The sequence below is a fragment of the Pinus tabuliformis genome, chromosome 5_2 (assembly GCF_031772625.1).
Source record: "Pinus tabuliformis cultivar Carrire ecotype Pingquan chromosome 5_2, CPIR1, whole genome shotgun sequence".
In the NCBI taxonomy this organism is placed as follows: Eukaryota; Viridiplantae; Streptophyta; class Pinopsida; order Pinales; family Pinaceae; genus Pinus; species Pinus tabuliformis.
The window spans coordinates 740,770,536-740,842,624 of record NC_142306.1 but is presented as its reverse complement, the minus strand read 5'-3'; the positions used below and the strand labels follow the sequence as shown (position 1 = coordinate 740,842,624).

The 72,089-nt window shown below is 38.4% G+C and overlaps 1 protein-coding gene across 1 annotated transcript; it reads left to right on the top strand.

The window, feature by feature from the left end:
- The first annotated feature begins 31,932 nt into the window (after positions 1-31,932).
- LOC149161364 (F-box/LRR-repeat protein 3-like) lies at positions 31,933-48,276 on the top strand. Its single transcript, XM_089436965.1, has 7 exons — positions 31,933-32,574; positions 33,696-33,812; positions 46,389-46,493; positions 46,616-47,009; positions 47,125-47,254; positions 47,415-47,709; positions 47,814-48,276. The coding sequence occupies exons 1-7, from the start codon at positions 31,942-31,944 to the stop codon at positions 48,069-48,071; spliced, it is 1,932 nt and encodes a 643-aa protein (XP_089293091.1). The 5' UTR covers positions 31,933-31,941; the 3' UTR covers positions 48,072-48,276.
- The last annotated feature ends 23,813 nt before the right edge of the window (positions 48,277-72,089 follow it).

Sequence of the window (72,089 nt, the reverse complement as noted above, 5' to 3'; positions counted from 1 at the left end):
GTTAGGCCCCTATACTACTAGTGTAACCCCTTATTGTTCTTAGTACAACCCACTAATTATATTGATGTACCCATGTAGTGCCCATATTGTTATTATTGTGCCCCATAGAAGCCCACTATTGTTATTATTGTGCCCTTACATTATTATTGTTATGTCGGCTCTGATTATGTTATGACCCCTTAGACTCCTATATATAGAAAGGAGGTCTTTTCATTTGTATCATCCAATAATTGTTCATTTATGTAATGTAAAGGAGGTTGCCCCCTCGAAGAGGCTGAATTTTAAGGCGTTGATCTATCTTTTCTATCTTTTTCTTGAGCTGGTTTCATAATAGTTCTACTGAATAATCTTGAAGATAAGATTCTTGTAGGAAATAATAGTATCATGGAACTAAGAAAAGGAGAAAAAGAAGGAACAATGAGAGAAAATGATGAGAATGAATATCCTAAAGAATACGAGAACATCAAGGGAATCAACAATGTAAAAGAATGGAATAAAGAATATAATGAAGAAATTTCGATAGAGACATAACAAGATAATGCAGAATAAGAGATTATGTTGAGAGACAATAAGAGGTTTTTGTGTAAGAAATCTCAAATTAATGACGAAAATAGTATCAATAAAGATTGTTGTGAGCAGGTTATGGAAGATAAATTATTTGTGGATTTGAGAAAGGAGGAACAAAACAAGTGACTCGAGTGCAAATTCATGCAGAGGAGGCACAAAATGATGTAGTGGATTGTATATATGTGGGAGAAAGGGAGGAAAGATAACATAATGAGAAGACAACTTTCTTTCAAGTTTTCATTACAATTATCTACATGATAGTCATTTTTATGGCTTGAAATGAACTACGTAAGCCTGGTGAACAATTTTTTTATTTTTTATTTTCAATATGTTTGCTTCATATGTAGGTGTGATCAAAGAAAATAAGGAGATATTGAAGATAAAAAATGAATAAATGGGTAATGAGAATACCTTAGTTATGAGAAATATAGTGTTATGTTTTTATACCAATCAAGTTCAAGAAGCCCTCGGGGGCAGCTCATTTGGCGATGGTCGTGAAAATGAAGAGTTATGTGCGAGGAGGTTCAAGGTTCAAATCCCCTTGATTAACCTCTATCTACGAAAGTGGCATACGTAGGAACCTAGAGGTTCTATAGTGGTAACAATTGGAATCAACCCCATGTCACACAAGTACAAGACCAACCTAGTTGCCAATTCCTTTATATACAAAAAAAAGAGTTCAAGAAAAAATTAGATTTCAAAAGGGGAGCATTAAAAGTAGTAAAGTAAGTTTACGTTCAACAAACATACCTTGGGATTTAGGAGGAAAAGATGTAGCACATTAATCTATAATTGAAATTTTTTAAACCACAGAAAGAAGATAAATAAGACAAAATCAAGTGGAAAGATAAATGGCACAAAATTTAATGATAAGAATCCATGAACAAATTTTTATCCTTCGGAGTTTAATGCAAGAGCATCTTTTAAGTGAAAATTGTAGTTAATCTCTAGGGGGGTCTTAGCAAGGAATGACAGAAATTTGATTTCCTCATTGCCATATAATCATGTAAAATTATAGAAGAATTATATTTGTTATTGAAAAAGAGGGATTTGTCTCCATTATCACCATGTAATGAGTGATTCTCCTTAATATGGCATCAGGATAAGAGGAATGAAATATTTTAGGCATAACATAGGTTGTTGTTTATATTTTCAAGGATTCAATCCTATACATAAGGATGAGTCAAATTGTATTTTTTTTTTATAAATAACTCCTCTAAATGCAAAATCATAGCACAACATATAGTAGTAGAGTGAAGTGTAAAATAAAGTAGAGGCAAAGAGAGGAGTGGAAAAAATGTAGATCAATGAAGAGATCAGAGAACAAATTGGAGCAAAGATCAGTGAAATAGCAGAAGATAGAGAGTGAGTAGAGTGCAAGTACATAAAGACCTGTAAGCAAAGGTTGATTAATGAAATATTGTATTGATGAGCTCGATTTTGTATTATAATGTGATAGAATCCAAGTTTCATGCATATCTTGCTTTAAGTGTGTTTAATCCTTTATTTTCCTCTTGTTCTCTACATAATTAGATTAGTACTAGTAAAAATACTTTCATTTATTCCAACTGCTTGATCTCTCAGTGCTTTCTTGAAGCCTCTTATACGTTCTAATCAATGTAATATCCTAATTAATGGAAACATGATTTGACATAATTTGATTGTTTTTCCATCACTTGAAGTCCATGTAATGAACCAAACAACATTTCTTATTTCTCCCCAGTGATACTAAACTTCTCGATAGTTGGTTAATTAAAATGTTATTTAATGAGGATTAATCATTGTTTCTATTAGAGAAGTCCATTAACTAGATCGAATAATAGTTTCTTATTTTTCTCAATGATCCAATGTCCCCAATGACGTAGATTAGATCATTATATTATTTTCATCTATCTTAATGATTTTAGAGTGGAAAAATTAAAGGAATCAACTCACAAGACCATTTTTATCGGCGGGTCCCAATTTGTTGAATTGGGGTCTGAAATCTTCCGGAAGCAATTTGAGGTATCAAATGATGTTTTTGGAGCTTGTAATAACCCGTACTACATTTCACGATTATTTTGAGCACTGTAAATTTAATAAAATTAAATGGGCTGAGTTGGGGACACGAATTCCAAAGTTGAGGTGGAAGGGGAAGACTGATTGGGATGTTGACTTGCTTTGTGGAAACCATGGAGGTTGACAGGTGGAAAGCAAGGACAAAGGACTAAGTGGTACCATGATAATTTACTTGCAATATTCTCGCAAGTAGACCAACAGTGACAAGGCAAAACCAATAGAAAAATCAAGGGGTAGGTAGATAGTTGGGGTAAAATTGATTGGCTTATAGGCTTTGGGCCAGATTGGAAAATAACCATCAAGAAGAGGACCACGCAGAGGAGAAGGATACATGCCTTTTTTATGTCATGCATTACTACCAGAGAAGGGGCATCTGATTGAGGGACAATAAATTTTTACAATGTTGAACAGATTCATGTTTTGGAAGGAAAGGCTTGGTATGAAAGAGACCAAGGATAAATGTTGGAAGCTCTAGAGCTTTGGCTTTGTTAGCATAACAGATGATGGTTGAATACTTCCCACCGACTTATTTCTTGTTATGCAAATGACTTATTTATATAATACTTGATAATACCGTGTTTTTTTTCTTTTTTCTTTTTTTTTCTTTAATGTTGGGCGATGGAGTTGCCTATGACTTTGGAGCCTTTGTTCTAACTGTTTACGTGGCTTAATCCCATAGCATATACCCTCGCTCACCCTCTAGAATTCGGCTCATGGGTGACAACTACAAGTGAGTCTAGTTGTATCTCGTCTATGGTTGGGCGGAAATTCAGAGTCCCCATCACAGTTTCTATTTCTAGCACTAAAATATAAGTATTACTCCTGCCTTATATGCCATTGCATTGTTGTGATGTTTGTTAATAATATAAGTATTTTCCTGGTGGTATTGAGTAATAACTTTGTCCCTATTTGTTGAAGCCATAATGTCTCCATGCTTTTCTACACTCTCGCTTATGCATCTATAAGGGGATGTTTTATTTGTATAACAAACTTTTCGAACAATTTTCCCATTTGGATTGTAGAATCTTCCACACAAACCCCATGGCTTTATTGGGTTTAGATGGTGCATGACAATTAGGTCAGATGTTAATAACATTGTTATTCTTCCACATCTCCAAGTATGCATTAGCTGTAATCATCCATGGAGCATCCAACGTGAATCTAACCTTGATTTCTACGGCCTTTGGTACAAAATGTTTCATTGAGTTTTCTTCTATAGTCTATTTTTATAATTCCTGGGTAGAATCCTAGAAGACTACATGTCTGTTTAAATGTGTTTTGATTTGAAGTTAGAATAATGTAAGTTTAATTTAATTGGAATGCTTATAGTGGTATAGAGCCCTTTTTTATTGAATATGTGAGGTCTAGTATGAATTTTACATGGATTGGTCTTTCTCATGTATGATATCGATAGGTTGCTATTATATGCTAAACATCATTACCTGTCAAAGATTATGAAAGTTGACATTTGCAAAAAATAACCACAAAATTTTAGTAACAAGTCCTCGATAGATATGGTGAACTAGAGCATAGACACTAGAAACAAATAGATGCAATATTTTGGAGAGATTAATCCACACCTTCATATTACACCATACTTAGATGATGTTGAGCGAAGCGCTAGTTCCCACTACATTTTGGACCTGTAGTTGGGTTGGTTTATGATTTATAGGTAAGCCAATGCCTCATACTTATGATTCCAATAGATATTTGTTCTTAAGTGTTACAGGCATGGGTAAGTTTGTCATAAAACATGTTATGGTGATACTTTATGAGGAAAAGAACGACACAATTGTATAGAACTTTGTGAGAGGTGATTCCCTAAATATCTTAAGGGATTTAAGAAAGAGGTAATTTAAATATGTATGTCATCTTGAGAATAACAACTTTTAGTTTTTTCCTAAAAATTGCATAATAGATTCAGTCAAGCCTCTGCGTTGTTTGGGGTCTTATACTTTAAGTTGTTTTGAACGAATTTCCTGATAGTAATTACCCAGAAACAAACCAATGGTGTCATATAGCATGTAGTATGTGATGACTTATTTATGTCATTAGAATTTTCATTTGAGAGGATGCACAAACATTTTTCTGGAAAAATATAATGTTGAACGACGTCCTTAGCTTCTGAGGGTGTCCTCACAATTTTATTAATTAGTTCCTTAAGAAATTTGTTTTACTATCCATTAGATAACTCCCTCTCTGATTGACTTCATCAGGAATGTCCCCTGATGGTTGGTTCCTGTGTGTACTCTTTCTCTCGGTATGGTTCACCACATTCCAGTGCTCTTGAAACCTTTGCTCGGTAGGTCTTCGATACGGTTCTGCTTATCGATCCGATTCGACCCGATCGGATAACTTAGCCGAGCTTTCCTTAATTTGGACAAATTAACTTCACCTCACCCTGACCTTTTTGGCAACATTTGCATGATTTATAACAAAGGTGTGGTGTGTGAAAGAAGTCATATTACAACATGACTCTAGTCTCAAAATTTTCTCCGAAGTCTATGCATTATAATCATGATAGGCTAGGCTAAATGGGTTTGTCCATGCTTTATGGTTGATATACATAATCCGAAGATTTTAACAATGGGAATTAACTTGTAAATGTTGTATCAATTTGTAGTATAAATCCCATCATGTTTTCAAAATGGGTGTTGAAGAATGCAATTAAATCCAAGGTCCTTTGGATGGTTAATGGCATGCTATTTTTCTTGGTTATAATCAACATTATACATTTTTGTATTGGTTTGGTTTGTGAAGATTGGTACTACAACACTTCTCGTGTGCATGTATTGTAAAGTTTTATCATTTTAAGGATTAGCCTCTACTTGCAAAATGGTGACATTAACTATCTTCTTGAAGGTTATATGTTTGTTAAATGAGAGTATTAGGTCCTTTGAGACAGGTGGGTTAAATACTTGCTTACCTATTTTCCCCTCTACCTTAATATAATCTTGGATTTTCTACATAATTTCTCTTAGTCATTATCTCAATGTTAAGTCTCTAAATCAAGCAAGCTCTAACACATGGAATTTTTCTTGATCACATGTAGGGGGCCTTGAGTTTTTATTGGCTTCGATAAGAAACAATGTGCACTAAGCTCTACAATGTGTTTTTCACCTTGGGCTACATTCGATATTTGGTATTCCTCCATCATGAGAGAAAGCTTAGGCCAAATAATAAAATAAGAGATAAGATAATTTTATGAATGTCCAACTAAAATCTCCAAAGTAGTCCTAAAGGAGGACACAGATTGGGCAGCAGATTGTCACTGCATACATGTAAACATGATTTTTTTTCTTGTAGCATATGTGAGTGTGTAATGTTATTCCTTCCCTCCATTCAATATGCATTATAACTCTTGGGTTCACTTACAACTTGGCATTTGTTGAAAGCCTTTGTTCTCTTTATGGCTTGAGAGGTCCAAACATTAACGATATCATGTCTCTAATTTTGTAATAATTGATCATGAAAAAAGATAGAGAAAGGAAAAGAGAGGCAACTCTTCTCCTTGCCAATTAAAATCCACTCCTTCCTTTTCCTTGTGATATGTGTGCTAAGGCATGCCAACATATTGCAAGTCCAAATGCCAAACACCTATGTACAGAAGACGGAATAAAATTCCAAGACCAAGTCACATTTGAGAATATGAATATGGCATTAATAGAAAGACTTGGCCAATTTGTGAGAGGAAATTAAATCAAAATAATTTATAAATTCACATTTCCAATTATAGTATAGATATATGAGTAATTCCATATGTCACTGAATATTTAGTATTAGGGAAAAGTACCACAAATTATGAACATCGGGTTGATTGGTTAGACCATCAAGATATGATATAATTCCACTAAAACTTTTTGAAGAGAATGTTGTTGTTACGTGATGTTATCTTGATGAAATATTATTTCCACTTAGAAGCAGAGTATTGTTTGTAGATGCATTGTAAAGTAGGAAAAATCCTATGAATTGTCCTTGAACACTTAGATCACAAAAATCATGGCAACTTGAAAAGCTTGGAAAAGCATACCAGAATTTGGAGAGCCTTTGCAACATTGGTTGTCATTAGGTCATATCTATGAAGTATCATTGTTTGGCCATGGTATTGTGGTCTATTTAATCTTGAAAGTTTCTCATTCTCCTCATAACATGGTCTATTTAATATTGTTGCTCAGTATTAGTAATAATACTGAGCAACAATAATAATTTGAATCCTCATTGTATTTAATGGCTATGCACTTTGATATATATTAGCCATAGATTTTGTAACAAATGGGAAAAAAATTCAACCGACTATGAGTGGTTTCAATTGGGATTGTGATGACCAAGGATAGATATGGGTTAAGTCACACAAGCTTGGTTGAAACACAATTCTTGGTAAGAATGTATGAGTGCAATTAGATATTCTTGGTTTGTTTATCTCCGTGAACTTTTTCCAACACGATCTTAAAATTTTTAACATAATGGATTGTTGCATTATCTTATTATTGTTAACTTTTAAAGAACTCATAATGATGTTTATGTTTTATTTGAAAATTATTATGTAATGATATTATAACATGGAATTGAAAATCTCACCCTAATCCCAACCCAACGAGCATAGCTAAATATGGTTTGTTGTGTATATAAAAAAAGGATGAGAACATAACAAGCTTAATATGTAGAAGAGTTGTTTCACACACGTAGATTAAATAAAGGCAATGCAAGGTTTTCTTCTTGCCCATGCAAGTTATGTACATGTCAACCTATTCAATCTATTGTAACAACCTTAGTTTTGTTAATTAAATACTTCGCTCTTGAGTTTTAAGAAGTATACCCAAGTGCGTCTGGAGAAATCATCAATGAAAGTTAAGAAATACTTGCAGCCAGAGAATGAAGCAACAGGAAGTGGACCACATAGAACAATGACCCTCCATGCGCTTTAAATAGAACTCATGGACCAATCGGGTGTCAAGCCACGGATCAAGTGTCGGTAATACCGAGGAGAGAGTGAACCGTCGGATCACTACATATCGTGACTGTCGGATTGTAAGTTACAAAATGTACAACGGTAAAGAAACACACTTTACCTAACTCTATACTAGACCAAGTTGAACTTAACTATTTCCTATGTGTCGGAATATCCTAACATGTAGGAACTTACCCTGTAAATTGTTTTCTTGGTGGGGGGGCCTTGGTTTGCGTGCTTGCCTTGAGAAAGCTCTTTTTCCCTACAAAACACAAAACACAAAACTCAACACGGACATGCAAAGAAAACGAACCTTATGGCTCGAAGTTAGCTTTAGCAAAAAAAACTAGATATTTTCAAAAAATGAACCTTGCGGCTCAAAGTTAGCTTTGGCTGGAAACTAAATATTTTTCTCAATGTTTCTAATTTTCCGAGATCACCCTAAGGCGCAGGGAAAAGAGCATACGCATGAGAAAAATCCTTCCTTTCTGTTTCTGATTTGCCCAGATCGCACAGAGTCGCAGGGCAAATAGCATACGCAGAAATGAAAGGTATAGATCCGGTTAGAAAAAAAAGCTAAATAAACCGAAACCGAAATAAGCAGAGAGAAAATAACAGTAAACTGCAAATAAACACTGTATACCTCCAGATCTTAAAAATGACGCAGCTAGGGCTACCGGAAACCTTTTCGCGTGAAACGAAAGGGGTTCCTCACTGGAACAGATGCTCCGAACACAACAGAGCAGTCTCTCGGCCCGAAAGCAGTCAGAAACAGCAGATCTAGGAAACGACAGTCGAATGCAGTTCTACCGGCTTTAGATTTGGATAACCAACGGACGCGGCCCTCAAATAGCTCTGATACCATGTAGGAATTTACAGGGTAAGTTCCTCAGAAAGAACACCAAAAGGACACCGCTCACAACCAGATCACATATAAATACACCAGTATTTTTGACGTGGTTAAAACCCTCAAAGAGGGAAACAGTCCACGACCTGCGCCAACGTGGCCACTACAGGCAATTTATTAATCAAAGAATGAAAATTTACATAAGCTTCTTTCATGCATGGATTACCCGAACAATGACCCTCCATGCGCTTTAAATAGAACTCATGGACCAATCGGGTGTCAAGCCACGGATCAAGTGTCGGTAATACCAAGGAGAGAGTGAACCGTCAGATCACTACATATCGTGACCGTCGGATTGTAAGTTACAAAATGTACAACGGTAAAGAAACACACTTTACCTAACTCTATACCTAACTCTATACTAGACCAAGTTGAACTTAACTATTTTATCATTAGAAGAGATGTAAAATTTGATGAAAATAAATCGGCCTGCGAGCCTAGTCCGGCGGATGTGCCACCTCTTCCTATCTCTTCTACTTTTGAAAACATTTCTTCTTCAGATGATGAAAGTGAGGATGACAATCCTCCCCCACCTTCTCAGGATCCTCAACTTCCAAGATGGGTCCGTGCTACTCGGGATGCAGCAGGTGATCTTGCCGGTGATCCTACAGATCAGCGACGTACACGTTCTCAGTTTGAAAGAGCCTCTTCTTTACTGGCTCAAGCTCCAGTAAATCATGATCCTGACACTTTTGCAGAACCTTCAGGCCATCCACATTGGGAAGCAGCTATGAATGAAGAATATCATTCATTGTTGGCAAATGATACATGGGATCTTGTTCCTCTACCAAAGGGACGCAAACTTGTTAGATGTAAATGGGTTTACAGAACCAAGTATGGACCAGATGGGAAAGTTGATAAACATAAAGCTCGTCTTGTTGCTAAGGGCTTTTCACAGGTTGAAGGCATTGACTACACTGAAACCTTCTCCACTGTTGCCAAAATGAACTCTATCCGCCTTGTTCTTTCCCTTGCTGCCTCTTTAAAATGGGAAGTCCATCAGATGGATGTTAAATCTGCCTTCTTGCATGGGGACTTGCATGAAGAAATCTATATGGAACAACCCATTGGCTTCATCCAAACAGACTCCAGCCTTGTATGTCGACTTAAGAAATCTCTTTATGGTCTCAAGCAAGCTCCTCGGGCTTGGTATGCCAAAATGGATAGCTTTCTTTTAGAATCTGGCTTTTCTAGGTGTTATTCTGACAATACTGTCTACACCAAGAAAGTGGGCAACTCTCTTATCATCCTTGTTCTTTATGTTGATGATCTTATTCTTACTGGTAGTGATCCCAACCTTATAAACCATGTGAAGTCCAGCCTTAAAAAGAAATTTGAAATGACAGACTTAGGACACTTACACTATTTTCTCGGTCTTCAAGTCTTGCAATCCAAGGAGGGTATTTCCCTTTCCCAGTCCAAGTATGCTTGTGATATTCTTTGTCATTTTCACATGGAAGACTGTAAGCCAGCCCCTTCTCCCTTTCAGTCTGGAGTCAAACTTTCAGTCTCTTGTACTTCTCCTGAAGTTGATGCTACCTTATACAGTCAACTTGTCGGAAAACTCTTGTATTTAACCCATACTCGTCCTGACCTTTCCTTTGCTGTTGGCCTTGTTGCTCGTTTTATGCAAAACCCCCGTGAAAGTCATTGGAAAGCAGCTAAAAGAATACTTCGTTATGTTCGAGGTACAGTACAGTTTGGGATTCATTACAGTGCCAAAGCAGCTCCTCTATTAGTTGGTTTCACTGATTCTGATTGGGTTGGTGACCCTGATGATCGGAAGTCTACTGCCGGTTATGTCTTCACTCTTGGTTCAGGACCTATTACATGGGCTTGTAAGAAACAAGCTGCCATTTCTCTTTCGTCAGCAGAAGCAGAGTATCGTGGTGCCGTGGAAGCTAGTAAGGAAGCCTTGTGGCTTCGTCAGATCCTATCAGAGTTTGGCTTTGAGCAGCAGCATCCAACCACACTTTGGTGTGATAATCAAAGTGCCATTCAACTATGCAAAGATCCAGTCCAGCATCAGTGCAGCAAACACATTGAACTACACATGCACTTCATCAGAAAGCTCATTCATGACCATGTTCTTAAAGTGCAATATTGTTCAACAGATGATCAGGTTGCAGACATCTTCACAAAGGCTCTCACAGAGGCGAAGTTCACTAAACTTCGATATATGCTTGGAGTTCAGGAAGTTGTCACTAAGGGGGGATAGGCTCTAGTGCCTCCTTCCTTCTCCTATTGTGTCATATTTGTAAATCCTTCAATCCTATCCCAAGTTGTTCTTAAGGGGGGATGTTAGGATATTCCGACACATAGGAAATAGTTAAGTTCAACTTGGTCTAGTATAGAGTTAGGTATAGAGTTAGGTAAAGTGTGTTTCTTTACCGTTGTACATTTTGTAACTTACAATCCGACGGTCACGATATGTAGTGATCCGACGGTTCACTCTCTCCTCGGTATTACCGACACTTGATCCGTGGCTTGACACCCGATTGGTCCATGAGTTCTATTTAAAGCGCATGGAGGGTCATTGTTCGGGTAATCCGTGCATGAAAGAAGCTTATGTAAATTTTCATTCTTTGATTAATAAATTGCCTGTAGTAGCCACGTTGGCGCAGGCCGTGGACTGTTTCCCTCTTTGAGGGTTTTAACCACGTCAAAAATACTGGTGTATTAATCTGTGATCTGGTTGTGAGCGGTGTCCTTTTGGTGTTCTTTCTGAGGAACTTACCCTGTAAATTCCTACAATATGTAGATATTACTATAGCAGTGTTTAAACTTTATATGCCAATGTTTAGAGACAAGAAGATGTGTGATTTCTCTTAGTCTTATGAAAATTTCACTTGTTTGCACTCAAACAACTTGAAAGGTGATATGTATGCACTAAAAGAGGTGGTTGAAGAAAATGAAGACACATTTGTGAAAATTTCTTGCATGTGAGAAGGATGTAGTTATGTATTTCAAAGATTGGAAGTAGTGATTGACGTAGCCATGTTGGGGTTTTCTTCGTCACCCTTTGCACTATCAAAGACCGAACCTTGCAAGAACTGAATGGACTAGGATTTTGAGAATATGGAGCTTAGTTTTGTTTGCAACCATTTAAGAACATCGGTGATAGTACCAAAGGTCTATGGAGAACTCCCAAAACAATATTTTACCCCATTCTGGAAACTTCACAATGGGAGTCAGATAACACAGTAACCACTTTTATGTAGGTTTTAACCCTATACAAAAATTACTTGCAAACAAATTCTTAAAGCAAAAAATATACAATGGCGAGAACATAAAACTAATATACACAGACATTTTCCCCTGGATCCCAAAATCAGGACTACCAGATTTATTTTTCATTATGTTCCTTTCAATGTTATAATACATATATACATGTTGAAGCATTCATAAACCCCAATCCATTAAACCCAAATTAGAACATAATCGTAGTTCCCTTGACCAAATCTACAAATAACATGGGCAGAAAACCATCATTCCCAAAACCATGTGTGAAACCCATGCACAAAACCATGGGTAGGTTGCCCACCATCTTTGGGTCCTTCCCCCACCCTTAGGTAGGTTCGCGCCTAATTCTAGTCGTGGAAAGAATATAACACATACCCAACACTTTGGTTAGATAAGGGGATGCGTTATAGAGGTAAAAAAAATCCCCCTCAAGGGCTTCACCCTTGGTGCTATTTTACATAGAGATACATTTCCAATAGTGAAGAATCGCCTCAATTGGAGTCTATATGAAAAATTTATGCCATTGGAAGCCTTTCTTGTTTATGACTGCTATGATTCAGAGGACCCCACTTTAGCCCCCATTATACATGGAAAAGGGGCTAGCCATGTGATCATGATGGAGAATACTATAGAAGATTTAATATTGTAACTCTAGTTAAGAGTTGAAGGAGCCAAATGTAACCACTAATAGGCTATTAGGTTGTGTATAACTAGGCCAGTGGCCACTAAGAGGAAAATAGGTTCCATTCTATTCAATTTTATTCCATAGATGAACATAGTAGTTGTGAGTGGATATATAGAGAGAAAATAGAGAGGATTTGTGTATTGTAGCAACCCATGAGCCACAAGTCTCACTCGTTCGTACTTGCATCCATTTCCATTCAGAGAAAGAGCGAGCATATTAGCCTCACCTTCCAAGTATGTTTCCTCTGGTAAAGGTTTCTTAGGTCACATATTGTGTTATTATGGTTGTGTGTGATTGTATTTGTGTCTATTCTCTATTTTCCCTATTTCATATATTGCATGCATAATCATAACACAATGATTAATGAATCCATAAATCTAAGGGAAAATTAACCCTCAGTGTAAATTTTGAATTTTCATTATATCTTAGAAGATATGTTATGATGAACTGCCCAATAGAATATCCATGAAAGTTTATGGATCATATTGGTATCAAAGTAGGTGTCTAGGTATTTTATGGTAAGTTGCAGGGGATCTAGATCAATTTAAGCAGAAATCCATAGAAACCCAGTCATGGTTGACGAATCTATTAATATCCCTCAATACATGGTAGATGAAAGGTTCTTAAGGCTAGAAGAATAGGTTGTAGACATCATATGTAACATGAATATCTTTATGGAAACTCTAGCAAATATGTTGGGAATGAGAGAAGATGATTGTTCCAACTAAGAGGTCAAATTAGAGGGGAAATTGGAGGATCCAAAAGAACTAGAAAGGGAGTCTACGAAAGAATATGAAAAGGAACAACTCAATTTGAGTGACATTAACCATTCACAATCCTTGTTTGAGATGAAAGCAAAGGTTCACATCAAGCCATGTCAAGGTGAGAATTATGTTTTGAAGTTAAATCACTGTTTGTGACAATTATAGGTTTATTTTAGTGTTCACCACATAGAGGAAGAATATAAAATTTTGTTTGCGTGTCTAATTTAGAGGGTCATGCCATGACTTGGTGGGAAAGCCACACATAAACCTTAATACTGGAGGTAGATCGTCTAGTGACTAAGCGGGTGGATTCAAAACTATCATTAAGTCATAGTTATACCATATTAGGTATGTAGAGGACTGGTGTATTTGGTGGCACTACTTCAGGTAGAGATAGGGGTAGAGTGCATAAGAGTGCACCATAGAATTTAAGAAGATGGCAATAATGTTGGGTATCTCGCCAAGGAACCTAGATGTACTCCACAAGTATATGGGGGGTTTACATAGCCATCTGTGAAAGCAAGTGATGTTTTTCAATCCTAGGATGATTGATGGGGCTAGTGTACAAGCACAATACTTAAGAACACAGGCCGAAAGTAAGGGAAATCGAGTGGGTCTAAGTAGAAGGAGCATTAGGAAGCTTTCAATGAGGGGAAGAAGAAGTGGAAAGGGGAAAACACAAAAATACAAAAACCACATCATACCAATGCAAAGATCCCCACAACCACTAAAACCATTGTAACATCAATGGGTATATAGAAGAGAAGCATTAGAACTTGCATCTAGATCTCAACCTAAATAAATGAAAGAATGATGCTAAGAAGAAAAATATCATGGCCATAGATTCAAGTAATTAGGTGGAAAGAAACTTAGATGTGGATGTGAAGATTATTTGTACATTAGTGCAAAATGAGGTGAATCTGAGTGACCTTTAACAATAGGAAGAGAATGAAATGACTAGACTCTTCCATATAAAGATACAAGTTAAAAAGACGAAAATTGATGCTTTATTCAACTCAGGATCATAGATGAATCTCACAACAGTAGATCTCATCAATAACCTAGGACAAGAGACTCATGACCATCCTAGCCCATATCTATTGGGATAGGTCAACAAGGAGACGTAGATAAAGGTAACAAAGTAGTGTAAAATCAAATTTACTATTAGTGTTGATTTTATTGATGAAATAGAATTGGATGTAGTTCTACTTGATGTATCTGGTGTTGTTTTTGGGAGTCCATATATGTATATGTGGGATGTGATATTCATACAAAGAGCCAACCAACATCACCTCATCAAGGACATAAAATCCTTCATCATCAACATGCACAAGGGTAAATCAAATATCTCGCTGATATGTGCCAACTAGGCCAAAAAGTTAGTTAGTTCCAATAAGAAGTATGTTCTGTTGTTTTCAAGAGAAAATCAGTCTATAGAAGAATCCATGAGAGCCAAGTCATCCTTTGAGGGGTGCACTAAGGAATATAAATAACAACTAGAATATTAGTTATTATAATTGTACATGGGTGTGCTATAGGTGCTAAAGGGATACCACCTAAGAGGGAAGAGGAGCACGAGATGAAATTGTTACCCCACTTTCCATTGTCATACATTGGGTTGTAAAGGTAGACCGTTATAGGGGAAAACAAGGTGAAGAAGCAGGGGTATGAACTACTAGAACAAGGTGTCATTTGACCATGTACCTCACCATGTGGGTCACCCATCATCATTATGTCAAAGGAGGACAAGATTTGGTGGACATGTACTGATTAGGGCATTACAAAAAAATACGCTCAAGAATAGGTACCCTTTCCTAAGATAGATGATTTTCAAGATTAGTTGCAGTGAGCCAAATACTTCACCAAGTTGGATTTAAAGTCAGGATATCACGAGGTTGAGGTCAAAGAAGAATATACCTAGAAGACTACCTTCAAAACCAAGCAAGGTTTGTATGAGCGGTTAGTCATGTTGTTTGGCCTATGAAATGCACCAACTATGTTCATGAGGTTAATGAATCACATATTGCACCCTTTTATAGACTCATTTGCTATTGTTTATTTGGATGATATACTAGTATACAACGCTAGCCGGGAGGAATATTTCTCATATTTGATGTAGGTGTTAGGGGCATTAAAGAAGCACCAACTATTGGCAAATCTCAAGAAGTGTGAGTTTTCACAATAGCCTTTGTTGTATATGGGATATGTGATAGGTAAAGAAAAGTTAAAGATGGATCTTGCCAATATGGATGCCATCATGAAGTGATTGGTGCTTATTAATGTTTTTGGGGTCAAGAGTTTCGTTGATGTCGCACAATTCTGAGGAAATTCATGGCCTCATTTTCAACTGTAGTAGCACCACTCCACACCATGAAGATGAGCGGCCAGAGTTTCCAATGGGGAAGGGTCAACATAGGGTCATTGAGAAGTTAAAGAAGAAGATTAGTCAAGCAATAGTCCTAGCATTAACAAACTTGCGACATCCCTTTCAAGTGGAAGTAGATGTTGGTGGGTGTGCTATGGGAGTGGTCTTGATGTAGGGAGGAAGGTTGGTATGCTACCATTATGAAGTATTTCATGGGGTAGTTCTCAACTACCCTACTTATGATAAGGATCTCTATGCCCTAGTGCAAGTTGTGAAGAAGTGGGAATAATATCTTATGGAAAAGCAGACAATAATACACAAATATCACCATCCACTACAGTACCTGTAGGCCCAAAGTAAGTTACAACATACCAAGCATTGCAAGTGGATGGGGTTTTTACAACAGTTTCATTTAGTGATAAAGTACAAAAAGGGAAACACAAATAAGTTGGTAGACATGCTTTCAAGGCCATCCACATGAGATATCACAACCTTGAGAATTCTTATGCACATGGAGATTTTCACTCATAATGCATATATAGAGGATGAAGACTTCAGGGAGGTGTTTCAAGAGTTGCAAAACCAAAGTCTTGTGCACAATTATGACAACACAATCGACTACCATCTCTTAAATGGGTTACTTTACAGGTTAGATAAGTTATGTGTTCCTAAAGGTGAGCAATTGCAACTGATCATAGAGGCTCACATCTCCAAAGTTGCAAGAAATTTTGGTGTAGGAAAGACAATGACTCACTTGTAGAGGTGTGTGTATTCGCTTATGATGCAAGAAGAGGTAGTTAGGTTCATAAGACGATGCATGTTTTGTTTTGCCATCAAGCTTGGTAATAAGAAACATGGTTTATAACATCCTTTGTGTGTACCTACTTGTCCTTGGGAAAGCATTTCCATGGACTTTGTAGGAGGTTTACCAACAACCAGGAAGGGATATGAAACCCTGTTTGTGGTAGTTGTTAAGTTTAGCAAGTTGTGTGTTCTAATGCTTTGTAAAAAGACCATAAGTGGGCAAGAAGCAACAAACATGTTCTTTGGATAGGTTTGGGTGGACTTTGGGAAATCAAGGAGCATCAGTTTAGATAGGTACACAAGATTTTTTAGTGAAATTTGGACCACATTGTGCAAGAAGATAGACACGAAGTTGAAGAGGCCTCCACCATTCCATTCATATAAAAATGGACAAACAAAAGCAGTCAACAAGACTTTGGTGCAACTTTTGAGGGGTTACAATTAGAAGCATCTGAAGACTAGGGATGGAAATTTTGTGTATATACAATACTCTTATAACATAACAATACATATTTCTATTGGTAAATTTGCATTTATAACTTGTTTTGGATATTTGCCACCTTCACCTTTGGATATTGCATATGGAAAACAAGGAGGGGTTAGGGAGGATCTTATAGGGGATTCCTTAAGAACATAAAAATTTGTTGAAAAACAAATCCATCTACAGGTAGAAGAGACATTACGAAAGTTGTAGAAATTAGGTTGTAGATTTGCCACTGCTCTTGAAGTTTTAATCAAAATCACAAGACACAAACCTACTCTACTGCTATGTGAAATTCAATTCACAATTTAGAACATCAATCATAAACATGCCATAAGAAATAATGCACATGCACACAATATTTTTCTAGGGGAAAGTAATCTACTAAAAACCCCTTCATCCTTGTGTCCATTAATCAGATGGATAGATATGTATTACAATTGCTCTACTCAACTGAGCTCAACCTGCAAGTGAATAACCTATCTCTCTTCCAAGTGAATAAATTTGACCCAGAATTAGTAAATTTCTAGCCTCACCTGAGCCCCTATTTCCTTGCACAATTCTTTGAGAAATTCAACCCCTATTATTTAGGAAATTCCTTAAATTGATTGTGCAATTCCCAAGGTAGGTCCACCTGACCTCATGCAACACCTATACACTAACTTAGTTTACAACTACTGGTTAACTGCCTTAGAAACTCCACCACAACTGGGAAACTTGAATTCTTTGCATGCATGAACTAATTTTTAGTTGATCGATCAGTTAACTAGATGATCTCTGAGTTAGAGTGATGTCCTATTACTTAACTGACCACCAACTAGTTCCTCCAATAGTTATAACTAGTTTAACTTATTACAACTGAAATTAATTCAACCTAGGCTCCTAAAATTTAGGAATCACTGCACATAACTGAAATTCATGCCCCTAACTCGAATTAACTGAGCTAACTGAGTGACAAGAACCATGTCACCTCAGTTAACTCATCCAAGTTATCTGTTGATGTGAAATTTTGATTTTTCTCAATTTAATCAAGGAAAAATTAAACTAAGAATTTCTTGTTGCATTTTTCAACACTCCCTCTCAGCAAGAAAGGGATTATCTGCTACCTCGATCCTGCTCCTATGGAACTCGAACTTCCCCCCTTGACATGGCCTTTGTCAAAATTTCAGCATCTTGTTCCTCTATCGGAATGTATTAAAGCAACATTACCTGCCTTCGCACACAGTCCTGTAAATGGTGATATCAGATATCTATATGCTACCAGATTCTCAAAGAGCTTAATTGTAATATTCCCTTTTCTTGATATGCTCAAAATGGACAAAATCTACCCATGGTATTTACCATGGTATTTTCCCATGGGATCTGCCCATGGTATTTGCCTTCATTTTTTGAGGAAAAATAATAAAACAAGGTTTCTAGAGAGTCCATCAAGCCTATTAAAGGGGATACAAGCTAAGCATTTGGATCATCTTGAGTTTGTCTATCTTATTGTATGTTTATTAAGAACTAGGCTTGGTCAGTTCTAGTTGGATCTAGGGACGAAAACCCCACGGATATTTTGCTTGGTGGATCCTTCCGGGGTCCACGATTGTGCCTTAGTGTCTAGGAATTTCCAGTTGATGAGTAGCCACGCATGCCATAAGCAAGGGCTTCATGGTCAATCACATTAGCATGTAATATTTTATGATTATTAATAGAATAAGTGGCTGCTTTATTTTCAGATCCCTTGTGTTTGGTGTTCAATTTCAAACATTTCTAATTAGAACACTCAAGTGTGCTAAATCTATTAATTTTTTTGTTTTGTTCGGGATCTTATAGTGTATTAAAGTTGTGCATCCTGCCACCCTGAAAATTTTATGGAAAAAACTTCAGTGGGATTTATTTTGACACTAACCGACATGCCCATCTTCGGTGGTACTTGATATCACTCTACTTTTGGAGTCTTATTTTTCAGTTGCGACCATAAAAATCAAGACGCTACTCTCCAAGTCTTCGACATTATTTTGGGCACGATTATTTTCAGTCATACGCTGAGGAGTCCTTCATATTGTAGAGGGCCACATAGCGATCGAGGATACCTGGACCATTTGGATTGTGTTGTTACATAGTGGAGTTGTCGTCCTTTTCTCAGACGGGCATTGATCTATTGTATCCTCGAGGAGCGAGTTTCTCCTTATCCGTCATGACAGCCGAAAAGTAATATAGAGGTCAACCATATATTTATATTTCTCGAGAGTTTACTATTTTGAAAGTTATTTTTGAAACCCACATCAAAGAAAGGAGCTCAAATTACTAGTCTAATTGTGCTCAAAATCTTCAAGACACCCAAAATAAGTTCCAATCTCAAATCAAGTGCCAAGGCCACATGCATTATAATTGTTGAATGATCAGGTCGTATTTGCCTCTGAGATCAACATTAGAGCAAGTCTTGTTGAATTACAAGTCTAAACTGATTGATTGCTCCAGGGCCGTGCTAAAATTATTTTCTAATAGTAGAAGGTTGAATGCTCATGAAATCAAGTGCTGGTGTGTTGATTTACACACCATTGTATTGTGGATGATCCATAGCCGTAGTCCATTTCTGAACCAAATTTTCTAAAATTGAAGTGATCCAGTAAGACAAATTTGCAATTTCTATATACATTCAAGAGAAGAACGAGTATCCATTTCATCTCCAATAGATAAGATATCCCTAGAAAATCCAGGAAGGTTCGATCTCTGTCAATAAAAGAAGGCGCACTGCTGGAATTTACAGAGAAAAAAGGATAGCAGTTCTTCCCACGAGGATTTTGGAACAAGAACCACTGTGTCTGCCTCGAAAATTCATTGTGTTTTCCAGGTACAAGCCAAATTGTAATTCATCCACCATGCAGAAGCTGGACCGAGAGACCATAAACCTCCAGGCCACACCATTGCACGCAGGCCATTCTTTATGTGCTTGACCACAAGGCCAATGCTTATTTTCACTGTTCTGCTGTTGTTGGGTATTCATCGTTGCATTGGGCTGAGGGTCTATAACCCACCACGACAAAAGGGCATAGGATCGAAGCCGCTTATACACCAGACACCATACGCCGACATGCCAGAATCTTGTGCACAAGTTTGATTCTGTCATTCACCAAATCAAGATTGCTCACACATCCCTCATTGTATAGAGCCATCATGCGTTGACCTATCGAGCGATTTTCTTTGTTGTGAGGGATGAAAGTAAAACCTGTCGTATCACTCAGCCAAGGTTGATATTTCATTGGGGGCGAAAGGTCTGAATGCATCACTCATAAATTATATTTTATAAAAAGTCAAAATTGAATTGGCAGGGTAATAATAAAGAATTTCATGCCCTTTTTATAATATGTGGTGGTGCATTGGTTTATGCAGTGAAGAGGTTTATTAAAATAAAGCGAGGTGATGAAAGGTCGGGTGTTAAAAGGTATGGTAGACTTTTGCCATATTCTCGGTCACATGAATTTATTTGCTAGTGAAGCTTTAGCATGGCGAAAATTGAGGAGGCATTTGTTATGTGAAAATGGGATTTTCCATAGAAAACGATCATACAATTTTGGACAAAATTTTATGATGAAATAGAAGAAACATGTGTCTTTTGCAACAATACCACTTTAGACTAGAATAATAGGTTTTTCTCGAAAAGAGTCTATGTCATTCTGTAGCAAAAGTGCCCATTGGAAGTGAAGGAAAGACAGGGAAGAGGGGCTAAAATCTTCACACTTGGATTCGAGCTACAACGTATGAAGTTAGTCATAGACCTTCATAAGTTGGAGGAATTAGACACATGTCTATCTAGGGTAGGGTAGCCAGAATGGAAAAAAATCGATTGGGCTCTCAAGTCATCCATGCTTGAACTAATACAACCCAAACACTAGGAGCATCCTTGTGAAGAGGTCAGGCTCACAATTGCTTCTTCTCTCACCATGATCATAGATTTAATGATCCTAATTCAAATAGGAATGTAACAAATTACAAATATAACCATAAATACAAAGATGCAACATAAATAGCACTTCATTTGAGTACTATCAAATACTGAAATATGTTACAAACATAATGGAAATAAGGCTAGCTCGGGCGATGGTAGCATATCTATGAGAAGAGATGCGGCAGTTACATGCCTTTGAACCGTGTTACAATGAGGCTCAAGGGAATATTTATTATTGAAAAACACGAGAAAACCCTAAACAACCAAAACCCTAACCCCATGAGAAGTAACACTAAGAGTTTGTGGGCCCCCTTAGGGTTAGTTGGGCAACCAACTTCCCTGGGTCATAACTTGGTCATATTATCTCATTTTGGTGCGTACGATACCTTGTTGGAAAGGTCTCCCTGAGGCAAGGGGCCTGCAACGGACCTCAAAAAAATGTTGTTTAGGGGGTCAAAACCGCTCCGGAAGTTCATGACCCGAAAAACTGTTAAAAATAGTAAATGTTGAAATAAACAAGGAAACAAATGAAACTAACTAGAGGTCTAGGTGGGTAGGTGGGTGGCCACCAATATCCACCCGAATCATTTAACATCACCACTACTTCCTTACAATAATGTGATCATGAGAGATATATTGAAGTTGATAGTAGAATCCCTTCAAGCGTTGAACAACATCATACTTCCTACCTTTTAGAAGCGACACAAAATATTAGAACTCATGGAAGAGTTCAACTTTGGCACATTCATGCTGAATCTAGAATGTGACAAATTAATCTTTTAGTTTCTCGGGACCATTTTCATCAACTCATTGAGACAATGTCAAAATAAGCATGCAAAAGATTGTGTCCTTTTTCCTAGAAGGAGATGTTGACATCTGCAAGATATTAATATCCAAACTATTGACCATTTGGATGAAGGAACTGATTGTATCACTAGCTGCCTATGATCTAGTGGAGAAGTTGGTCACGGAAAACCTAAAATTTCTCAGAAGGGTGCTGACTAGGAAGGAGCTTAAAACAATTGATGGAAGAAGCAAGAAAAAAGGTAGTAAAACTTACACCAAGAATGAACTAAGAAGGAGAGGACTATGCTTTATCTGCAGGGGACCTTGGGAACTTAACCATTCATGTCCAGGTGATATGAAGGAGGCAACAACGACAGAACAAGAGGAGATTCCTTCAGATCATGGGGAGTCTTTTGTAGTAGGGTCTATTGATTTTCAAGGTGGCGAGCAATCATGTTATATTATTCAGGGAGTCTTACAGGATGACAATAATTTGGAAGTGCATGAGGAAATTCTATCTAATGGTATTGATGAGGTAGAATCCTATACAACTGAGTCCATAGGTCTCTATGGGAATGTCCATAAATAATATGAGCAGTTAAATATAGATAACAATCCACTAGTGCATCTATGTTCAACAATTGGAGAGGATGAACAACATATTGTCTTCACATGTGGAGGAGGTCAGGGAAAATTGAGTGAGGAGCCAACAATAGTGAACCAACATGATGAACATGATCACGAGGAGCAGCATGAAAGACATAATGTGCAAAATGAACCATTCCCAGAGAGTCGGTCAAAGGCTCAACTTGGGCATCTGATGCAGACAGGTACAGAGACATTCAACAGAGCACCAAAATCACCAATACAGAACTTTCAGGGAAGGATCACACATTTCAAGGCACATCTTATGATGTTGAAGTAGAGAGTTCAGACAACCCGAGACACTATCTTACATGAGAACAGAAAAATTGAGGAGCTCATAAGGGTATATGTCGATTGAGCGACCAAGTTGTTTAGTGTAGAAGAAAGTCTCAAGTCCCTCACAAGACAACAAGAGGAATACAGTTGGGGTGTTCGAGAGCAACCCTCTAAAGGAGTACATATATAGGGATTGCAGGACTACCATCCTACCTTTATACATTAGGGCATAGTTCTCCAAATGGATCATGTTGGGTGACTGGGTGGAGTAACATGAGTTGAGCAACATGCAACATCAACATAGTAGACTTATTCCATGTGCAAGCATTCTTGCATTAGATCCTTCCCATGAGATGGATTGGCGAGAGATTATGAGTTGGAACTCTATTGATGGGATGATTCCTAGGAGGATACCCTTAGCCAAGGGCATATTGAATCTTGGGCCCTTAGGCACAAGAAATGATGGAGGGAGAAAATGGTATCATAGCCCACAGGTCCCGGGATTTAGTGGCATTGGGATCTAGGTGAATCTACTGAGGGCAGGATTCGACAGAGGATTGTTTGGGATCTAGGTGAATCTATTGAGGGCAAGGTTGGCCGGAGGATTGCTTGGGATCTAGGTATCGAGGGATCATTCAAGATCATTTAGCATGGATGCATGGAATAAAGCACTGGTTTGTATGGGATCCTGGTATCAATATACAAATATTTTTGTTGTGGATAGAAGTGGATTGCTTGAGGGCAAGCAATCTTTGGGCGAGAGGATTTGTAATATTCCCTTTTCTTGATATGGTCAAAATGGACGGAATCTACCCATGGTATTTATCATGGTATTTTCCCATGGGATATGCCCATGGTATTTGCCTTTGTTTTTTGAGGGAAAACAATAAAAGAAGGTTTCTAGAGAGTCCATCAAAGCTATTAAAGGGAATAGGATCTAAGCATTTGGATCATCCTGAGTTTTTCTATCTTATTGTATGTTTGTTGAGAACTAGGCTTGGCAAGTTCTAGTTGGATTCCGAGATGAAAACCCCACAAAGACTTTGCTTGGTGGATCCATCTAGGGTCCACGATTATGCTTTAGTGTCTAGGAATTTCCACTTGATGAGCAGTTGTGCATGCCATAAGCATGGGCTTCACGTTCAATCACATTGGCATGTAATACTTTATAATTATTAATAGAATAATTGGCTACTTTATTTTCAGATCCCTCGTGTTTAGTGTTTAATTGCAAGCATTTCTAATTAGAACACTCAAGTGTGCCAAATCTATTAAATTTTTTGTTGTTTGAGATCTTACATTAATGCAACTTTGGTTGTCACAATAGATCACTATTGGATCCATCATCTGACCAAACAGTCCCAAAAGTATCCTTCTCATCTAGATCATGTCATATGCTGCTTGAATTGCAGCCATGTATTTTGCTTATGCCGAGCTGATTGCCATAGATATTTTCTTCCTGCTGTACCAGGAAACCGCTGCGGACCCAACATTGAAAATCTCGCCCAATGTACTCTTTCGGTCATGTAACATCAGCCTCACTGCTCCCATAATAGTATAGTTCTTTCTCTCAACCACCCCATTCTGTTGTGGGTTGTGGGGTGTTATTAAATCTCATCGAATGCCTTCTTTCACACATTTTTTTTTATCATCTGACATGTATTCACCTCCATTATCGCTCTTAAGAGCCTTCATATTCTTGCCAGTTTCTTTATGAACAAGTGCCTTGAATTATATGAACTTGGAGAATGTCTCATCTTTCTTCCGCACGAAAAAGATCCAACACTTCCGTGAGAAGTCATCAATAAAAATGACAAAATATTTGTGCCTGGCATTCGAGGCTATCGAGAAAGGTCCACAAACATCATAGTGGATCATTTCCAATACTGCATGTGTTTTGTTGTCCCAAGCATGGAATGTGGATTCGTGTACTTCTCCAAAGTACAACCTTGGCAAACATCCTGCTGCTCAAGTGCTCCTGTAGGAAGGCATGTGGTTATTTGTTGCATAATCTTCAAGGCACCATGATGTAAATAGCCAAGTCTTTTGTGCCATAGTTCACGGACATTGTGACCTTGCACTTTCTCCGCCTTAGTGCTCAATGCAACACAATCTCCCACATCCAATTTATATAGGTTCTTCACACAAACCCCGATCTGCTTCACATGTCCCGTGGCTATGTGTCTTAGGATTGCTTTCCCTTTGCTGAAGATCACATTGTAACCACGGTCTTCCAAGACTGCAAGAGAGATGAATTTTTCTTTAGGCCTGGAACAAACATGACATCCTTGAGTCTGAGAGGGGATCCCGACTCCCTCTAAAAAGTGGCTCTACCAACCCCGGTCGCTTTGTACCTTCTGTCGTCCCCCAAATCAATACACATCTGGAGTTTTTTCTCCTCTATGTCATTAAAAAAGTATCAACACCCTGTCATGTGGAACAAGGCACCAGAGTCCAAGTACCACACACTCTCCATCACTGTGCTAGCCATGCATGCGATAACGGTGAAGTTAAGCTCGAATTGTGAGGCCAAGGCTTCACCTGCTGCTCCTTTTGAGGTCTTCTTGCTTGACTTTTTGTGTGGACACTTTGTGGCATAGTGCCCAACTTCATGAAAACTAAAGCATTTAATTTTGGACAAATCTTTCTTCTTGCCTCCTTGGTTGGATTTTGTTTTGGATTGAAATTTCTTCCATTTTCCCTTTTTCCCTTTTCCAACCAATGAAAAGTTTTCTTCATCCTCACCCTTGGATGAAGATCCATCTTTGGTATTCCGTCTAATTTCCTCCTATACCAATTCAAACCATAAGTGTTCCCAATTTGGTAGTTTCTCTCTCCCGTTTACCGAATCTTGGTAGTTATGCCAACTCTTGGGAAGGCCTAGAAGGACTAGGCTTACCAAGTCATTTTCCGCAACAGTAACACCAACCCCACCAAGTGCATCACGACATTGTGTGAACCTGCTCAAATACTGCAAACTAGTGTCGTTTTTCTCCACCTTGATATTTCAAAGTTTATCCTTGAGCACAAACTTCCTATGGTCATTACTATTCTCGAACAACTTTGTCAACGCCTTCCACATCACAAAAATAATTTCTTTTCCATGGAGATTTGAGACCACATGATCTCACACTCCCTCCAAGCTTATTCTTCTTGCCTTGGCCACATCTTTCTTCCATTAAGCAAGGTTTTGGGCATCAGATGCTTGTGGTTTTGCAACATCTGTCTTGATGTATTCTAGCAATCCGTAGTCATCCAATACTGACTCCATACGATACTTCCATGCGATGAAATTAGAGCTGCCTTCCAAGGCATACACTAGTCTCAACCTGTTGAAGCTCATTTTCCCAACTCTGAAGAAATCCTACTACATTGACCTGCAATCGAACCTTCTGAGAAATAACTTCGAAATTCTTGCTCTAATTTGAATCTTGCTAGATACCATGTAGAATATAGGCTATATATTTGCAACTATTCATGAATTTTTAATCAAAATCAGAAGACACAGACCTACTATACTTCTCTATGGAATTCAATTCACAATTTAGAACATCAATCATAAACATGCAATAAGAAATAACACACATGCACACAATTTTTTCTAGGGGAAAACAATCTTCTAAAAACCCCTTCAACCTTGCGTTCATTAATCAAATGGATAGAGATGTATTACAATTGCTCCACTCAACTGAGCTCAACCTGCAAGCGAATAACCTATCTCTTTGCCAAGTGAATAGCTCTGACCTAGACATAGTCAATTTCTAGCCTCACCTGAGCCCCTATTTCCTAGCACAATTCGTAGAGAAATTCAGTCCCTATTATTTAGGAAATTCCTCAAAGTAATTGTGCAATTTCCAAGGTAGGTCCACCTAACCTCATGCAACACTTGTACACTCAACTTAGTTTACAACTGCTGGTTCACTATCTTGGAAACTCCACCACAACTGGGAAATTCAAATTCTTTGCATGCATGAGCTAATTTTTAGTTGATTGATCATTAACTAGATGATCTCTGAGTTAGACTTATGTCCTACTACTTAAATGACCACCAACTAGTTCCTTCAATACCTTCAATATTAGAACTTGTTTAATTGCTTACAACTGAAATTAACTCAACCTAGGCTCCTAAAATTTAGGAATCACTGCACACAACTGAACTGTATGCCCCTAACTCGAATTAACTGTTCTAACTGAGTGACAATAATCATGTCACCTCAGTTAACTCATCCAAGTTGTCCACTAATGTGGAATTTCGAATTTTCTCAATTTTCTCAAGGGAAAATTAAACTGAGAATTTCTTGCTGCATTTTTCAACATAATTTACAAGAACAATACAAGGCCAAACATGACCAACATAGAACAAAAAGTCATCCAAAGTGGGGAACAAAGTATGGTTATAGTTGAACAATGAGAGGCTATAGGGTCCTAGTAAGAAAACCAAGGCTTTGTGATATGGTCCCTTTGAGATACTGGAAAAGGTTGGAGATAATACATATATACTTAGTCTACCCCCATACATGTGCATTTACTCAATGATAAATGTAGAGAATTTGAAACTCTATAAGCTATCCATTCTAGATTCGGAAGAGGAAGATGTCCTACCTTCTATAAAGGGTTAAACACCAGATGCTCAGGTAGAGTTGATAGAAGATACAATCTTGTAAAAGAGGTCCAAAACTACAAAGGGGGTAGCATGACTTTTGGTTGATTGTGTTCAAATGATAGCTTCCAGGTAAGGCTAAATGGTACACTTGGGAGAAGGTAGAGGAAAAATTTCCTCAACTCATTTATTAAAAACTTTTGGGGACCAAAAACCTCTCAAAATGGGGAGGTATGATATGGACTAGATCATTATATTATTTTTCATCCCTCTTGATGTTTTTAGAATGGAAAAATTGGAGGAATCAACTCACATGACCATTTTTACCAACAATTCCTAGTTTGGAAAAGTTTGGAAAACTAGGGTCTAAAACCTTCTTGAAGCAAGGCATCAAACAACATTTTTGTGGGTAAAAATTTGTTGCTTAAGCCCCACACCCCCTAGTGTTATTTTACACACAAATATCTTTCCAATGATGTAAAAATCACCTCAATTAGAGTATGTATGCAAAAGTTATGCCACTCAGAAGTTGACCTTGTTGTTTTGACCATCATGATTCAAGAGGATGCCATGTTAGCCTTAATTATTCATGGGAAATGGGCTAACCACAAGATCATGATGAAAAAGACTCTAGAAGAGTCAATATTGTAACTCTAATTAAGAGTTGAAGGAGTCAAACTTAACCACTGGTAGGCTATCATGGTGCATTATAAGTAGGTCACTAGAAGGAAAAGGGGTTCCATTTTATTCGAGTGCAATTTGTTCCATAGATGAACAAAGTAGTTGAGAGTGGATAGAGGAAGAGAAAACAAAGAGGGTTTGTGTAATATAACATCTCATGGGCCACAAGTCTCACTCCTTTGTACTTGCATCCATTTCTATTTAAAGAGAGAGGAGAGCAACCTCACCTTCCAACAGGGTTTGGTTAGTTGTTGGAAACCTTTGAGCCCTACTAAGAGGGGGGGGGGTGTGAATCAGTAGTGCGTATTCTTAACAATTTTCACCAATTATTTATTTTTACTGAATCACACATATAGGCACCAACAACACATTAGATTATTCATGCATATAAACCATATAAGCAACTAAAACAAGATAACCATGAGAGCAGCAATAATCAACACATCAAAAAGACATCCACACAAGAGACACAAGATTTATGGTGGAAACCCTTCCGAGAGAAAAACCACCCTTGCTGTTGCTGCTGCTTTGCTTTGAATTTCTATTATGTCAAGCAAATTCATTACATAGAGATTTAGCTGGCTACTATCAAATGGAGACTCTTTCTCTGCTGATCTACAAACCACCATCCACTGGAAGCTACCATGACCAAACGATCCTTGCTCGGTTACTCCTAAACTATCAAACGACTCTATAGACTCTAATCTACTGGAAGCCACCACGACCAACGAGCCTTGCCTAGTTTCTGCCAAACTATCTAACCACCATTGGATTGAGAAAACTGCTCACTTATATTGAGTTCACTAGAGTCCACCAACTCCACTCCTTTATGTGGTTTTTGTTTCAAAAGTGTTTCATACTGGAACCGAGAATGGCTCAACACTAATTCAACTCTGCAATCATGCTCTCAACAACAAGATATCATCACAAAATCAAAATAGAAATATCACAAACACATGCTCTCCAAATAAGCAAAATAATTGCCACATCAAATTTGAATATTATCACAATATCAAACCTTCACATTAGAATATAATGCTACTTAATACAATCAACAACATAAGACACTATGGCTATTTGCCAAATACATTAGCAGCTCCTGCAAAAACAAATGTGAGAGTCTCTAACCAAAAACACTGTCCAACAACATACAAAACTCTCCAAAACAATCTCAGCGACAACAACTTCAAATATGATCTATTTTGCAACATGCTTCAGATATGTTCACTATGTAGCCATTAATACTCATATACTGAAGCATCTATGCTCTCCGACAGGTCTAAATCATACTCACTCTATGGAACCTTCTCTAACTCACTCTCATTCACCATCTGCAATCACACAACTCCAAAATCAAGTATATAAAACATGTAGGGTGAAATTGACCTTGGGGCTGGGATCAAGAGTGCACAAAATTGACAAAATCAAGCCACTAACATCACTACTTGTGCACTAAAAGCATTCACATCATTGGAGGACCTTTTCAAACCATTCATGACCTTTACAACTTATTTTAAAAGCCTCTTGGAATTTACATGCAAATTTTCATCCAATTTGCGCGAGGAATGAGGAGAATTTTTTCATGAAAAACCCTAGTCGCACACACAACACTGGTAAACTTTGATTGGAGACCTTTAGTCGCATGCGCAGGTCTGTCTCCCAGCAACTGGAACCTTTCAGTCGCATGGTTAAGCCTCCATGGGAGCGACTTGGGTAGATCATAAGGAAAATCAATGGACTCTCAGCTATGAACCTTTGTCACCTGTTGGATCACCTTCTTCAACTCCTGTACATGCCTCCAAACCTCTGTCATAGCCTCTGACACATTTGCAAATGGATCAAACTTGTCTCCCAAGTGTCACTGCCAAGTTGACCTAAAAGGCCAACAAATAAGGCTGGTAAGAGTGCCAACAAGTCCTCCACTTTCCAACAAACATCTCCACAAGCTGCAACACCTCTGATGGACCTTTATAACACCTCTGCAACATCATCATCATCATCATGGCAAACCATCACTACAACAAGTCATCTCCATGAACATAAGCATGAAGACCTAGTATTCCAACTCATATAGTGTGCCAACTCAACAACATTAATTACACACGAGCCATCATCTCCATCACCTATAGCAGCACCTCCAATCAATGCACATGCAACAACACAAGACAACTCAAGGCAACACCTCCATGAACACCACTAGCACATGACGAACCATCAAACACACCAATGCCATCTTCCGACCATCATCAAAAGGTTGACATCAAGCGTCGACATCAATGCCAACATAACCATCCTAATGCCAACTCAACTAGCTAGCTCTCATCATGAACCAATGCTAATCATCAACTAGCTAGAACCATACACACCATAATGGCATCATCAGTAAAGGTTTCCCAAATCATGTCGTGTGTTATTATGATTGTGAATAATTGTATTTGACCCCGGTCCTAGAGTCAAACTAGCTGTTGGTTAAGTTAGCCGTTGGAGGCTCTGCTCAGAGTATTTAACATGCTAAGCTAGATCTGTTTCTTCAACTTGTCCTGACGATGAACCACACTAGTTGGTTCGAAACGCGTCGACAAATGGTATTCCATGTAATTTTCGCCGAAAAATTTCTCACAAAATTGTATTTGTGTATGTTCCCTATTTTTCATATTTTATATTGTATATATAAAAATAATACAATAATTTATGAATCTAAAAATTTAAGAGAATATTCACTCTCATAATATAGATTTTGGATTTTTATTATATGTTAATAAATCTATTGTGAGTAACTCTCCAATCAAATGTCCACATTCATTTAGGGATTACCAAATAAATTGGTTTAGTGAATAATACTTCATATAAATGAGTTTAATTGACAGCCATTAGCCAGAACAATTAAAGAAACAATGTCTTATTTGTTCGGATGGCTAGAGTTCTACTCAGCCGGTGTCCTACTTATGTGAAATATTTCGATGGACCGATTAACGTTTATGTAAAGGAACGGAATTTGAGATTGTGGTAATTGACGGAAATCAAATTACAGAAAAGGGAAAAGTGTAACCGGTGGATTTGATGTTGAGATGGCCTGGTTGAGAAGGACAGTGGACGGAAGCCTTCCCCCGTGGTACGAGTTGCCAAAATAAATCACGTTGACCTAAGAACAGGTTCAGAGACTTCGCAGAGATCAAACCGAGGGCACTGCTGTTGAGTTCCAGCTCTGATAACGAGATAAATGGAGGTCAGGATCACTGCAGAGAAGAAGAGTAGAATGTATGGGTGGTCGTTACTCGGATTGGAGCCACCCTTAGACTCATAATTTTGAAGCAGAGTTGAAGACAGAGAGTGAGGTCTACACCAAAGTGTAGATCCAGATATGGGTTAGGTTACAGAGAATAACTAAATTCTTATCTGAGGTTTTCCAGAATTTTGAAATCTGATTTGCGTCTGTGTAGATGACTGCAGTTCTGATTTCACATCGTTGAAAATCACAAATCTTATTCGAGTTTCAGTGAAAAGCTTGATGATTTTGATTTTTATCTGGCAAGGTTTAGGAACCAAATTGAAGTACGTGTTTATTGGGCATCGTCTTTGTCACTGTGGCTTGGGATGTCCGTAGGGCAACTTTCAATTATACCAGTCATTTGGGTAATTCCAGGGTTTCGTTCACAGGTGTCTGACCTCGTCCAATGATTTTTTTTGGCGAAGCCCTCTAGCTGCCTGCCCACTAGAGGTCGACAAAATATGTCGATCTCTAACTGTCTTGAAGAGAGGACAGCTCGGTCGATACTGGTGCATGTTCTTCTCTGCTCGGGTTACAGTATATACTTGACGTCTGTGTTGGGTTTCAGAGAATGTTTGTTTGGTGCTCTGGTCCTAGAAGAGCCCCAACATCTAAGTTGAGTTTGATAGAAAAACTTCAGTGCAGATTGTGTATGTGTAGACTTCTGAAATCTAAGCCGATTTTTCCACAAAAACTTCAATTGCTGCTTAAGTCTACCTAGAGTTGTAAAATCAGATATTGAGTATCTGAAACATTCGTAAATGTCATATTTGGTTGTGCCTTTAACTGCAAAACCTGATGCGCACACAGAAGGCTTCCGTTATGCTATATATGTGAAGTTATTGCGGAGAATTGGAAAAAATGATGTGACGTTTTTCTGAATCCGAAACTTTTCCTTAATCAGGAGTCTACGATTTTGATATCTGGCAATGGAGAACATTGTTATCCATCGTAACGCATCAATCAGCATTCTTGGTGATGAGATCCTCGTAACTATTCTTGATAAACTACAGGACCCTATAGACAGGAAGTCGTGGTGCCTGGTCTGCAAACAATTTTTTTTTTTGGAGGCCAGCTATAGGAAGAAAGTACAATTGATTCGCTCGGAATTGCTTCCGAGAATTTTGAGAAGATACAGCAAGATTGAATGTTTGGACTTATCTCTGTGCTCTCAGATCACAGACGAGGCTTTGGGGCATGTGGCTCATATTATTGGGAATCATTTACTTTCCATCAACCTTTCACAGCTGAGGAGGTTTACCCACTTGGGCCTTGCTGAGGTGGTTAAGGGTTGTCAGTCTTTGGTCGAAATCGATCTTTCCAATTGCACTGAAATAACAGATTATGATGCAGAAGCCATAGCACAGGCCCAGAAGTTGCAATCTTTGAAACTAGTGAAATGCAAGCAGATCACTGACATAGGTCTCGGATGCATAGCTGTTGGATGCAGTCAATTACAGACATTGAATCTCAAGTGGTGCGTGGGTGTCACAGACCTTGGAGTTGAGCTGGTTGTGGTAAAATGCAAGGATCTACGCAATCTTGATCTCTCTTATTTACAGGTCTGCTCTTAACATAGATCTTAATTTTAAGTTTTCGTTATTCCTTGGGGGTGCTCGGAGCTCCGCTGTGCCTTTAGGTTTCTGTGCTTACATGATAGAGAGAGGCACTTTGACATGATTGCAATACGAAGATGTATTGCTTTATAATAGTGAACTTTATTTGAAAGCATAGTTATGGAAAAGAGAGCAGTCAAACCTCTAAACTTTGTAGCCATGAAAAGTTCGACTATGCATATATTTTCTAGCAAGCAGTTTTCTGAATTCTGCTTAACCATGTGACAAATGTTAACAGGTTTGAGTAATATTGTTTTATAACAGCAAAAACCACAGCTTAAGCCATACATTTGTTCTACATGAAATGGCTTACAGGCTCACACATGCAGAAAATGCATCTATAAAGTGCTGTAAATGATATATGCGCATAAGGTGTCTATGAACTTCCAGTTCACCACTAAATTGTTACAGTTTTCTTAGAAGTTTCTCTGCAGTTACTCTTGCATTGTTTGATGTTGTCAAACCAGCTTCATTGCTGGACATATCTCCGTTTGCAATGATTCAGCTCATCTCTGCTGAGTTTTAGCCTTTAGGCTGCACTATTGTTTCTAATATGCATAGCTCAAAGGAAAGACAGCTATGGATAGTACTATGAGCACTCAGCACCCTGTAATTATGGTTGTTTTTATTGTTCCATTCTTTATCTCATAGCACAATTTATCAACCTCAGACATTTCGGATAATGTTTTTTTAGAAATCCTGATTCCTTTTTCAAAAAGAAAATTTTGTTAATTGTGCACTTCGCATTAATAAATTAAACTAAAAACATTCCTTATCATGCCCAAAGCTGTATTGATACATTTTTAAGGGACATCTTGTGATTCGATCTTAAATTAATGGCAATGTGTGGGTTGGGTTAGACTATATAGAATCTAGATACACAACATAATTGGAGAGGAAGGTAGGGAGTGAGTGAATATGAAGCGTTTGTTACATATTTGTAATTTCATTTTATGTCATCTCAATGATTGGATTTATTTGGATGCTGAAATGGTTTATTATATGTAATTGTTTGACCGGCAATTGTATAGATCCCTACATACTGAGGAGATCTGTTTTTCATGCAGATAACAAACAAATGTCTTGCCTCAATTGAGCATCTAAAGCATCTCGAGAACTTAGCATTAGTCGGATGTGTTGGTGTGGGTGATGACGGCCTTACCTATCTCAGTAAATCTTTGCAGGTATGGAAAAAGAGCAAGAGCATTCCTATTTGTAATTGTCAAAACTTCTTCAGTAAAATGCGTAATTAGTAGCCAACATATTTATCAGTCAGGAGAGATAAGGTCTCTCAAATATCTGTTATTACATTAGAAAAGGGTAGTATTAAATGTCCTGAGCTATTATAACAGTCATCGGATTGGACTAGAGATATATTTTCTGCTGTAATCATAGAATTGATTCACGTAGGTGTCTGGCATTATTGTTAGAAAGGAATGATCGAGGCTCCCCAAGTGGCATTAGAGCCTGAATCTCTCTTTCATCATCAAATTCTGCCTTTTCCACTTGTTGCCATTGCAGTATGCCAATTTTATCCACCCTAAGCTCTCCAGTATTATCTCACCCCGCTTTCGTTTGTTCCATAATTAATTGCATCCCATATTAGATAAAAATTGCTTCACCATCACTTCTCTACCGTAATTTCCATCTCTTCCACTGTTTTGTTTTCCATTTTTTTTTTCCGTTAGTGTATTTAAACTATTTAAGAGCTCTCAATCTCTGAATCCTGCCTATTTCTAAACTTACTCATTGTATGCCAGTAATCTACAAAAGGAATGAATAAATAAATGGAATATAAATTAAAATAAAAAGTGCTGTCTTCCTTTTTTCCTATGAAGTTTTGTCAACACGGGGCTGAAGGCTATTATAACAATCTACTCATTAAAAATTCAACATACGTGGGAATTGAACTTGGGTGAAGAGGATACTCCCAACCACCCAAGCTAGATCCAATTGACAAAAGGTACCATCTTCCTATTAGCATAACTTTCTCTGTTCTCAATTTTTTTTCTCATTCCTCATACCTATGTGCCTGCATCCTCTTTCCATCTGTTAGTGTGTTGCCAATTGTAATGTTAGTCCACCATTGCTCATATCTCTACGTCATCATACAGCCCTTATCCGGGGCTTTGTGCTTGAGTATCTCTACCAAAATTTCTGAGCAAACTTCTCATGGTATTAACAAGCTGTTGCCAACCGTCTTTTGTGATGCCATTCTTTTATCCATGCTCATGACCTCTCGATGTTCCAATGTTACAGTTGGAGAGGTGACATGAATACTAAAATGTTAGCTCTTTAACATATGAAAACATTGTGAGAAGGTTTTTAACCTTTAACCTCCTTCCAAAAGCATTGAAATACCGAGCCTTTTTTTTTTCCTTTATTAATATCACAGAGACATTATTTAACAGCTCGCAATTCCCCTGCCGATCAGCTACATGACAAAATGACAGACCTCTTAATAATAGAAGCATATGTAGATAAACTTACCAAGGAAAAACCAACAAAACAACACCAATATATCATAGTCACCCCTGTCCAATGGTTTAGTATGCTCAAAGAAAACTAATATTAGAATGAATTTATCCGATTTTGATGGCATTAAGAAGAAAGGCGTAGTAAGTGGGTCAATAAAATGGAATAAACTTAATCATCTAGAGTGAGACAAAGAAGATATTACCATTGCTGGAGTGCAATTCGAGATATTGTCTTGTAATTGGTTTATTTAATGGTGAAATGAAACACATTTATTAATGGTCATTTGGCAACTTTTCATTACATGTTTCCTCAGAAGACAATAAAGCATAACAAATATTGACATGTACTTAAGTGAGAACAAACATTATACCAAAAGGAAACTTGAGTTTTATTAGGAACTTGTGTGCTATTTGGGTCATACTGTATTGTCCCTTCCTAAATTATTCTGGAACAAGATTTATTTCTACATTTTGGGGGCCAATTTTGGTGAAGATGGGGCCCATTTGATTTTTGATAGAAGACTTAGGAGTTAGAGACAAGTTAGTTTTATATTATTTTGTTTTGTTAATGATATGTGGGGACCACCCACATAAGAAATACGCACTTCCTAAGCCAATGATTCAAAATGCATGAGAGGGAAGAAAAGGCAGGAATAAAAACTCCACGAAAGCTATAAAAGGAAGGCAACACACTTCATTTGGCATTCTTGGCTTATTGAATTTGATTCTGTTGCTCGAGCTGTTTAGCTGGGTCACTTGTTGTTTAACAAGAGTTTTCCAAGTGGAGAACTCACCCTTTCTTCGGGGGACTTTGAGTGCCACCCTAGAGAGGTTCATCCATTATCATCTGGAGGAGATTTGTAGAGAGATTTCCAGCATTTGTATTCAGTTCGCCCCAACAATGCATATTTCTGGAGGACGCAGTAGTGGATCTAGTGTGGCCATTGAAACATTCTTCCGAAGGGCTATTGCCGGGAGAAATTACGAGAAGAAGGCTCAATAGATTTGCTGGCTATTGGGTGAGTTTGAGGGCTGAATGTGACAACAATATTTAGGAATGATTTTGCAGTCTCTATGGCTAGTGCAAAAGAGAGAAATTGGCATACGTGGGAGATAGAGTTTCAACCATTGGGGCTATTGTTTGCCGGGAGAAATAAGGGAAGTATTAGTGGATTTGATTGCTACATTTCAAGAGTGTTTGGGGAGGATTTTGCTGGTGTATTGGCAGGCAGTGTGCTCCAACAGATTTGGAGGGCCTAGGGCCTTTTGGGGGTCGATTTTGGAAGGTCAAAATCAGGGCAAACCATTTCTGGGTTTTTGACAAGGACTCCAGATATAAATTTGCAGAATTTTCTGAGCACCGGAGGTGGGGTTTTCAGTTGTATCTTTGCAACAAATAGTGCATAATTGTTGGGGACTACATAGTGCCTTTTTGGGGGTCGATTTTGGAAGGTCAAAACCAGGCCAAACCATTTCTGTGTTTTTCTAGATTTTTGACAAGGACCTCAGAAATAAATTTGCAGAATTTTTTGAGCACCGTAGGGGGGGTTTTTAGCCATATCTTTGCTGCAAATAGTGCATATTTGCCGGGGCAGCGCAAAGCAGTAGTTGGACAGTTTCTGGGTTATCATTGCTTCACCTGGGCATTGCTCCGCTTGCCAAAAAAGGCAAGCCCAGGTGTATTCCTTCCATATATTTGTACTCTTGCACCAATTATAATAAAATGGTTCAACTGCTTCCATATTTCTGATTGTTTTGGGTGTTTACTAAATTGTTTTAAAATTTTCTGTGGTGTAAATTTGCTATTTGCTTGCATATCACTGTTTTTCCTATTTTGGAACATTATAGTGGTATTAGAGCCATAATCTTGGCTCAGCCTGTGGGAAACCCTTCGTTCTATGACAAGACCAAAATAAAAAGCTAAGAAATCATGGGATCCAAAGAAAGATTAGAATCAAACAACATGGTAGTAACCTTGAATGAGGTGATTAGGATGCAACAAATGATGATTGATGTGGGGGAAAGTTGATTCATTCCGCAATTGGGAATCAAGACCATTCTCAATTATACAACAAATCCACTATGCCCAAAATTATGGGTAATGCATCAAGATGGCAAGTCATGATTACAATTGATGTGGAGTTATTGGAAGCAAATTGGAGGGCATACCAATCATTAGGTCATGACATTAAGGCGTCCCTCTCTTTTTGGGAGTTCTGTGAACTAAGAGGCATGCACAAACCAATGGGGATTCAGTGGAATTATGCTGGGATGATGGAGAGGATTAAGGAAGAAGACAAGAGAGTAGTTCAAGGGGCCATGGTTGGCAAGGAGACAGTTGAGCATACACTTGTTGATGAGATCTCATTCGTTGTTGAGGTATCCATTGATGAGGTATCCCGGGTTCTAATTGAGTTCTTAGGTGATAGTAGCGCACCACAGGTTGATGTGGTGTTGGGAGACATCCCCACTGTTGATGAGGAGCCAATAGGTACATAAGCACCCAAATCTATGACAATGTTGTCAGAAGACAATCACCTACAACTGATTGGTGAGCATGTCTTACATGTTGGGTTGTCTATGGAGGAGCAGTCGAAGGCTCGTGTAGAGTCCATGATGGATGAGGATGTGCAACCATCCTTTGCGCTAGCCATTGATGAGGGGCATCATAGAGACCATACCTTGGGATTTCAGCATAGTTCGCTTAAGAGGCACACTGATGGGATCTACAATGTTTTTAGCCCACCCTTATGCATTGGGTTGAGGGAGGCAGAGTTGTCTAGACATACCAAAGGGGATGACCAGGTTAGCAACACTATTGGGTCACCTTTGCCCTTTGGAGAGAGGGAGACAAAGCTACCTAGTCAGATCTCATGTGTTGACCTGGATAGCGGGATGAGACAATCGAAGTTGCACAAGGTGCAACATCCGCATGTCGGGGTTGTTCTATGTGCGGGAGTTCGTGCATTTGATCCCTCTCTTAGGGTTGGATGGTGAGAGATTCTGAGTTGGTACCCAGTGGAGTGGAGTGGACTCATGGAGATGGTCATAGTCTGGAGTAAGGCTCAGTGGGAGCTCTTAGACACCGAGGGCACTGGAGGCCCAGGTTGCCACTGGGATCCAGGTGGAGCTCCTTATTCGATATCAGACATGTGGGATGGCTATGGCATTGATTAGGTAGTCGACCTAGTGACTGAGCACATACATTCCCTAGGGGAATTCCATTCGGCATTAGTAGGCAAGCAGTTTGTGAGCAGACTCCGTGGATTGTATTGGCATGTTGGTTGCGCATGGTGTCGCAAGATGATTAGTATTCTCTGGCAAGAGCTGGTTGGAAGAGGTGGCATGGGTAGGCCACCGGATTAGATATTGTATGGAGATCGTCTCCCTTTAAGGTTTAGGACTCTGGGATCACAGAGGATCGACACAACAAAGATATCTATCCCCTCTAGTAGGAGTGGAGTTAGGGTGCTCAGGTCTACCAGGATGGACGAGGGGACATGACGCGTGTCATGGTGGGGTCACTAGCAGAGTGGCAGACACTTTGGCACATGCGGAATACCATATGTTACAGGGTGGTATCACTGTAGGTAGTGGTACACAAGACTGCATAGTTAGGTCGTAGAGTCCAATGTTATATAGAGGGATGTGACCTGATCAATACGGACCCAATTCTAGGCCATAGCGCCCAGTGGTGTGTAGGGCTATGCAGCGAGGAGCAGTGGCCTGCAGAGGAGCATGGAGATGCATGGTGGTATACCACAACATGTCGGTTTACACTATGGGGTAGGAGGAGTGACTCACATCGCATTGAGGACGTGCGGGGAGTGACAGGTGCAGTGACACAGGATGGTATAGTCGTAGCTGGGGGTATCTAGTAGTGTACAGGGACAAGTTGTGGCGTACAGTGGCATGTCGAGAAGTGCGGTGGTACTTGGTGGTATGTAGTGACACATGATGCGGCGCAACGGGCTCTTGGAGCGTTGCCTCTAGGGAGACTTATGGACAAGGATAGTAGGTGTACCATTGGATGCAACTCACCTAGGATCAATGAAGACATTGTTGAGCATTTGGGGACACCATGTCTAGTGGAGGCAGGGCCTCGAGGGGGTTATTAGCAGATCCGAGGTGGAGAGAGGGTTGTCCATAGGATTACTCTTGAGAATTCCGATAGACTCTTGATCATACTCTTTGGGACATACCCACCCATCATCCTCCAGTGTTGCTTACAGTCACAGAGGGTTTGGCGTTGCCCTTTGACACTCTCCATTCAGGCAACAGGGCATGGGAGGCTCACCCTAGGCAGTTGGATGAGACACCATGTGTCATGGGCCGAGAGGAGACTCTCCAGTTGAGACACTTGGTAGGTGCACAAGTTGATGGTTACAGGCTTAGGGATGGCATGGTTGATTGTCGAGGTAGCATATGTTCCACCCCTAGGCTCACACTTGGGGAGGTGACCGAGAGGGAGTTACATGGTGCTTTTTCAGTTGGACAGCTCAAGGCGTTAGGTGAGCATGAGGTGCGGAGGACGATAGTCCTTGTTGGCAGGATGATGCCTAGGCTTCCAATAGTACCCAGGCACATCATCAGGAGCTGGGATAGTAGATCTCGTTGTGTGATTTGGCAGGCACAAAGCAGCTGGATATTCGCGACACAAGTTCTTGATGCTCGATGCCTACCTATTGGATACCTATAGGAGGCAGAGACGGGGCATAGAGGGGTCCCAACAACTAGCAACATATCACAGTGGCAGGCAGAGAGGATTGGGGGTTGTGGACCTCCAATATGGTTATGGGATCCAGTGGATTGGTGGGATACTCCACTCCTTAGTGAGCATAGTCAGGATAACGGGCAGACTGATTCATTCACAGGAAGACACATGGGGGATCACCAAAGCCCTCACCATAGGATGAGGCAAATTGTTTCTCAGGATTGGGGCTAGCCATGGAGTGATAGGCGCTGACACTGTTGAGTTGCTTTGGCAAGATTGGCCTAGCCTCGATCATCGCATAGATTATGGCCGAGAGTTATGGGAGAGGAGGCTCTGGTATGAGCAGGTTAGGTTCCTTTTGTGACGAGAGTCAGTCATGACCAGAGTGTCACGATGTCAGCAGGATAGGTTCCTTTTGTGACGAGAAGGGGATTCTGGCATAACAAGGCTGAGCAGTTTAACTACCTATAGAGGTGAGATGGTTTCTACAGGGGAGGGTCATCTAGATCTTCCATTTGGTTTTAGTGATTCGTTGATGGTGTGGGGAACTTCACTAGTGTGGCAGGGTGATCGACAAGAGTAGATAAGGGGATGCCCAGGTAGGCGATGGTTCAATTCCACCAAGATTGGATTGCATCTTCAGGAGTTTACTCTTGTAGTGCATGAGATGGACTACTCAGTAGGGAAGTTTCATGGGGAGTTGGGCAAAGTTCTACACTATGATGCTTTACTTATTGCTAGTATGCAAAGGGCTTCTGGTACTTGTATCTGGTTGGATAGCGAGTGGAGCAAGGTGTGCTTCACATTGATTAGGATGGCTTGGGATCTTGGTATCAAGGGATTCCTTCATGTCGGGACAGTGCTGAGATTGGGGATGACTCAATGGTACATTTGGGACCCTGGTATTATTAGTGGTTATAGTGGTGATCAATAGTCAGAGAGGGCACTTGTTCAGGCATTGCTTGAGGACAAACAATTTTTGGCGGGGAGGACTGTAATGCCCCTTTCTAAATTATTTTGGAACAAGATTTATTTCTACATTTTGGGGCCCAATTTTGGTGACGACGGGGCCTAGTGGATTTTTGATAGAAGACTTAGGAGTTAGAGGCAAGTTAATTTTATATTATTTTGTTTTGTTAATGATATGTGGGGACCACCCACATAATAAATACGCACTCCCTAAGCCAATGATTCGAAATGCATGAGAGAGAAGAAAAGGTGGGAATAAAAGCTCCATGAAAGTTATAAAAGGAAGGCAACACACTTCATTTGGCATTCTTGGCTTATCGAATTTGATTTTGTTACTTGAGTTGTTTAGTTGGGCACTTGCTGTTTAGCAAGAGTTTTCCAAGCGGAGAACTCACCCTTTCTTCGGGGGACTTCGAGTGCCACCCTAGAGAGGTTCATCCATTATCATCCAGAGGAGATTTGTAGAGAGATTTCCAACATTTGTATTTAGTTTGCCCCAACAATGCATATTTCTAGAGGACGCAGTAGTGGATCTAGTGTGGCCATTGCAACATTCTTCCGGAGGGTTATTGCTGGGAGAAATTAGGAGAAGAAGGCTTAATAGATTTGTTGGCTATTGGGTGAGTTTGACGGCTGAAAGTGGCAACAATATTTAGGAATGATTTTGTAGATTTTGTGGCCAACGCAGAAGAGAGAAACTGGGCATACATGGGAGATAGAGTTTCAGCCATTGGGGCTATTGCTTGCTGGGAGAAATAAGGGAAGTATTGGTGGAGTTGATTGCTACATTTCAAGAGTGTATGGGGAGGATTTTGCTGGTGTATTGGTAGGCAGTGTGCTTCAGTAGATTTGGAGGGCGTAGGGCCTTTTGGAAGGTCAAAACTAGGCCAAACCATTTCTGAGTTTTTCTAGGTTTTTGACAAGGACCCCAGATATAAATTTGCAGAATTTTTTGAGCACTGGAGGTGGGGTTTTCAGCCGTATCTTTGCAGCAGACAATGCAGAATTGTTGAGGACTGCGCGGTGCCTTTTTGGGTGTTGATTTTGGAAGGTCAAAACCAGGCCAAACCATTTCTGGGTTTTTGACAAGGACCTCAGAAATAAATTTGCAGAATTTTCTGAGCACCAGAGGTGGGGTTTTCAGCCATATCTTTGCAGTAGATAATGCATATTTGCTAGGGCAGCGCAAAGCAACAGTTGGATAGTTTCTGGGTTATCATTGCTTCACCTGGGCATTGCTCCGCTTGCCAAAAAAGGTAAGCCTAGGTGTATTCCTTCCATATATTTGTACTCTAGCACTAGTTATAATAAAGTGGCTCAACTGCTTTCATACTGTTAGATCTCAGACTTTTGTGATCCATATCGATAATCAGTATGTCTTCTGGATTAATCACATGTTATAGAATTGGTCGACATTTCGAACCAGCTAATGTGGTTCATCCTCAGGACAAATGCTTTCATATTTCTGATTGTTCTGGGTGTTTACTAAATTGTTTTAAAATTTTCTGTAGTGTAAATTTGCTATTTGCTTGCATATCATTGTTTTTCCTATTTTGGAACATTACACATACCATATTCTAAGAAGGAATTCTTATTCGTCCACAGAAAATTGAAGCTGTTGTGGGTTGGACTACACCAAAGAATGTCTTGGAAATTAAAGTATCCATAGGACTTGTAGAATTGCACTGAAGATTTATAACAAACTTTTTTGGAATTGCCTATCCTCTAGCATTTGTCAAAAGAAACGGAAAAAAATTGAGTGGATTGCTAAAATTAAAGAAAGATTTAGCAATTAAAGGAGTTTCTCACTTTAATACTTATCTTGTGATTGCTATATCTTGATGAAAATTATAAAATATGCATTGATGCATATGGTGAAGGTAATGGTGGAGTCATGATGTAGGATGGTTATGCTATCTCATATTCAGGGTTATGAGCAGGTTTTTACTAATATCATAGGAGTTACTATGGAACTTATCATAATTTATATTCTTTGGAGTTGTGCTCCATGTTTATATTTGGTGTATTAAGGTTTATTTTGTATTGTGTATTTGGTCCATAACTAGTGGTATCAGAGCAAGCAATTCTCAAGCCTACTCCTTTAAGGAGTACCCTTGAGTCTCAGATCCATACATTTGCTAGGGACATCAAAATTGAGCTTCACTTGATTTTTTTGCAAAGAGATACACTTGTATCTTTGATCAAAACTTTAGTAGAATTGGTGCAAGATTCTAGGAGAAACATTCTATACAATATAGGGTTCAATTCTAGTCTTGAAGAGGTACCAAACGTGATTATTTGTTGTACACTGTGCATATCTTTTGATTTTGACCCTTAAATTAAGATTTACTGAAAAGAAGAAGCTTGGTAGTGTCCATAGTGAAAATTTTAGAAAAAATGGTGCAAATTTCTAGGAGATATCGTTTTTGCAAGTTAGAGTTCATATCTAGTCCTTAAATTTTGCTAAAAATTGTAGGGTTTAGTAAACTGATGTGTACTTGAAGAGTTTCCAGATTAAAATCTTATGTGACCCAATTAAAGCAGACATTTGAGGGTGTTATAGTTTAAAATTTTAAATCATTTGGCTTAAAAATCAAGGGTTTACAATTTGTACAAGTTTTCTATTTGAGCAAAGGCTGAAAATAATGATGTTGGTAAATTAGGCATAACTCCACTTTGGAAGATCCAAGTTGAGTGAAACCAATTGCATTTAAGAGAGCAAATTTTAAGTTGCTATAAATTTAAACTTCATCACAAGTAGAGATGATTCTAGGCACCACATTGTCAAACCAATTAGTGCGTAGGATTGGCTAATTGTACAAGGAAGGCAAGAAAATAATAAGATTTATTACTAATCATAGCAATGCCCATGGCCTTTTCGCAGTCTCTCAAGGTTGGAGCTATTGAGGATTGCAAAGACTAGATTTGCTAGCTATTACCTGACCTTCAAGCGCCTTTTAAAGTTAAGAGAGGCATTGTCTAGCATGGTATCAAGTGTCAGGGATTAAAGGACAAGGTTGCAACTGCATTTGACAGGGAATATTTTCAAGAGGTGGATGACACCATTCTTGATGGTCAGTTTTGGGCAAGTGTGAAGAATGTTTTGCAGTTCACCAAGCCCATTTATAACATGATTCGTTTTGCAAATATAGATGCGCCGATGAATGGGGAGGTGTATGAGCAGATGGATAACATGCTAGGGCAAATCAAAGATATTGTTCAGCCGAAAGATCCCATCTTGTATGATCATATTCACAAACATGTGGTCAAAAGGTGGGATAATCTTAATGTTCCACTCCATGCCTTGGCATATGTCCTACACCAAAATACTACTATCCATCTTGGTTGGCCAAACCTGCACTTGGGGGTGGGTTAGGAGAAAGCCCCATACAGATCCATAGGTACAAAATGGGTATATGCTAGCATTAGACAAGCTGGTCCCTGACAGGGAGGAGTGTGCTAGATTGTGTGGAGAATTAAGCAAATACTTTAGTCAAACTGGAGTGTTTGGTTCTTTGCATGCAATTGATGATAGAGATAGATTGGATCCTATTGAATGGTGGAACATGTATGGCTCTGGGGGACCTTTGGAAAAATTGGCAGTTAAAGTGCTTTCATAGGTGGTTAATACTTATTCTACAAAGAGGTGTTGGAGCACCTATAGTTTCATCCACAATGTCAAAAGAAACCGCCTCAATGAAAACCGGGCAGAAACCTTGGTTTATGTACGCTACAACTTGAGGTTGTTGACAAAGTGGGCTCGATTTGATAGAGCATATATCACTTGGGACAAGAACCCGGAGGAGGACAATTTGGAGGATGAAGCCTTACATTTAGAACAATTGGAAGCATAACTTTTGGACGATGAGGATGAAGCAACAACAACATCAACAACCATGCCATCCCCATCATCCACTAGCAGTGCTCAAGTTGCACTAGCTTTGCTGCCACCTCCATCTACAACGTTGCGTGGATGTCATTTGCCTTTTGGTTCTGGACGTGGTCATCCGACTGTGCGGGAGGAGACTCCCATTGTTCATAGAGCACGAGAAAATAAATTACAAGTTTCTCTTGGAAAGAAGAAATTTTAGTAGATAGTAATTTTACTTGTCTTTTCTAGTTTCTAGTATTTTCTATAACTATTGACTCTTTCGTATTTATTAGGGTATTTTTTGTAAACAATATATGACAATGTAAGTTTGAAGTTTGAAGTTGGCAATTATAACTCATTGGTAATGAGTTATGAATATGATGCCTCATGAAAGTTGAAACATTTCATTTCATGTTTGATATTTTCTGCTATTGTTTGGTAATGGTTACAAGTACAACTTTAGTGATGACAAATGTTATATATTGAATTTTGAAACTATGAAACTTTAAGATTGATGAGTATTGAGAAGCTAGATGTTGTAACTTGTGGACTTGTGGTTGATGAGGATTATAACTACTAAATGATTGATCTTATATGGTTTAACCCATGTTTTTATGCTTTTTATAACTAATTCATTATTCGACATGCTTTTGTTGACATATATGCATCAAAACATATAAAAATATATATTATATAAAAAATGCTCCCTAAACCGCTCCCGACCTGGAAGCTTCTGAAAATTGTCACTCTTGCTCTTGCTTCGGCGCCCGCATCCAAGCAGCCATGGTGCTGACGATGACAGTTCTTTAATTATTAGCAAACCTTGTATTCTTTTTTTGTCGAGATCCCATGTTTTCAAGTTGCTTGCTCTACATGATACACCTGTGCTTGTACCTCTTGTTTTTCCTCTTTATAGTTGACATTGGACAATCTAATGTTTTATTTCTTCCAAATTCTTCATAGGCCCAAAGCTCTATATTTGAAGCGGAATGATTTTGCCATTGCTAGATTGTGGTTCTTTTGATGTATTTTGAATATCGTTTTATTCCTATTGGAATATCATTCTTGATGTTAGGAAGTACCATCCATAGAAATGATTGCCTGTAATAGAATTCCTTTGTTAGGAATGTCTGTGGGTTCCTTGAGTATGCTTCTAAGGATTCATTATTATCATTATAACGTTAATGACTAACCAGAAATTACAGGTTCAATTATGAATCAATTACAATACAAAAGGTACTAACATCTTACATAGTTATAGTCAGTTGCGATAACTGTGCCCGAGAAACTGAGCATAAATTAAAAATTTGCATTGACAAGAAATGCAAGCTTGACAAAAAAATGTACACTATAATCTTGGCTTGCAAGAAACTCTTCAGCCTTTAGCAGTTCTCACAATATGGGCCAGTTAAGCCCTCTTCATTATCTGTCTCCTATTTCTTGCAAAAGTTGTGGATCTTTTCATTCACGTTTGCTCTATTTGTGGAAGGTTGCTGAGCTGTAGTTAACTTGACAGTTATGTTCTTTATTAAGGACTTATTATGCTTCATGTATTGTCAATTTAAGATATTTTATGTGATTTGCTTATATGTTCTTTATCAAGGGTTCATTTCTGATCGGGCATTAGCAAAGAAAAGATATTTTAGAGACTGCAGAAGAATTGGACACTTGATACCTTATCTATTCTATCTGGATTCTGGAGTGACATGTAGCTGGTTCTATTTGACAGAGACTTGATGTTTCAAAGTGTCGGAATGTCAGCTGCACAGGAATAATTTCCCTTGCAAGTGTTTCCCCACACTTGTGCCAGCTTACTCTTGCCTATTGCATACCAGTAAGTTTCTGATTAAAGTTTGACAGAAGCTTTTAGCTTTGTGGCTGTGAAGTACTAAAGTGCATAGTCTTCATTGGTGAGAGTGATCTATTTTTTATAATTTCATACTTTATGATTTGCAGGTTACAAATGCACTTCTTGCCAGCTTTCAACATTTTGACAGACTGCAAACAATCAAATTTGATGGCTGTATGATTTCTAGCACTGCACTTGAGTCTATTGGGAAAAGTTGCAAGTCTCTGAGGGAAATAAGCTTAAGCAAGTGCATTGGAGTCACGGATAATGGAATATCTGCAATCGCGGCATGCTGTACAGAGCTGAACAAGTTAGACCTCACCTGCTGTCGTGATCTAACTGACATTGCTATTAAGGCTGTTGCGACATCATGTGGATATCTCTCCTGCCTCATGATGGAATCCTGTGGCTTGGTTACGGAAAGAAGTTTGACTATGCTAGGAGAGGGATGTCCTTTACTTCGAGAACTTGACCTTACTGACTGTCGCATAAACGATAAAGGTTCCCTAATTTGTTTTTAGCTATGAAAAAGAGACTTAATAGTAATAGGGTTATTAGATTATGAAGATTTTCTCTCATTATCTTCTGTTCTTATATATCACATCTGTTCATGCAGGATTAAAATCCATTTCTAGGTGCTCTGAATTGATCACATTAAATCTAGGATTTTGCTTAAATATATCTGCCGAGGGGATCATCCATATAGGAGCCTGTTGCTCAAATCTCCAAGAACTTGATTTGTACCGGTACATATTATTTGAGTCCACCAGTTACATCTTTGTGATAGTGTTTATACATATTAAAAAATAAACTTTTAAAATATGTTTATTGAATTCTTTTTTTGGTTTTCAGTTGTCTGGACTTTGAAGATGTTTGCAGCTTACTAGTGGAAATTGTTTATGTCAGATCTGTAGGAATTCGTGATGCTGGATTAGAAGCAATTGCTAATGGTTGCCCGAGGTTAAGGAGTATTAATCTTTCATACTGCATAAATGTCACTGATTATGCAATGAAATCTCTCTCCCGATTGAAGAAACTTCATAATCTTGAAGTTCGAGGTTGTCCTGGCATCTCATCTGCTGGTCTTTCTGCAATAGCTTTAGGATGTAAGCGGTTAGTTGCATTGGATGTCAAAGGTTGTCACAATATTGATGATGCAGGAATATTGGCAATAACTAACTCATGCCAAAATTTACGACAGGTTAGACATTTAGTATTAGGGAGATGCAATTTTTTGGTTCATATTGCCTGGCATATCTGTTGGATGATGACCTTTTATAATTGCAACATGTTGTATCTTTGCAGATAAATCTCTCTTACTGCCCAATCTCAGATGTTGGGTTGTCGACATTGGCCAGGCTTAGTTGCTTGCAGAATATGAAGCTAGTTCATTTGAAGAATGTAACAGTGAATAGTTTTGCATCGGCTTTGCTGGATTGCGAGAGTTTAAAGAAACTCAAGCTTTTTGAAGATTTAAAGTTCATTTTACCACGTAGTCTAATTGAGTGCTTGGATGCCCGTGGGTGCATTATTCGTTGGATGGATAAGCCTTTTGTGATTTAACTTGCATATATTGTATATGATCCAATACTGGAGGTTTTTAGAAAATGTACTATGTATCTGAGAAAATTTTCATAGGAACATCATGTTGCATACAGAAAGCACATTCATGAATGCTTGGAAATTTTCTGATCCTATTGTACTCTGAATTTTATGGGCTTTAGCGCATAATGCAAAATTTCAGATAGAAGGCATCTTGTAAGATGGAAATGATATATACATTGAAGAGTTGGGTTTGTAACTTTGTTCCTTAATGATATTTTTTTGGTTACAGACTGGAGGTTTTCCCTTTATAGTGTGGGAAGCCAGCCTCCTTGCTAGAAACCCCTGCTAGTGGGAGAAGTCCACTACCAGTACTTGGACTTGAACCTGTGACCTTCCAGAGCCCCAGCACAGTTCTTTTCTTATTATTTTCCCGTTGAAGTTTAAGTCAGAGGCTCTACCTCCATGATCTAAGTTCCCTGAGCAGTCATAAGTTACCTGCTATCTGTGACTTTTGGGCTGTACCTTTCAGTGTATCCAGGACCATCCTACAGTGTGGGAAGCCAGCCACCTTGCTGGAAACCTCCACTAGTGTGAGGAATCCACTACCAGCACTGGGACTTGAACCTGTGACCTCACAGAGCCCAAAAGGTCTATAGGAGGGTCCTTTACCAATTCACCTATTGGCCTAAATGCGTGTTTCTGGTATCACTACTTATGAAATTTTCTTGCATGACATTTGGGGTTTATCACCCATCTCCAGGAGTATTATACAATTATTTATGCTTTGCTTTTTAACTATGTTGCACTGGTTTTGGGGACCGAGGAATGGCGGGGACGGGATGAGTCCCTGCAACGGCTAGAGCGCACCCCCGAATTTTCAGGGGACCAGGGGGTTGGGGACGGCAATATATATATATATATATATGTATGCAGAATTCAATATTAACATTTGTAGTTGTTTCAAGCTAGTATTATGCACAACCCTTATGCTCGCCTTTGAAAATCTCAAACAATTTGAAAAGGGGTTGAGTGACATTCCATTTTTGGCCACTAGACACGAGCTTTAGATTTAGGAAACTTAAGTGTAACAACTTTAAATTTGTAATAAGGTCCATGAACAACTTATCAAGGAGAGCTGTCTTTATATTAGTTTTTTTTCCTCATATTTCTTGTTAATGATGACTATGTTAAACACAAAAGACATTCCCTTTTCAATAGGTTTTGCAAACTTTTATAGCTGTGTTGAAAACCACTATAAAATAATTTGGTTTTCTAATGATATTAAATTCATATTTCAGATTAAGAAGGGGATTGAATAGGAATTTATTTAAACATTTAGTACTCAATCCAATTCACAACTATCTGATTGTTTTCACAATGCTTGGGGTTGGGATGATGGAAGCACTGAACTTGAATGAGTCCTCGAACCCACATACAATATGTAAAAGCTGAGATGATCCTAAGAAAGAACAAGAAAAATAACCACAAGGATCATCCTTTTAAACCATTGTATTTTATGTTTTCTTGACATGGAGGGTGCTTTTTGTAATTTTACCATTGAAAATCCAATATCTAAATCACTAGAAATCCAAAATAAAACCATCATACAAAACCCATGTTTTGAGCTGCAACTTGTACAAAATTTTTAGATTCAATGCATTCCAAAAAAAATGAATGGGAAAAATGATCATATCGTTCAATCTTCAATGCCCATGATTGTCAACACTGAAGCTTCGTGCTTGGATTATCCCTAAAATCTTCCCAAAACATCCCTGAAATCTTCCCAGAAAACCCTTGGAATCTGTTTGGAACATCCCTGAAATATGTCTGGAACGTTTTGGTGACGACTAGCAAGTCCCCAATGGAGTCCCCAACAGTTTGGGGACATTTCCTAAGAGTCCAAAAGTCCCCGGAACACGGGGACATAGGGTACGTGAGTATTTTTGGGGGGAAGGGTCTCGTGCAACATAGCTTTTTAACTTCCCAGTATGCTCTTCATCAAATCACACCATTTTTATTTTTATTTTAATTAATTAATTTATTTAAATAGGTTGAGCCTATGCTCGTGCTAGCCTGTCTATTGGATGGAAGTGGCTTCCAATGATCTACCCACTAGTGGCTTCAAATCACATACTTGCTGACAGGGGCCTTCCTTCGTTCATGGGTGAGGTTGAAGTATTGAAAAATCCACTAGGGTTCCTTTCTTGCTGTGGTCTACTGCGCTTGGATGGAACAAGGCTAAGAGAAAGTCCTGAACAAGTAAAGAGCAGCTTCATGAAGATATATATTTTCTGTATTCAAGCTTCTGTGATCCATAATGAATTAAACAAAGTCTTTCAGTGAAATCACATGAGAGAATTTTTTGGCCGACGCGTTTCGAACCATACTTGTTGGTTTGAAACGCGTCAGCCAAAAAATTCTCTCATGTGATTTCTACCGAAAGACTTTGTTTAAGATATGTATTCCCAAGTAAATGACCTTATGATATGTATTCCTCTTTTCAAGTTCAACACCCAATTTTCTTTATGAAGCTCACCAGAATCTTGGACAGGTCTATGTTGGTTTAAATATCCCATTTATGATATTACAAGCATTCGGGATTATTATTATTAAGATTTTTTTTTGGTAAATATGAAAACGAGAGCACATGAAAGTGCTCTGATATGGCCTTATAATCGCATAATTAAAACAAAAACTTGGGGGATTTTACCACTATTTGTATGTCACAGCCCAAAGATAGGGCCAGAGATCAACGCACATGGTTAGTTCGAGTTTGATCTTGGTTGAAGTTACGTTTTAATCCTAGATTTATTATATAATACTAACGCATAAACCAGTTGTATTTTGATGTTTGTATATAAACAATCCTGCGGACAACAGTGTGACTAAATGCCAGTCCCTCTAGGGAACCGGTTTTATGTGTTTGTCTTAGGTGAGACCTGATTATGGGTATACGTGTATGAGAATGATGTTTATTTAATCTTTACACATTCAAACCATCCAGAGTTCATTTTATATATAAAAAATTCACTGAGAAATTAGAAGATCAATAGTTAAAATTAGAGGAAAATCAAAGGGTTGTCTTAATAGAGTTTGGTCAATAGACTTGTGTTAAATACTGGTTATTATAAGGATGGATAGTGCATGATGATTGTAATTTTTGAGTCAGTTAACTGTGATGGTCAGTGTGCTTGGTGTTGGAGTTTTGATAGTCTTTTGGTTTAGTGAGTAGTCATTGTGTTTAGTTTTGTTATATTGTGTTTGTTAGAGGGGATTTATGGATTATTTCTGGGAATATTTTTGGAAGAGGTGGTATCAGATAAGTTGTTTTTGTTGGTTTATTTCACAAACTAGTGTATAATGGTATGTATGTTTGAATATGTAACTTGGGGGTTTTACTAGATAGGTTGTTTTTTTGTTGGTTTGTTTTTTAAACTACTGTATCATTGTATTGATGTTTGAATTTGATCTTTATAATATTCTTTATTGTTCTTAGTTATGAATGCCTTGTAAACATGATAAATGTAAAGGTGGTACTAGATAGGTTGTTTTTGTTGGTTTATTTTTTAAATTGGCCTATCATTGTATTGATATTTGAATTTGATCTTTCATAATATTCTTTATTGTTCTTAGTTATGAATGTCTCATAAACACGATAATGCAAAAACATATCACTGATATTTCTATTAATTTTTTTTGTGTGAAGTGTGAATATGATATTTGATTGAAGATTAATAAGACATAGATTAGTGATTTGTTTAGTTTAGCATTTTTCAAGGAAGGAAATTTTGGGCACTTTCTTAGATGATGTGTTGAGTGAAGAAAGACACAACAGAGGTTGTCATCACGATAAATTGACCCAAAACCCCCCTATATGAAGCTTAAAGCATTTAACTGCTTGAACTCAACCATTGGACTTATCCATTTGTATAGTTGACAAATGGTTACTTTCTATTTGAACATGTTTTATTTTATTAATTGAAAATTCTTATACAATTGTTTAAGTGGTTAAATTATAATTTTATTTAATGTTTCTCAAGCCTTAAGACTAGGGGCTATTACAAATCCTATTAGATCATTTAGTGCAACAACTCAAGGCCTTTGGGGTTTATAAGACCAATAACAGAAGCATCATCAAAGTAAGTACCCATATTATTAATTCAAAATCCTTATACAATTATTTTAGTGATTAAATTATAATATTAAGCAATGGAAGTTAAGCCTAACATTGGGGCCTATTCACAAATGATATCATATCATTTGGTGCAACACCTTTGGGCCATTGGGGCTTGTAAGACAAATAATAAAGTACATGCCTTGCACCCGATCTTCTTTATGGATTACTATATTCTATTTAGATTGTGTGATGAAGGACACAATAATAATAATACAACGATGAAATATCAAGCTTATAAAGCCCCATTAATTAGGTTGAGTGGGAAAACTAGTGGCATCATACATAGATACTACAAGAATTTTAAGTACAATGGAGTGGATAAAAAATACCTCAAGTTGAAGATACAAAATATGTGCATAAAATATACTAACTGAAGATAAATAAGGTTGAATGTGGTCGTCATGCTCTTGTGGTGATCATGAGTGATCTTTTAACTACCCCATATTGGTATTGGTATGTGTAGAACCACCTTTATGTAGTTGCTTCATGTTTTTTCACCATAGGTTCCTTTTTTGTTCATCACATTAGGATGAACTTGACTCGGTGAAATCATCAAAGTTATTAGATCCACAATGGTGGTTTAAGACGTGTTTTGGTGGTCCATGTATTAGAGCCCAAGGATTGCATGTGATGAAACATTTAAAAGCCCTAGGGATTCTCCATTGTAATATGCCTAAGTTGAACAAAGGGCTCACTTGGCAGGGCCAGGATGTTGGCCATCTTGGCTGCATAACTACTTTTAAGCCATAAGGAATAGTAGATTTATTATTGACAACTGGTTTTCCCACAATAAAATATGGTGTTCATGTGCTATTAATTGTTTATGTGTTCGTATTGATTTATTTTTATCTCATTTTTACTAGCAAGTGGTATTAGAGCTAATTTTTTTGTAAGGGTTTCTAGGTTAAAATATTGTGTCCATGTTTTATTGTTATGCATTTATCTCTCTAATTTTCACTAACAACTACTAGCTACAAATAATAGATCTACTATTCTTGGGTCAAAGGAAAATTACATTGAAGCCTTAATGCCTTTAAACAAGCTATATTACATTAGAATACCATGGACAAACATGGGTTATCAAAACTTAGAACTAGAAAATTGCTAAAGGTAAATTGACTCCATGATTGAGTCAAATTTATCCACTACCCTAACACATCATACTATTATGTTCCATTGGGTGCATGGTAGATATAATGACCAATAAGAAAAATTATAGTCATGAAGCAAACACATAATTAAAATATGTAAAAAGTATTTTAAAGTGATGTTAAAGAGAGCCACAACATGCCATTGACCTTCATGAAGGCTATGTTCAATTGCTAAGCCTCATCATAGTAGAAGATATAGACCCAAGGGATGATAATATGCACACCTAAGAGATAATGAATGTAATGTGGGTATAATCATTGAATAAGCCCACTTGGTATTTGATGGATAATGCATAAGCCAACTAGGTAGTTAATCAAATAACATAATAATGTGTAGTTGGCATAGATGCCTAGTAATATTTATGAGAAAATAAAAGTATACATGAATATCATTGTATGGGTTTTTGATCCGGATTTAGACAGGAACAAAAAAAATTACAGAGATAACCATAAACACAGAGATGCGGCGGAAATAATACTTCATTTCATTAATGTAAAATACTGAAATATGCTTACAAACAGAAATGGGAATAAACCAGCTAGGGTGATTGTAGCTTATCTCTGAGAAGAGATGTGGCGGCTACCTGCCTCTGAACTTTGTTACAATGAGGTTCGAAGGCCTATATATTGTTGAGAAACAATGGAAAACCCTAAACATCTAAAAACCTAACCGTAGAAGATGAAACGCCAAACTGTGGGCCTCGTTTGGGTAAATTGGTACATCAACTTCCCGTGGTCGTAACTTTGGCATACAATGTCCATTTGACACACACAATATCTCGTTAGAAAGACCTATCCGAGAACTACAACTTTTGGAAGAGCAACATGGGTCCATGGACCCATGTACAGTTTTCCCAAAAAAACGTTGTTAGGGCCTCAAAATGGCTACAGAAGTTCAGGACCCGAAAAACTGCTAAAAATAGTAAACTGTGCTATAATTAAAGAAACTGAAAAGTTGAAAAAAGCAATGGTGGGGGTCCAAGTGGACTTGGCGGGTGGCCACCAATATCCACCTGGATCATTCCTCCCCCCTTAGGAAGCAATGGTCCCCACTGTGTTAAGTTCCTCCATGAGATGAGGAAACTTCTGCTGAACTTGGTCCTTGGTGAGCCACTTGCCCTGGTGAAGGATTTGGCCTGCTTTGACAACTCGATACAGTTGGATGTTCCGCTGGCGAGTGTGCTTGATCTGTGTGTCCATGATTCGATCAGTTGCAGTTTGTTCCATGCAATCTGGATTTAACTCTGTGGGTGTGAGCTGTTCTGCAATGTCGGATGTGTCTAGTAATGGTGGAAAGTATGACTGAAGGCGGTCCACATTGAACACTGGGTGCAGGCCAAGGAATGGGGAAATGCTGAGCTCAAATGCATTGTCTCCCATAGCCTTGGTAATGGTGTAAGGACCATATCGGAGTGGTCTGAGTTTCCGATAGAATCCGGCAAGGCGTTCCTTTTGCAAATGCAACCAGACTTTGTCGCTCACCTGAAACTTGTGTGGCACCCGATGTTGATCATGTCATTGCTTGTACTTGGCATTTGATTTCTCCAGAATGTCATGGACTTGTTGGCGAATATGTTGGATGTGATCAATGAAGCTGTTTGCCTTATCTGTTTCGACCTGGAAATGGGCCGAATCTACGTGAGTAGCTGCAAATGGCATGGCCACATCAATGGGACATAGTGGCTGGAATCCCAAGCCCACCTGAAAAGTGCTGTGGCTAGTCGAACTGTGGAGAGCCCCATTGTAGCTGTGTTGAACGTAAGGGAGGCTCTCGTCCCATGTGCGTGGATGCTTTGAGTTGTACATGCGCAGAATGTGTACTGTTGAGCCCTAAAACTACCTCTCTTCTACATACTTTCCTAGACCTTTTTCCCACACCAGTGCCTCATAAGCTATCAAAGATCTACATATTGATTCTAGGAGTGCATTTAAGTGGTTTTCTAACTATATTCTTGTGTGCGTTATTTGATTTATATTTTGTTCATCAGCTGCGGAATGCAGCCACTTTCCGCAGCTGACTCGCGATTCCGCAACTATTTTTATTGTTCTATAGGTTACAGGTGTCGGCAAGTGAAACGAGGCATGTGGGCAGCTCATAAATGATCTAGACATGGACAAGCTCCTATTTGTTCAGTCGAATTCATAAAGAAAAGCATTGGTCAAAGGACGGTCAAACAAGGAGTCCTACAACAAATAGGTCTCTGTTTTCAGCACGTGAAAGGTCCGAGACCGTTCCTAGATTCGTGGATCCCTCTTGACAACTGCAGGCCGTCTCCACGACGCAAATCCAACATCCACCTTTTGTAGATTGAATGATCATGGCAACCAAGACGCTGAGCTTACGGGTTCTGTCTTTTTACGTGTCCTCTGCTGAAGATTCCTCACAGAAAAACAATTATCTAATTTCCTCTATAAATAACGCGTTTGCAAATGCAAATAGTTAGTCTTGATGTTAGTTTTTATGCTGTTGCTGTAGCATTAGCCCTGCTGTTGTAACGAGAAGACATTTCCTCTGTTTTGCAATATAAAACTCTATTTCTTATGACTGTGTAAGCATGATTTTGGGTTGACAGCGTATTAACCAAAGGCCGTGCAGAGGGCCCCTACTGATTAAGGTTTTGCTTTTCATTTTTGTAAAGTTTTCATACATCGTTTTCTTATTTCCATTGTATATGTTTCATAATTTGTTTAACTGTATATGTTTCATAATTTATTTATGGTGTTAATCTTTCACTCCTGTACATGATTTTCTAGCATTGCATACTTTTACTAACACTGATCAGTGTGTTTTAGGATAGGTTATGCTCGAGCTTTTTCATATAATTTTTGCATCAAATAGTGACATGAGATTTGCCTCTCTGCTGAACTTTGTTTCAAGCTTTTCAATTTCAGTTATGCTTCGATTTCAGTGATATTTATTTGTTGCTGTTAGCTAATTTAGATATCAAATTCTTCATGTTATTTGACGTAATCTCCAGTGCCATGGCTTAACCCCGAAAAGCTACTTGGCGAGCTATCGGATTATAAGTGAAGTGATTTGATTTTATTTTCATTAATTTGCAAATAGGTAGTTTAGATATCAAGCTCTTCATGTTATTTGACGTTATCTCTGATGCCATGGCTTAACCCCGAAAAGAAACTTGGCAAGCTATCGGATTATAAGTGAAGTGATTTTATTTTACTTTCATTAATCTGCAAGTAGGTAATTTAGATATCAATTCTTCATGTTATTTGACGTTGTCTCCGGTGCCATGGCTTAACCCCGAAAAGCTACTTGGCGAGCTATCGAATTATAAGTGAAGTAAATTGATCTTGCTTTCATTAGTCTGCAATTTTTGGTTCGTTTGAGTGCAATAGTTTAGATTTTATTTCTGTAATTATATGGGCAGCAGAGACAGTGATTTCATGATCATTATTTCATCTTTTGTTTGATTTAAGTAGCTGCACATTTATATTCCTGTTCAAGTACTAAGTTTATCACTAGCATGTTTTGAGATCTTTTGAAGTGCTAAGTTCTGGAAGTTATCATAATAGACATAAACCTTGTCTTAAATCTACATCCATACTTGCCCTCTAAAAGTATTCTTAAAAATTAGGAATAGGGTTTCCATTTGCATTAGGGGACCAACAAATAGAAAACCCCAAAAACAAAATAAAATTGAAAACAATAAAATGTAAGAAAGAGGTTGTCTTGCACATACAGTGCGCCACACTTCATCAATTTACGACCCCCGGATTGATAATTAATGTAGCAATTTAGGACATACTAAATTGACTAAACATTTTGGCGCCGTTGCCGGGGAAGTGTAACTAGGTAGCCGATTTCTTACAAAAAAAAAGAGGGAAAAATTGATAACTTCTTGATATATGTTCTCCTCTTGCACCTAGTGTGATATGGAGGATCTGAAAAGAGAGTTATTAGTTCAATAATTTCTTGAGTATGCTCTCTTCTTGCACCTAGTGTGATATGGAAGATCAGAAAAATAATTATTAGCCCAACTAAAAAATCATTAAAAAATAAAAAAATGACATGCATAGAGCAAGAGATTCTAGGGGAAGGTTTATAGCTAGGGCCAAAAGTTCAATTTTTACAACTCCAACTACTTCAAGGCATAGACAAGATACACCTCCATCCCAGACTCATACTCCCAGCCTTAGGATTCTTGGAATTCAAGGGGCAACAAGTGAATTAGAAGATTCTCCCACACTATCTACTAAATCTGATCTTGGAGAAGAACCCTTCTTCACTTTTACAGGGGAACATATTGCAGTCGAAGAAGGAAAGGATGAGACTCTCTCTCATCAGCCGTTAATAGAAGAACTAGAAGACCCTGAGGAAACTATCATGGCAGAAGAAGTACTAGATGGAGAATATTCTCTATTTGGAGGAGGGGGTAGAGATAAAGGTAGAGGAAATAATGGAGGTGGTGGTAGAGGAAATAATGGAGGTAACAATGGAGGAGGTAGAGGTAATAAAGGGGGAAATAGGGAAGGAGATAACTCATTTGGATTCCCTATAGCCGATGAGGAAACCCATACAACAATGAAAAACATTTCACCATCTGTCCTCCCAAACTTTTATGGGTTGCGAAGTGAGGATCCTGAAACATTTCTATTTGAGTTTGAAGTCTTGTGCCGAACCTATGACTATATGGAAGACTCTAAAAAACTCAAACTGTTTCCTTCAACATTGAAAGGAGCTGCTTTGAAATGGTTCATGGGATTAGTCACTCAATCTATTAGGACTTGGAATGATATGAAACAAATGTTTTTGGATAGATATCTGGATTATTGTATGCCCACTAATCATACGGCTGAGGTATTCAAAATGATGCAAAAAGAAGATGAGAACTTGGAGGATTTACTTGAAAGATTTCAATACAACTTAAAGAGAGAAAAAATGAGTAATTTAGACGAGGAAACCTTGAAAGCCCTTCTATTGAAAGCCATTAGAGATGAATGGATGGATATTTTAAACATAATGGGAAATGGAGACATTTCTCAACTTCCACTACATGACATAGCAGAACTATGTGTCCATCTCTCAAGGGGAAAGTCTAAAACCGGAAAAGGGCCTAGAGATCCTTATCTTATTAGAGCAAACAAATCTGCAACTGGATCAGTAAGTAGGGCAGAGATTGGCAATATGCTTGATGAGTTCAAAACTGATATTCTAGGGAGCCTTAGTGAACAACTAGACACCCTTAAAATTCAAAACAAGCAGAAAGCAGAAGCTGATGCCTTAGCCATCTTTTTTCCAAAATGTAGAAAGAAACATGCTCTAAGGGAATGTCCCTTGGATGCAAAAGTTGTAGAAACATGTATGATTTGCTCAGAAAGTCATGAGACCAAGGATTGTCCTTCAATTCCTGGGCTCAAAGCTGTCTTTCAGGAAGATCCAAATTCAGTAGAATCCCTTTGTTTTGTTTCAAGAAGACCTTGGCAAGGGCAACAAAATCAAGGATTTAACAATCCTATGAATTTTCAGCTCCCACCAAATTGGAATTCTTGGCAACAACCTTGGCCCCAACCTCAAAATCCATATCAATCATGGGCACAAGGGGTACAAAATCCTTATGGGAGATTTGCTCAATTCTATCAATATCCTCCATCTTTTCAAAATCAACAACAAAATCCACAACTTTCATTGCCATTCCCACAACAACAACCTTCTCAACAAAATCAAAATTCTCAACTCTTGCTTCCATTTCAACAAAAGCCAAATCAACTACCAGCCCAGCCATTACCAAATCCCAACAAAAAAATTCCTCAAAATGCTTACATGATAGAAGGACAACAATTTCTTACCTATATGATTGTTCCTCTTAATGATGTTCAACTTAGATCCGGTAGAGTTTTAGAAAAGGAAAAACCTTCTATAGATGTTTAAGAGCAAGATGCCTCTAAGGAGGATTCTCTTAAAGTCAATAAAGGTTCTGAGGAAGCATCCCTTCAAAACCCAATCATTCAAAAATAAAAACAAAAAGAGTCAACCCCCACAACTCCTATAGTTGAGCAACCTGCATCTTCATCCACACCTCCTTTTCCTGAAAGATTACAAATTGACAAAGGGGTGGAAAAACAAATCTTGTTGCTTGACTATGATTTCCTAGATGAATTGAAGAATGTCTGTATCAAGATTCCCTTGCTACAAGCCATTAGAGAGATTCCTATTCTAGCAAAAACAATAAAGGAGTTGAATTTCAAAAGACCAGGTAGGAAACCAAGAGATACAAAAAGAATTCACTTGGTAGAAAAAATTGCAGATATCATGATGGGAAAGATTACCATGCAGAAATATATGGATCCAGGTAGTCCAATTGTCAAGACACACATAAATGGGATATAAATTCTAAATACTTTGATTGACTTAGGGGCTGCTATAAACATTATGAGTAGACAGATTATGGAACAACTTAAACTTCCTAATCTTATTTTTACACCCACCTTACTGCAACTTGCAAATAGACCAATAATCAAACCAGATGGTGTATTAGAAGATATTTCAGTCTCCTTAGATTCTTGGGAATATCCAGTAGATTTCATGATTTTGACTCCCAAGAGTAATCTAGCAGGGCACCCACTCATCTTAGGGAGACCTTGGCTAGCCACAGTTGATGCTTTCATTAGTTGTAGATCTGGGGATATGTACATTTCTGATGGTAGTTCAACAAAGAAATTCAATTTGTATCCTCCAGCAAAAGCAATTACAGAAGTAGGAGACAATGAATGGGTTAATGATGAAGATATTATACAACCTGTCTTTACTATCTCTGAAGTTAGTGAAGATAGTCAAATTTTGAACACATTAGAAAATTTTGAAACATCTTCAGAATATGACCACACACAATTTCAGTTAGATTTTGATATTGAATGTTTGTCATCAAGGAAAATGCCTCTTTACTCTATGGAAGAGTTTGGTAGTTCTATAGTTGAAATTTTTCCAGGTAAAACATTGAATATCAACAAAAATTTGGAAAAGTTACAACAGGAAGAGCTAACCAGAATCTTGCAAAAACATTCTGCTGCATTTGCATGGGAGTATACTGATATGAAAGGTATTGACCCTAAGACTTGCATCCATCATATCTATATCGAGGAAAACAGTAGACCAATCAGACAACCTCAGAGAAGGATGAATCCAAATCTTAGAGAGATTGTGAAAGAAGAGCTCTAAAAACTACTCAATGTAAACTTGATTTACCCAATTTCAGATATCCGATGGGTTTCTCCCTTGGTTATAGTATCCAAAAATTATGGTAAATGGAGGGTGTGCATTGATTACAGGGAATTGAATAAAGTAACTTTGAAGGATCACTTTCCTTTACCCTTTATCGATCAAGTATTAGATACATTAGCAGGCAAAAAGTACTTTTCATTTTTGGATGGTTTTAGTGGTTATAATCAAATTTAGGTAGCACTTGAGGATCAGGATATGACCACATTTACCTGCCCATGGGGAACTTTTGCTTATCAAGTGCTTCCTTTTGGATTATGTAATGCACCTGCAACATTCCAAAGAGCAGTACTAGGAATTTTTTCTGATCTAGTCCATGATTGTGTAGAGATATATATGGATGATTTTACAATTTATGGTAATTCATTTGAAGAGGCATTAGAAAATTTGGAAAAAGTCCTTATAAGATGTAAAGAAACAAATCTTTCATTAAGCCATGAAAAATGCTTTATGATGTTTACTGAAGGTATTGTTTTAGGACATCATATTTCAGGGGATGGGATTAAAGTTGATAGATCAAAAGTTGAAGTCATCTCCAAGTTACCTATTCCAAATTGTCAAAAAGATGTTAGAACTTTTCTGGGATTTACTGGATATTGTAGAAGATATATAGAAAAATTCACCAAAATAGCATCTCCACTCTTTAAACTACTTACAAAAGACTGTGAATTCAAATGGAGTCCTGATTTCCAATCAACGTTTGAAGCTTTGAAAACAAGAATATCTGAAGCGCCTACCTTGAGAGGACCAAATTGGAAACTTCCTTTCCATATTTCTACAGATGCTTCAGATACAGCTCTAGGGGCTGTGTTGGGGCAAAAAGACTTAGTTCCTTATGCCATTTACTATATCAGTAAAAATTTAACTCCCACTGAGTTGAATTATACTGTGACTGAAAAAGAGTTCTTAGCTGTTGTTCATGCAATCAATAAGTTCAAACATTATATAACAGGCTATGAAACTTTTATTCATACTGATCATTTTACAATTAGATATCTAATGAATAAACCCGTTACTAATGGCAGAGTTACAAGGTGGCTCCTACTTCTATAGGAATTCAATATTACCGTGTTAGATAGACTAGGGAAACAAAACACAGTAGCTAATTTCTTGTCTAGGATTCATAATACAAAAGAAGATTCTCCTGTAGAGGACAAGTTTCCTGATGAATATTTATTTGCAGTAACTACTAAGACTCCTTGGTATGTAGATATAGCTAACTATTTGGTTACAGGGAAACTACCTCCACATTTATTTCCTAGTGAAAGAAGAAAGATTATTCAAGAGAGTTCAAAATATTCATGGATTTCTAACAAATTGTTTAAAACAGGGCTAGATCTTGTGATCAGAAGATGTGTTAGGGAAGATGAAATGCCTGATATTCTCAAAGCATGTCATGATGAACCGTGCGGTGGACACTTTGCTGACAAAAGGACAACCTATAAAATCCTTTCTTTAGGATATTATTGGCCGTCCCTCTTCAAAGATGCAAAACAATATGTCAAAAGATGTGACAGCTGCCAAAGAGTAGGGAAACCTACCCTCTCAAATGAGATGCCATTACAACCACAGGTACTCATCGAACCCTTTGAAAAATGGGCTTTAGACTTTATTGGACCTATTAATCCACCATCTAAACAGAAAAAGTATATATTGGTATGTACTGATTATGTCACTAAATGGGTAGAAGCCAAAGCATTATTTTCTGCTACTGAGCATTCAATTGTTAGTTTTCTATATGAGGATATTTTTACTCGCTTTGGTGTTCCAAGAAAAATTGTGACAAATTAGGGAGGTCAATTCACATCCAAACCGGTGGAAAAGCTAATGGAAGAGTACAAGGTCAAACACAGAAAATCTACTCCTTACCATCTGCAAGCAAATGGTCAAGTAGAGTCCACAAACAAAGCAATTTAAGGCATCATTACCAAGACTGTTCATCTACACAGAAGAGATTGGGTAGAAAGGCTTCCTGAAGCCTTATGGGCCTACAGAACTACATGGAGGAACACAACAGGACATTCTCCCTATGAACTTGTTTATGGGAAAGAAGTTCTGCTCCCCATTGAGTTCCAAGTTAGGACCTTCAAGATGGCAGTTCAATTGGGAATGGATCTATCAGAAGCTCAAAAGCATAGAATGGAGCAGTTGAATGAACTAGATGAGATCAGACAAGAAGCAATCCTAAGAATTGATCTAGTTCAACATCAAAGAGCTAAGTGGCATGACAAATACATCAAGGAGAAAAAGTTTCAAGAAGGAGATTGGAATTGCTATTTGATTCTAAGTTCAAAGATTTTGAAGGTAAATTTCAGACTCATTGGCTTGGGCCATATGAGATTGAAAAAGTTTTTAGCAATGGAGTGGTAAGAATCAAAACCATTGATGAGTATCAAACTCCTCTCATTGTGAATGGTCATAGATTGAAGATCTATCATAAGCCACTCTCAAAGGAGGAATTTGTCAAAATCTTTCAAGATAATTCTGCAATAAGGCTGGTGAAGAAGAATCCTTCTTCTCCACCAGCCTAGTCTTTGTTCTTTTCATTGTTGAAAAAGATAAAAATAAAAATGTATAAGCCTGAAAACCAATCACTGATTGGCAGTCTTATACAAAAAATACAGGGCGAAAATCAGAAACTTCTGATGCCCTATATTTTCCAAAAAAAAATCTCTCTCATTTCATTCATAGTTGTTCCATTTCATGTCATTTCACTTCACTTCATTTCATTCCATTTTGCCATCACATTCCACCAATAAAATTCCTTTCATGTCCAGTTTTCATATATCATTCATTCAGTCATCATTCATTTCCATCCATCTCCATTCACTTCGCCAAGTCATATATTCACTATGTCAGTTTCCGCAGCTGAATACTGATTCCGCAGCTGATTGTTGATTCCACAGCTAATACTCTGTTACTCTGCAGTGACAGTCAAATGTTAGCCAAGTAATGATGAAAACCAAATGCAGGTATGGAAGAGGAAGATATTTTGAAGATGTTAGCACCTAAAGCACCAATAAGAAGCAACCAATCAAAGGTCAGCTAACGGAAGTGGTAAAATTCTAAGGTATGAGCAAAACAAATTTCAAATAGCATTTTAAAACACATAATCTGAATAGTTGTAAAACCACCGGCTCCATCATGTGTAATGATTCGAATTGATAGCTTCCATAACTCCTCCATGACCTTTGCATAACTCCACCACGAACTCCGCATCAATTTCCAACGGCCTCATGATCTGCTTCCGAATCTAACTCGTACTTAATTGTACGTCTGCATTCCACCTGTTGAACCGGTTAATTATGAAGATGTAAGCTATTTGATCACGACTCTCCTCTGCCGCACAACTCCGCAGTCATTTTATGAATGTGCTAACGTCCACTCTGCGGCCTTTTAATTCAAAATTCTGCTAGACTCACTCTGTTTCCATACTCACCCATTGAGTTTACGTTTGTCAGTTCTAGCCTGTTTATACAAGCCTCCGCTCCGTGAACTCATTTTCATTACATGCTATGTATTCTTTCTTTTTTATAACTACTAGTTTTCTTTGCAATCCTTCTCCATCTTCCGCTCATACAACCGTTCCTCCTCCGTCAATCCATCACTTACAGAGGTATTTTCAAAGCAGAAGGAAGGGATGGGCCTTCTGGTAAGAACAGAGCCAGACGGGCCTAAATTCATGGAGGGTTATCCACAGTTAAAGAGCACATTAAGGAAAGCATGGTGGCTGCAATTTATCCAGAAATTTAGAGGTCACAATAAAGAAGTCACGAAGACATTTGCAAGGTCTTTTAACGGCATGGAAGTTGAGGTTGGAGATATCAAATTTTTAGTATCAGAGGCATCCATTGCAGCAGCAACAGAGCTCCCATAGGAAGGAGAACGGTGGTTAAAAAACAAAGGCTTTGATGAGAGGGCCTATAGGATTATTTTGTGTAACCCAGTTATGGATATAACCATTTTTAAACATGGAATCCTTGTTTCTGCTCTAAAGGAAAAGTGGACTAGTTTGTTATTGATAATTCAGAAGTTTATTACGTGTGAAGGAAGGTTTGGGTCCATGTACATGTACCACATTAGGTTATTAATGAATTTTCTGGAGAATCAAACCATCAATTTGCCTTATTTCCTGTTAAGTAGCCTGAAAAAGATGTCCACCACAGTACAAAAGAATCTGGATGACGTAGAGCCTCACCTTTACCATCACGGCCTTGTCAAAATTCTGATTGAAAAACAATTGAAAGAAAGAAAGGACACATGGGAACAGTTCCTGATTAGAAACTTCTTTTAGGACCCACCTAAAACACCTAAAGGTAGCTCAGCAAGGAAAAGTAGGAGAAGAAAAACAAGTGTAAACATTCAGAATACTCCTACTAGCATAGCTAAAGAAACTAGTAAGGAAGAAAAGCTGTCTGAAACTTTGACTAAGGTTAGGAAGCAAGTGAAACAGAAGGGGAAAAGAAATGTTGAAGATGTTTATCAAACCCCAGAACCTTCCTTAGAAGAGGAACAAATATTTTCTGAAAGACTTATCCACCTTAAAGAACAATCATCCAAGGCAAAGGAAAAAGGGAAGGAAAAACAGAGTGTAGAAAAAGGAGATACCAGCTCAGAGAATCTAAGAAGGAGCTCCAGACTTAAAGGAAAATTGAAGAAAGTGCAAACTAAAGGGGCTCACTTCATAGACTTAGGAGGGAAAACACTAGAACAGTCACCAGCAATCACCCCTCATGACCATAGCCCACAACATTCTCCTTTTTATCAACCAAAATTTGAGATCAGTCTAAGAAAGGTTACACCAGAAATAGATCCAGCTCAGCAAGAAATGTATGATTTTATTGAATCATTGGAAAATACTGCAACAGACCAGGGCACTTCATCTAATCAGCCTAATACAACTCAGGAAGTTTTGATCCAATCACTAAAACAGGAAGTTTTTGAACTAGAAGTCCTGAATAGACACATCAAAAGGGAAAATGAAACATTGAAAGGATAGAGTAGGTTGTATAAAATTATCCATGACAACACCATGTTGCATCTTGGATTGTGGCACAAGAAAAATAGGAAATTGAAGAAAAAGAATAGGAGGTTGAGCAGAGCCCTCATCAACCTCAAATACAGGTGCCTAATGATGAAGCCCAGGATGACAGTAACACCAAGGAAGAAGAAAAGAAGGCTAGATGTATTAGCAGAGGTCTTAGAGCAAATGAACTGAAGGGAGGATGGTCACAGTTTTGGTTGCATGAGGACATGCAACATCTTCACAGTGGGGGTATGATGAGCCCTAAAACTACCTCTCTTCTACATACTTTCCTAGACCCTTTTCCCACACCAGTGCCTCATAAGCTATCAAAGATCATTACATATTGATTATAGGAGTGCATTTAAGTGGTTTTCTAACTATATTCTTGTGTGTGCTATTTGATTTAGATTTTGTTCATCAGCTGTGGAATGCAGCCACTTTCCGCAGTTGACTCGCGATTCCACAACTATTTTTATTGTTCTATAGGTTACAGGTGTCGGCAAGTGAAACGAGGCACGTGGGCAGCTCAGAAATGATCTGGACATGGACAAGGTCCTATCTGTTCAGTCGAATTCATAAAGAAAAGCCTTGGTCAAAGGACGGTCAAACAAGGAGTCCTACAGCAAATAGGTCTCTGTTTTCAGCACGTGAAAGGTCTGAGACCGTTCCTAGATTCGTGGATCCCTCTTGACAGCTGCAGGCCGTCTCCACGACGCAAATCCAACATCCACCTTTTGTAGATTGAATGATCATGGCAACCAAGACGCTGAGCTTACGGGTTCTGTCTTTTTACGTGTCCTCTGCTGAAGATTCCTCACAGAAAAACAGTTATCTAATTTCCTCTATAAATAACGCGTTTGCAAACGCAAATAGTTAGTCTTGATGTTAGTTTTTATGCTGTTGCTGTAGCGTTAGCCCTGCTGTTGTAACGAGAAGACATTTCCTCTGTTTTGCAATATAAAACTCTTTCTTATGACTGTGTAAGCGTGATTTTGGGTTGACAACGTATTAACCAAAGGCCGTGCAGAGGGCCCCTGCTGGCTGAGGTTTTGCTTTTCATTTTTGTAAAGTTTTCATGCATCGTTTTCTTATTTCCATTGTATATGTTTCATAATTTGTTTAACTGTATATGTTTCATAATTTATTTATGGTGTTAATCTTTCACTCCTGTACATGATTTTCCAGCATTGCATACTTTTACTAACACTGATCAGTGTGTTTCAGGATAGGTTATGCTCGAGCTTTTTCATATAATTTTTGCATCAAATAGTGACATGAGATTTGCCTCTCTGCTGAACTTTGTTTTCAAGCTTTTCAATTTCAGTTATGCTTTGATTTCAGTAATATTTATTTGCTGCTGTTAGCTAGTTTAGATATCAAATTCTTCATGTTATTTGACATTATCTCCGGTGCCATGGCTTAACCCCGAAAAGCTACTTGGCGAGCTATCGGATTATAAGTGAAGTGATTTGATTTTACTTTCATTAATATGCAAGTAGGTAGTTTAGATATCAAGTTCTTCATGTTATTTGACGTTATCTCCGGTGCCATGGCTTAACCCTGAAAAGCTACTTGGCGAGCTATCGGATTATAAGTGAAGTGATTTGATTTTACTTTCATTAATCTTCAAGTAGGTAATTTAGATATTAATTATTCATGTTATTTGATGTTATCTCTGGTGCCATGGCTTAACCCTGAAAAGCTACTTGGCAAGCTATCGGATTATAAGTGAAGTAAATTGATCTTTCTTTCATTAGTCTGCAATTTTTGGTTTGTTTGAGTGCAATAGTTTAGATTTTATTTCTGTAATTATATGGGTAGCAGAGACAGTGATTTCATGATCAGTATTTCATCTTTTGTTTGATTTAAGTAGCTGCACATTTACATTACTGTTCAAGTACTAAGTTTATCACTAGCATGTTTTGAGATCTTTTGAAGTGTTAAGTTCTGGAAGTTATCATAAGAGACATAAACCTTGTCTTAAATCTACATCCATACTTGCCCTCTAAAAGTATTATTAAAACTTAGGAATAGGATTTCCATTTGCATTAGGAGACCAACAAAGAAAACCCCCCCAAAAAAAAAATTTGAAAACAATAAAAAGTAAGAAAGAGGTTGTCTTGCACATACAGTGCGCCACACTTCATCAGTTTACGACTCCTGGATTGATAATTAATGTAGCAATTTAGGACATACTAAATTGACTAAACATGTACGATCATCTTGTTGACAACCTCTGTCTGGCCATCAGTTTGAGGATGGAAGGTTGTGGACTTAGTGAGTTTGTTGTCCAGCATCGACCAGAGACTGGACCAAAATTTACTGAGGAACCTGCTGTCCTGATATGAGATGTTAGATTGTGGGATCCAAAAGTGTACCCACACTCGTTCAAAGAAGAGTTTAGCAGTGGCTTCTGCTGTGATATTCTTCTTGTAGGCCACCATAATGGCCATCTTCGAGAACCTGGCGACGACCACAAAAACACAGTCGTTTCCATGCTTAGTGGAAGGAAGGCCTGACATGTAATCCATGGAGATGGATTCCCAAGGTTGACTAGGGGTTGGTAGCGGGGTATAGAGGTCTTGCTTCTTGATGGTCGGTTTGGCAATGACGCAGGCAGTGCATGATTTAATGTACTTCCCGACATCCTGTCGAAGATTTGGCCAATAGAAATACTTTTGCAGTACTACCACCGTTTTCTCGATCCCGAAATGCCCGACAGCTCGACTTTAGTGTGCTTCCCAAATCATCTTGGCAAGCTCTGTTGAAGGAACACAAAGGTGACCCAGGTGGCATAATAGGGCATCCTGGAGGTGAAAATCTGGAACATGCTGACCCTCCAAGAGTGTCTGGTATGTGTGGCTGAATTCTGGGTCGCTTTTGTAGAGAAGTGGCCAATTAGAAGTCTCGTGCTCACAAGAGTTGAGCACGGTGGTTAACGCCATGATCGGTGGTCGACTGAGGGAATCTGCGACATTAGTGGTGCTGCCCTTCTTATACTTGATATTCAAATGGAATTGTTGCAGGTATGTGGACCACTTCTGATGACGATCATTCTACAATTTCCATTGGGTCTGTATGAACTGCAGGGGTTGGTGGTCTGTGTGGATGACCGTTTCTTTCCCCAAAATGTAATGCTTCCATTTTCGGCAGCCCTGCATAATGGAATACATCTCTTTGTCATAAGTGGGATACTTTCGGACTGTGTCTGAAAGTGTCTCACTGTGATATGCCACGGGATGCCCGTGTTGAGTAAGGACTGCCCCAATAGCATAGTCAGAGGCATCTGTCTCAAACTCAAATGGTTGTTGCAAGTCTGGTAATGCGAGCATTGGTGCCGAGCAGAGGCGATCTTTCAACTCTGTGAATGCCTTCTCTTGAGATTCAGATCAAAATAATTTTTCTTTCACTCCTCCCTTGGTGACTTGACTCAAGGGCCAAGTGATATGAGAAATCCCAACACGAACCTGCAGTAGAAGTTGGCAAGACCTAGAAAGCTGCAGAGCTTTGTTAGAGTGGTTGGAGATGGTCAATCCCGAATGACTTGGATCTTGGCTAGATCCACATGCACCCCCTTTTCATCAATAATGTATCCCAGATATTGAACCTAGGTCATGCCTGTTAGGTTCCTATACCAATAGGTGTCATATTTCATGATTGACTGTTAAAGTGCCAAATATGTTCATCCTTTCCATGCTGCAAAGGTTCCATATTTTCAAAAAATCAAAAAATTTAAAAAATTGAAAAGAGGGTATGCCCTAAAAGAAAAATCAAAGGGCAAAAAGAATGAATGGGTCAAAAAGAAAGAAAATGAACGCCAAAGAAAAGATCAAGAAAGTGTGCCAGTCAAAATGCCACTACTATCCTATTTTTGCAAAGAAGTTCAATATGTGCAATCAGTGAATTTTGTCACACTTTATGGATGGCCCAACAGCTCAATCTTGGCCTCTCCATGGTTAAATTTCTTGTTTTAGAACTAGAGAATAAGGTTTGTTCAAACAGTGTAAGCTTGGCAGATCAGTGGTTAGGTAGAGAAGTAAGGGTGCTCAACAGTTAAATCTGAGCCCCTGGAAGAGATAAGGGCAGACTTAGATAGGAGGGTAGTTAAAAGAAAACAAGAGAGAAAGGGTTTGCTAGTTCAAATGCACTCAATCAAAAAGAAGAAAAAATGTTAGGTGGATTAGGCTGGGTAGGCAGTTTTGATGTTGCAGAAGCAAGTTTGTGAGCAATTTTCTTTTTTGAATATGATCTATCTCATGGATATCACAAGTACCATGGCAAAGTGGCTACAAAATAGTTGAGGCATGACTAATTTCCCCTCCTCGTTTCTCCGAGAACACTTACTAACATCCCCTCAAGGACATTGAGATCTGCTCAGTGCTCCTAGCTTACTTCATTTTATGAGAAATACTAAGTAAAACTTTGGGTTTACTTAGGCAAAGGAAGCCACATTTCTTGTGTAAAAATACTTTTATTCCATTCTACCAGGTTTCCCAAATCCATGGCTTGGATACCTTTCATTCCCCTAAGCCTAAGTTTCACCTTTTACTTAGTGCTTTGTTTGAAAACATTTCTCATATTAACATCCTAACTCTATTATATAACTCCTATATAAAGTTTTCCCCTCCCATACTATATAAAAATACATAAAAACCCCGAAATTCTTAAATATCCCGCCCCGGGCTTATGTATAGCCATATGTTAATATGTATAGGGGGTCCAAGGTTTACCCGAAACCTTGTGGACAACCCTCCCTGCGCGCGCATATAAACCATGGGATTTAATTAACGTTTGGTTGATTAAATAACCAACCCGCAAACCCAAAGTTGAAATACATTGAAATACCCCGCAAAAACCTTACAAATTGTTAAATATTATTGCGCGGGTCCCATCTTATAGCCCTCTGCCATGTTTTGTTTTCCGCCGGCCGTTGGATCATACCACGTAGACCCATACGGATATCGGAACTCCTCCGATAGCCGAACATTAGCCTCCGGGAAAATGGCGGTTTCACTACCCTACAAGAAACATGTGTCGCCACCTTGTTTTATTGCGTCCTCTCCACCAAAAACTGCCGTTGTCCCAAAAGTGGTGCGATAATACCATATACCGCCCTCCTTCCCCGCCGTTGACGTCGTCGCCCACGTCAGCACCTACGTCGGCTGCCACCTCACCACTGTATCATCCGTCGTGTACGCCACGTCACTGCCAAGTCAGCTTCCATACCCTCGCTACCCGACAAAGATGATGTCATGCTGACGTCACCCGACCAAAGCGCGCCAAAAACCCGCCAAAATCAAATTTTTGTTAAAAAAGCCATTAAACGTCATTTTTCGTTCATTTCTCTTTGTTTCTTCTGCACAAGCTCTACCTGGTTTTTTACGTTCAAAACGACATTTCCGCCGCACAGTCCGCCATATAGAGAATTCCACTCCACAGTGCGGCTCCCCAGCTCGGTCTGCCACCCACATTTCGCACAGGGCGTCCATTAAACCAGTGTTTACTCGAATCCTGCTCCTAAAACCCTGTTTTTCTAGCTTTCTCTGTAAAATTGCCCCGAAAACCAAAATTTGAATTAAAATCACAGTGCTGCCTTCAAGCCTCTGCATCATAGCCACTGTTTTGCCCATTTTTTCCAAAGAAATCCCGTGAACTTTGTTTCCCTCTGCAAATTCGCCCATTAAGCTGAATTTAAGCTTGATTCCGCCTGCAATTTCCGCAGAAAGGACCCAAACTATAATTCTACCCACTGTTGCTGCAAAAGCCAAAACTCCAAGTTGAAAAGTCATAGGATAATTTGAAAATGGAGGCTCCAGTGGCCCTGAATGTTGCCCCCTTGAATGCACCACATAAAGAACTGGAGTGGTTGCCCCTTACTGACAGAGATTTCCAAATTAATGATATGATTGGTGACAAGCCTCACCTTCAAGATTTTTGTGAAATAAGGAATAGCTATCACAGCAATGCTGATGTCTATGGGATTTGGGAGTCCAAAATGCCTATCTGCTACCTCTCTTCAGTAAATGTGCTCCCTGATATCATACACTTATGCTGTGCTAATTATGACCCCACTCAAAGAGTAGTTTTGGCTCCATCTGGGACTGTCTTATTTCACATTACCCTCAATCCATAAATGAGATGCTGCACTTTAAGCCAACACAGCCTCTGGCTCCTCTCTCCATGGGATTCTTGCTTGACCAAGGTGCCAAACTGCCCAGTTCAGAGATAACCAGAATTGCTCAGTTATTCATGAAACCAAATTTCCAGCCCCAACAACCTCCTCCTTATCTGCATTCTTGGTTCAATGAAGCAGGGAGATTCATTGTAGACATGATATCCTACATCTTAGGATTCAAAACCAGTGAGTATATTGATGAGACAACCTTAGTTTTGATGTCCATATTTACTCCAGGACAACCCCCTGCTGTCAAATATGATTTTGCCA

Bases quoted from the DNA above. Each gene is read 5' to 3' on its own strand.
- LOC149161364 (XM_089436965.1), top strand. From the start codon at position 31,942: ATGGAGAACATTGTTATCCATCGTAACGCATCAATCAGCATTCTTGGT. The intron at 32,575-33,695 runs GTCTGCTCTTAA...TTTTTCATGCAG, and splicing joins TTGATCTCTCTTATTTACAG to ATAACAAACAAATGTCTTGC. The intron at 47,710-47,813 runs GTTAGACATTTA...GTATCTTTGCAG, and splicing joins CATGCCAAAATTTACGACAG to ATAAATCTCTCTTACTGCCC.